Source organism: Nicotiana sylvestris, chromosome 4 (genome assembly GCF_000393655.2).
Source record: "Nicotiana sylvestris chromosome 4, ASM39365v2, whole genome shotgun sequence".
Lineage (NCBI taxonomy): Eukaryota > Viridiplantae > Streptophyta > Magnoliopsida > Solanales > Solanaceae > Nicotiana > Nicotiana sylvestris.
This window is the reverse complement of record NC_091060.1, coordinates 41,158,026-41,230,114: the sequence shown is the minus strand read 5'-3', so window position 1 is coordinate 41,230,114 and position 72,089 is coordinate 41,158,026. Positions and strand designations below refer to the sequence as shown.

General features: G+C 37.5%; 2 protein-coding genes across 2 annotated transcripts; one reads left to right on the top strand and one right to left on the bottom strand.

Moving 5' to 3' along the window:
- Positions 1 to 38,256: 38,256 nt before the first annotated feature.
- Positions 38,257 to 39,448, bottom strand: LOC104222036 (uncharacterized). Its single transcript, XM_009773212.2, has one exon. The coding sequence runs from the start codon at positions 39,316 to 39,318 to the stop codon at positions 38,524 to 38,526; it is 795 nt and encodes a 264-aa protein (XP_009771514.1). The 5' UTR covers positions 39,319 to 39,448; the 3' UTR covers positions 38,257 to 38,523.
- Positions 39,449 to 56,125: 16,677 nt separating this feature from the next.
- LOC138889466 (uncharacterized) lies at positions 56,126 to 57,964 on the top strand. Its single transcript, XM_070172776.1, has 2 exons — positions 56,126 to 56,224; positions 57,230 to 57,964. Exons 1-2 carry the CDS (start codon positions 56,126 to 56,128, stop codon positions 57,962 to 57,964), a joined length of 834 nt encoding a protein of 277 aa, XP_070028877.1.
- The last annotated feature ends 14,125 nt before the right edge of the window (positions 57,965 to 72,089 follow it).

Here is a 72,089-nt window from a genome sequence, read left to right as displayed (position 1 = left end):
ATGGCCTCGAAATGGAATTCTAATGGTTTTGTTAGCTCCGTTGGGTGATTTCGCATTTAGAAGCATATTCGGATTGTGTTTTGGAGGTCCGTAGATAATTTAGGCTTGAAATGCCGAAAGTCAATTTTTTTCAAGTTTCTGGTTTGATAGTGAGATTTTGATCCGAGGGTCGGAATGGGATTCTGGAAGTTGGAGTAGCTCCATAGTGTTTCATGTGATGTGTGTGCAAAATTTCAGGTCATTCGGACGAGGTTTGATAGACGTTTTGATCGAAAGTGTATTTCTAGAGTTTTGGAGTTCTTAGGCTTGAATCTGTGGTTGATTCGTCATTTCGAAGTTGTTTTAGGTATTTAAAGGATTGGTATCAGTTTGGACAATGGTATTAGACTTGTTTGTGCTTTTGGTTGAGGTCCCGGGGGCCTCGAGATGATTTCTATTGGTTGACAGAAGAATTGAAAGTGGTTTGAAGCAGCTGAAGCTGCTGATATCTGTCATAACCCTTTAACCGCACCTGCGGTTGGGTCCCGCAGGTGCGAAGCCGTAGAAGTGACATTTCCATTGCAGAAGCAGAAATGGGGAGGATCAGTAGGAGCCGCAAGTGCGAGAAGGGTGACGCACCTGCGAGACCACAGCTGCGGAAGGTCTATCGCAGGAGAGGAAAAATGGAACTAATGAGAAATCGCAGATGCGACCTTGGCACCGCAGAAGCGGGATCGCAGGTGCGGTCCCAGGGCCGCAGATGCGATTTAACGGGCAGAACATATGAAAACTTGACTTCGCGAATTTGAGTTATTTTCACCTTTTTCAAACGGGAAGAAGATTGGGGAGCACTTTTGAAGAGGGATTTTTAGAGGAGTTCATTGGGGTAAGGTCTTTAGTCCCTAAACTCGTTATTGGAATGATTTTTATCCATTTAAGCATGAAAAATTAAGGAAAATCAGTGGTAAATTGGGGGTTAGGGCTTGACTAATTAGAGACCTTTGAGTGATGATTTGAAGGACCCTTTGAGGTCTGATTTTGGTACTTTTGGTATGACTGAACTCGTGAGAGTGTGAGGATTCTGGAAATGTAAATTTTACCCGATTTCGAGACGTGGGCCCGAGGGGCATTTTGGTCATTTCACTTAATTTCGCGTATTAGCTTAGAACGTAATTGTAAAATTAGTTACTTGAAGTGTTTTTTACATTATGCAATAAAATTGAATAGATTTTGGCCATTTGGAGTCGAGTACTCGTGGCAAGGATGTGGTTTCGAGTTGATTTTGAGCTGGTTCGAGGTAAGTGACTTGCCTAACCTTGTGTGGGGGACCTTCCCCTTAGGATTTGGTATTATTGATAATTGAAATGCCTTGGACGTGAGGTGACGAGTGCTTACTTGTGCTAATTGTTGAAAATCTGGTTTTCTTTAAGTAATTTCAATTGTGTTCCTTTTTCCTGTGTCATTATACTTGCAATTTAAACATGTTGTTAGCTTAGAAAAAGCATGTCTAATTGACTTAGCTGTTTATTTGCTTAAACTACCTTAATTTAATTATGTAAAGCATGTTAAATTAGAATTACTTGTTTTACTTGGCACGAAATTGAGTTAAATTGAGTATTCTTGTGTTGTTGCTATGTGTTTTACTTTGGGACTACGGGACGTCATCCTTGGAGATCCCTTGTACGTATTTATGTCTTAAACTGAGGTGCGGGATACCAAGAGATCCCTGGCATATATATTGAGGATACCAAGAGATCATCGAGATACCAAGAGATCCCTTGCATAGATTGAGGATACCAAGAGATCCCTTGTATACATTGAGGATACCAAGAGATCCTCAGGATACCAAGAGATCCCCGACTTATATATATTGAGTATACTGAGAGATCCTCGGTTATCATCCTTGTTATAAGTGGCATTTCCTAGCGATTGTCTTTATATCCGTTTCAGTTATTGTATTCCTTATTATCCTGTATTAAATTCTTACTGTAGATTCTCAATTGTACTGCTTATCTTATTCTCTCATCTCTATATGTATTTAATCTCGGTAGGGCCCTGACCTTCCTCGTCACTACCCGACTGAGGTTAGGCTTGGCACTTACTGAGTACTTCTGTGGTATACTCATGCCCTTTCTACACATGTTTTTCATGTGCAGATCCAGGTACTTCGACTCAGACTTACCATCCTTGAGGCGAGGCGACCCTTCGGAGACTTCGAGGTATATCTGCCTCGTCCGCAGATCGAGGAGTGTTTCTCCATTCTCTCTTGTAGTTACAGCCCTTCTATATTTACTTTGTTTTAGACTATTCTGGATTTAGAGCACTTATGTAGTATCCTTAGCTTATGATCCATGGGTTTCCGGGTTTTGGTAATATGTATTAGTTTTTTTAGAGTTAATGTTGCGTATGTCGAGCGGCATTTTTAAACGTTGTTTTATTACTCTATTTCTATTTAAAATTGTTTTCTTCCGCAAATTAGTTTGTTCTTCCACATTATTAGGCTTACCTAGTTGTAGGGACTAGGTGTCGTCATGATGGTTCACAGAGGCCGAACAAGGGTTGTGACAAATTCAAAACCAACTGTCGAGTCAACAAATCATTGAGTATACACTTCTGACAAGAACCATTACCTCATTTGAACCAAATAATGATCTTTTCTCTTTAATATACTTCATATGATCCGATTGCACTGATCTCTGACCCAAAAATCGCGTCTCACCCAGTACGAACTACTCGGGCAATAGCCACCCCAGACATGACCAAAAGTCTCATATGATGCCACAATGTGCCAATAGGCTAAGAACTCGAACGAGATAAAAAGGGAAACGAACTCTGGAAGGGACTACTCAATTCATGCACTAATATGGACTTTCCTTAGAAAATAAGTAACAAGGCACACGAAAATAGAATATAGAAACTGTACTCAACATCACACTGTTGCGGCGTGCAACCCGATCCAAATAACATACCCATGGCAACGTGCCACCCGATCCACGCATAGGATTCACATAAGGAGATATACATCGAGCTAAATTACTCATTACTACAAAATACCAAATATTGATCACAAGCACGCTAAGTGCATAATGCCATCCTTGGGGAGGCATATAGCGCCATATGCTACAAAACTCAAGCACAACTGAGGTGTGATATACTATCTAAATCTCAAGAGCCATCCTGCTCATATAATATCATCTCTACGTGGAACCTCAATGCATAAGACATTTACCAAGCCGTCTTATAGATCATACAGAACAATAATATTACATGAAATAGCCATCGATGAAATAGCATCCAAAGTCCAGATACCCCTCCATGAGGAGTGCTATGCTGAAATGAACACATCTGGCCTGATATAAAGCCCATGTTCATATTTAAATCCATCCACAGACCTCAAGCCGATCCTTATCGCACTGAACTAGGCTAACAACCTCTCATGGGTCCATAATAACCCCTTCTTCTCATAACTTACAAGAACATCCATCATAACCGGAACAAACCTCCAAAGTCCATAACCCAATAAATCGAGTGCCCTCCATGCATAAATTCTCAAATTTATGTTATCACCAAAATCTTCATACTTGGTTTAATTCTTCAATCAATCAAGTGACTACCTGCCACACTTATACAACCTTCCCATGGAACACGCTCCCACGACCTTCTGTAATGGATAATAGGTCTGCACATCCCTACCACCGTCCATACCATGCTATAAAGAAAATCAAGAATCCGCAAATCAATACACGAAGCCTCTTGTACAAGACACTGATCTCAGGTGACGCTGAAGACAATACCAACTTACTTTAAACTTCCAAACTCCTTTCCTTCTCATCCGAGCTCGCGACATCCTTGCCAACACTGAACTGAAACCTTGATTCTCAATTTCAAATTCCATAACACTCATTGCACCCAACATGCTAATATGCGATAGCACAAGATCTTCATCATAACATCCTGAACCACTGATATGGTAAACACCTCCTCACTTGGAAACTTTTTACTTAACTCATTCTAAGAGGACCATAGCATCACGTGAGAAACTTCTCATAACCGAAGAACATTCAAATCCTCAAGTAGTGGTCTAAACCACTATAACCCTTCCAGGATCTGCCTACACATATAGGCCATAATACTTGAATACTTCCAAATTTAATCAATTATGGCGGCCGTCGAGCCTCGCACGCACCGCTATCACTATGCCAATTCAACCATGGCTAACCAATCTATCTTCTTCTAGTTCATCCTTAACTTGCCCTAGCGATAATAATAGCTCCATTCCTTACATCACCAACTTGGATCCGCACTCACCTTGAGTGACTCCATTCCACAAGACCACCCTGTCTCCAAACCTATGAATCGTTTCATACACCCCTTGCACGCACATTTGCATCTTCAACTGATACACCCATTCTGATAACTCCTTTACAAACCCAAAGTCTTTTTCTCTTTTTCCTCCCAATGCTACACTGCAAGTCGAAAATATCGTAGAACATTCTGAGCCTCTCATCATCATCTTCTACAGAAGCTCGATTCTTAGCCATACTTATAGGCTCAAAATCATTCGGCACCACACCTTAACTTTTAAATCCACTAGGACCGTTGCTGAGAGCCACCGACTCTGACTTGGTCCCGAATATAATCAACTCTATGAATCTTCTAGCACATGAATACCCTCTCAACGAAGCACCCAGCTGAATCACTTTCCTTGAAACCCGCATCTATACAAGACATAATCCTGAATCCTTCCCCAAGTCTGAACATGAGTCAATAAGGCCAACCATAGCACACCTTAACAATTCATTTGCTCAAATTACCTCTTATGTTCTCTTCCCTTAGCTGAAATAACCCATCAATATGCTAATGACCAGAAATCTCACGAATAGACGACCATGCAATCCAACCGCAGGCGGTGGGACTCTCCCACTTAGCTTGAAGCCACTATTACACATCTCTGAAACCTATCAAGATTCTTTATTTCTTATTGACATGACCTTGCAAAATTATACTACCAGATTCCTCGAAATCCTTCAATTAGCATTTCATGAACACTCTGAGTCTCTATCAACATCCACATATTCCACCTCTTACCGGATAGCCAGTAAAATCCTTCGCGTAAGCTTCGCCAACCACGCGACCGCTAACCTGCTCATTGGGGATAACTCACCTGTGGAAATTACCTACCGAAATCTTCCAACATCACTACACGGGGTACATTCACCACAACATCCATAACCCATCATGAGCTCGTGCTCATTCACTAGCTGCACAAGTCCATTCCCTCCTCGTGGACCTCAATTGAATGTGCGATAATATCTTCCAATTCAAAGTTATGTTGTATTCTTCTTCATATCAAGCAGCTCATTTCTGTTATATCAAATCTCCCGCCGCATAATAGCCAATACTTCAAATTAAATCAGTAGACCCAATCACCATCCACTAGAACTCCTAAATCACTCCAAACTTTCCTCAAGGATGTAATTATCCTGCAATTGAATCCATATACTACTCTGCCACTCTCCCACATTGGCCAAACCCTCTTCTTTAAGCAATTATTCGACTTTTTCTCCTTACACCTGGCTTCCTTGGAAATTTAACCATCGCATGACACTTCCCACATGTCCTTCTTCTTCCCTTGATGCGCAGTTGTTGCCTTGATTTGAACCCTATTTCTGCAGCATTTGAATCAACAGATCGCCATTGACTTTAAATCTCCCCGAAGAACATCTTTCTTGGGCCATCACCACTAGAATCACCAGTTTGATCCTGAACCACCGCACACCACGATCTCTAACAGTCGCTTCTCTAATACTATTTCAAAATATTCATCCCCAAAGGCGAATCGCAGAAGATCATAACACCGGTGACCTTAACATATTCCATCGAGGATGACGATACCGCGTCGCAGATAAAAATTTCCACCACACTTGAAAATACCAAATCTCGTTACTCCATCGATCCAAATCTAGACATTCATAGGCCAATTACTTTTCTCCGCCGGAAATGAATTACCGAATCTCGGAATCATGCACTAAGTAGACCTCCTTTCAAGTCATACACTGAATCCATGCATGGACAAACATTCCACCATCACATCAAATACCGTGTGATAACCATTCATGAGCATCATAGAAACCTGTGCATAGCATCAACACTCTCAAAAGTACAACTACAGAGCTGAAATGACAGAATACCCTTCCGCAAGGCGATGACAATAGCCCAAAAAACCACGCGGGGAGAAACATCTCGCACCACATCTGTAGTACCATTAAAATTCCTCAATTCCTAATTTATAATAAGCGCTTCGCGTTTCATAAGATCGAGTAGGAAGGAAACAAAGACATAAGCCTCAAAAGAATCAAATCGCACGATGGGGAATCAAGAAGGGAAGTGCTCCTAACAGCCCTGTAGCCTCTCGAAGATAAGTACAGACGTCTCTGTACCGATCTACAAGACTCTACTAAATTTGGTCATGACTCGTGTGACCTAAGGGAACCTAGTGCTCTGATACCATGTTGTCACGACCTAAAATCCAATAAGGGTCGTGACGGTGCCGCACACCGCTGTCAGGCAAGCCAATCATAAATACTTATTTATCTCTTGTTTTAATAATGTTGAAAACTATAATTTTTCCTTCAACTGTACAAGTAAAATATAACCATTTTGAATTAAATAAAAATGTTTGGAATTAATACAAATACCCCATATCCCAGAACCCGGTGTCACAAGTGCATGAGCATTTACAAGGGAATGACATAAAATACAGTAACTGTCCAGAATACAAAGTGGACAGAAATGAAATAATACAATACAATATTCTGGAGGAGACTCTGCTAGCTGAGGGGCATCTCGATAAATGTAGCTCACTTAAGTCTCCGTATCAACCATGTCGCTATGCCACTTAGCCACACATGGACCTATGCAACAACAATGCACAGCAAGTGTAGTATGAGTACGAAAACAACGTCTACCCAGTGAGTATCCCGTCTAATCTCGAAGAAGTAGAGACGAGAGGTCGACTTCGACACTTACTAATGGTCTAGTAATAATATATTAATAATGCAAATAGTCATCGATTTATTAGAAACGGCAGTAAGCTCAAGTAAGTCAAGAAACAAGTAAATATTCCTCTTTGCATTTAAAAGTCTCCAAATTCATAATCCATCATTTTTCAATCTATCTCAAACTGGGGAGGCAATATCAATTTGTAAATCTCAAGCAAGCATTACAAGCATGCGTAAATCATGTCGAGGTCGTACGGCCCGATCCAACAAATATTTAAACTGTGCACTGCCAGAAGGTCAAATGGTGCGAACCATAGATGCATCTATTACCCCACTCGTGAATCATACATGTGATGCGGTCAAATATAAATAAACAAGCACCCCGCTTGCGAATCATACATGTGATGCAGGTACACATAGAAGCACACATTCAAACAGTCAATCAAGACTTGATCAGGGAAAAATAATTACCCAAAGAAATAGTAATTCTCTTTAAAGGTCAAGAAAATGATGTTTAATTCCTTTAGAAATTCATTTACCAATTCGATATGATTTAAGCATGTTTAAATCGACAACAAGATTCCAAATATTACAAGTAGAGCATGCTTTTGGGTCCTAGACTACCCGGACTTATTAATAATAGTAGCTACGCATGGACTCTCTTCACCTGGTGCGTACGTAGCCCCCACAAATAGGAGCGCATGTCCAATTAATTCATCTATGGGGACAATTCCCTCTTACAAGGTTAGAAAGGAGACTCATCTCGCTCCGAAGTCTATATTCCAATTCAAGAACGCGCTCAAACCTCCAATTCGGAGCCGAATGATCCAAAACTATTCAAATGGGGTAAGAACTAGTCAATACATGCTCAAAAGTTCATAATTTAATTATTAAACCAATTTCCCAACCCTAAATGCAAAGATTCCTAAATTCACCTCCAGGCCCACGTGCCCGGATAATAGAAATTCTTGAAGAAAGTTGTTACCCATAACCTAAGGATCAAGAATATATGATTTCTACTAAATTCTATAACAAATTTCGTAGTTAAATCTTGTTTTTATCAAAACCCTAGGTTTTTCATCTAAACCCTTGATTTTTCCTAATTTTCACATATTAATCTACCCATAATCTATGTATTTAACTCCTGTTTGTGTAGAAATTACTTACCTCAAAGTGTTAGGTGAGAGCCCTCTTCCAAAAGCTCCAAAATCGCCCAAGATATGAAAGAAAATAAGCTAAAAGGACTAAGTCTCGAAATTAATACTGTGCACAGGCCTTAGATGACGCATTTGCGACACCTGATTCACAAATGTGACGGTCGCAATTGCGACAAAACGATCACAAATGCAAACATGGGCCTCCCCTGCCAAGGTCGCAAATACGACCAATGAGTTGCAAATGTGGACTCTGCTGAGGTCGCAAATGCGACCAAAATATTGCAATTGTGAACTCTACCTCAGACCAGGCTCCATCGCAAATGCGAGCCTCACTCGCAAATGCGAGTTCACAAATGCAAACTATTTCTCGCATTTGCGAGACCTGCATTTGCTGCCAAGAACACCAGAAATTCTGGTGTGTTTCCAACTCCTCCTGCACGTTCGAAACTCACCCGAGGCCCTTGGGACCTTAAACAATTATACCAACATGTCTCAAAACATGATACAAACTCGCACGAGGCCTCAAATCACTTCAAACAATGTCAAATCATGAATCGCACTCCAATTCAAGCTTAATGAACTTTAAAATTTCAAACTTCTACTTTCGTTGTTTAAACTTATCAAATCACGTCCGACTGACTCCAAATTTCTCTCACAAGTCATATTTACCATTACGGAACTACTCTAACTTCCGGAATCAAAATCAGACCCCAGTATCAAAAATTCTACTTCCGGTCAAACTTCTCAAAAACCTTCAAATTTCTATCTTTAGCCATATGACTCCAAAATGACCCACGGACCTCAAAATTCACTTCCGATCGCGCTCCCAACACCAGAATCACCATACAGAGCTATTCCCAGACTCGAAATCCCAAACGGACATCGATAATACTAAAATGCACTTCAACCCAAACTTATAAAATTCTTCCAAAAATGCTAACTTCCACAATATGTGCTAAAATGTTCCTGGGTCTTCACACACCCGATCCGGACATATGCCCAAGTCCGAAATTATGATACGAACCTATTGGAACCTTTTAATCCCGATTTCGAGGTAGTTTACTCAAAAATCCAATCTTAGTTAATTCTTTCAACTTAAAGCTTCCGAAATGAGAATTTTCTTTCCAAATAAACTCTGAACTTCCCGAAATTCAATTCCAACCGCGCATACAAGTCGTAATACTTGAATTGAAGCTACTCATGGCCTCATACCACTAAACAACATGCTAGAGCTCAAAAAGACCGGTCGAGTCGTTACATGCCCGGTGCTGGAAGGTCGGAAGGAGAAGTGTTATTACCTTTGAATGGAAACCTTCGAGCTCAGTGGTGTTGCGCCCCTTCCTTATTCTAATAAGAGAGAGCGAAAGATGCTAGGCACACTCTTATTTAAACCTTTCCAATATTTCTTAGCTCCCAACCTAATGGAAATTCTAGTTCTTATTCACTGGAAATGCTTCTTTTACATCCGCGAATAATGGAAATGCTGAAGTTTGACCTTGCCTACTCCACCTTATTTGTTGGACTTCTGGATTGAGTAGAAAAAGGATATATAAAATTCTTTCTCTTCCTCTGTGCATCTTTGTGATGGGTAAATCTCCATAAAAAAGGGACAACTTTCGTCGCCTGGAGATCGCTTTTAATTTTTAAGTGTAATGTTCATTATCATAATAAGTAGTCGATTAGGAGAACAACCATTTCACTATAGAGTATATTCTTCCTCATCTTTCAACATTCATATTTTATGTCCTGGGACATAGAATATTTCTCCCAAAAACTGCCCTAAACCAGTTTTTGAAAACTTGAAAAAAAATCAATTTTTTCAAAATCTGTTCATATTCTATGAACAACCATTATTTTAAAAATATTTATGAAAAAATAGCTAAAATCTATGGCCAAACAGTGCTAAAAGTGTGGCCAAATAAGCTATATGTCTATACCACATCTGCAAAATTTTGTCTTCGCTACTTATGTTTGGACATGCCCAAAGAGTCCCGTCTCAACCAAATCCTTAACTATCAAAACCGCAAGATTTTGCCAAGTCCCAAACAACCACAAAAATATAAAATGTTTATTCCTACACGTGACAAAAAATATAAAATTGAAAATCACATGTCCAAATCTAAACCTAATTTTCTCTATATAATTCATTTCTCCATCACCATCCGTCGGCAAACTTCTCCAGCGCCGGCATCTATGTTGATTAGCAGACTAGGTAAGCTCACCCCCCCCCCTCTTTCTCTATCTCTCTCTCTCTCTCCACCTTTCTCTTTTTCTTCCCCCTTTTTCAATTCTCCCCCTTCTTAACCCTAGTAGTAGCTAGTCTGGTGACCTTCGGACCCAGACCATAACCAATCCCCTCCTCTGTGCTATTTTTGTTTTCTTCTTTATATTTTTCCCCTGCTTATTCTTTCTTCTTCTTTATACAATCCATTGTTTCTTGGCCATCATTGTTCTCCAGCAACACCTAGTCTGATGACTTTCAATCGGCCCACTACCAGATTTGTGTGTCACCAGTGGTGACGATGACAGCCCTGCCCTCTTATATTTTTCTTGGTCTCGTGGTGCGCTATGTCTTTTTCAATTAGCATTTATTTTGTGGCTATTTGGTGACGGGAGGGAGGTGCACGCTTAAAAGATGTAGAGCATGCCAGTTGGTAGTAACAAGGGGTAAACATCTAGTTCCACAGCATTGGGAGTACAAGTCGAAAGTCCAGGTTCTATTCGTAGGAATTGGTACCTACCGCATCCTATTTCTTTTTCTCCTCTTCTAGTTAATTTGTTTCTGTAGTAGTTCATACTAGTCTAGTCATTTTAATAGCGGGTCTGTCGTTACATTTGTTCCTGTCGAGTTTGGACCTTTGCTTGTCTGTCTTTGCATTTTTTGTCTAGACTACTGTAGGTATAGCGGATGTGGTTTGTAAGGGTAGAGTAGGTTCATTTCCTTGGGGAGGGCAGGTTAAGAGGCCGGGGTAGGGCAAGGGTCAAGGGGGTGGGACAGGGCCCAGAAGGGGGTAGGGGATCAGGGGAGCCTGTAGGTTGAGAATTGGATCATGGAGTATAAGGACGTTGACAGGTAAGTTTATAGAGCTGGCGAAGATTCTCTAGAAGAGAAAGGCCAATATAGCTTTTATTTAGGAGACCATGTGGGTAGGATCAAAGGCGAGGAATAAGGACGGGTATAAATTGTAGCACTCCCGAAGTGGCAGGAATGGAGTGGGTATTTTAGTGGATAGGGAGCTCATAGAGTCAATGGCATAAGTTAGGCAGGTGAATGACAGATTGATAGAAATTAAGTTAGTAGTTATAGAGAGCACTCTGAATATCATTAGCGCTGCTCGCAGCAAGCGAGCTTGGACGAGGAGGTTAGGCGCTTCTGGTAAGGGTTGGATTATGTGGTGTCAGGTACTCTACCTATGGAGAAGTTATTTATAGGAGGGGATTTCAATGGTCATATTGGGTCATCTGTTGGGGACTATGGCAAGGTGCACGGTAGCTTCAGCTCTAGGATAGAAATGGATGAGATACTTCACTGTTGGATTTCGCTACTGCTTTTGAGTTGGTGATCGTGAACTCTAATTTTTCAAAGAAAGAAGAGCATTTAATTACTTTCTGGAGTATGGTGGGTAGGACTCAGATTGATTATCTCCTCCTCAGAAGGTATGATAGGGGGTTGTGCGAGGATTGTAAGGTGATCCCAAGTGAGAATCTTGCAACTCAACATAGGCTCCTATTGATAGATGTCAGTATCATGATAAAGAGGAAGAAGAGGTTTGTACAGGGTCAACCGAGGATCAGGTGGGGAGATTTGACTAAGGATAATGTGCAGGAGTTGGAGGGGCAGTTGATGGCTATGGGAGCCTAGAAGGGTGGTGGGGATTCTAGCGCTATGTGGATAATAACGACTGACTATATAAGGTAGGCGGTGAGAGAGGTGTTAGGGGTCTCAAAGGTTTACTCTAGCGGCCACCGAGGAAACTAGTGGTAGAATGAAGTTGTCCAAGGTAAAGTGGAAGCAAAGAAATAAGCATACCTTAAGTTAGTTGAGAGCATCGGCGAGAAGAAGAGGAGAGCAAACAGAGTAAGATATAAGGAAGCTAGGAAAGAGGCAAAATTAGCACTCATGGAGGCTAAGACTACTGCGTCTGGTCGGTTGTTAAGGAACTGGGGGAAAGGTAGGGATAAGAAGTTATTTTGGCTGGCCAAAGTGAGAAATAGAGGAAGGCTCGTGACCTGGATCAAGTGTGTTTCATCAAAGATGAGTAAGGTAGAGTATTGATGGAAGAGACCTATATTAAGAAAAGATGACAAACGTACTTTCATAAACTTCTAAATGAATAGGGGGACGGTAACATCATGCTAATGGAGTTGGGGCACTCCTAGAGTCAACGAGACTTTAGGTACTATAGGCGTATTAAGATTGAGGAGGACGTGGGAGCTATGTGTAAGATGAGTCGGGACAAAGCGATCGAACTAGACTAGATTCTAGTTGCATTTTGGAGGTATGTGGGTAGAGCGGGCTTGGAGTGGCTGACTGGGATGTTTAATGTAATTTTCAGGACGAATAGGATGCAAGATGAGTGGAGATGGAGTATGATGATTCGCTTTACAAGAACAAAGATTATATCCAGAATTGTAACAACTATAGGGGCATCAAGTTACTAAGTCATAAAATGAAAGTATAGGAGAGGGTGGTGGAAGGAATGGTAAGGAGGGCAGTGTCTATATCAGAAAACCAGTTCGGGTTCATGCTAGACCGTTCTACTACATAAGGTATCCACCTTTTCAGGAGGTTAGTGGAACAATACAGGGATAGGAAGAGGGATTTGCATATGGTGTTTGTTGACCTAAAGAAGGCGTATGACAAGGTCCCTAGGGATGTGCTTTTGAGATGCCTGGAGGTGAAAGGTGTGCCAGTAGCTTATATTAGATCGATAAAGGATATGTATGATGGAGATAAGACTCGATTTAGAACTGTGGGAGGTGGCTCTGAGCTTTTTCCAGTGGTTATGGAGTTACACCAAGGATTTGCGCTCAGCCCGTTCTTATTTGCCCTGGCGATGGACACCCTAACAGACCATATTCAGGGGAGGTGCCCTAGTATATGTTGTTCACTTATGATATAGTTCTGATTGATGAGATGCGATGCGGCGTTAATGAGAGACTGGAGGTATGGAGGTAGGCAGTCCAAAAGTTTTAAGTTGAGTAGGACTAAGATGGAATATTTGGAATGTAAGTTCAGCGGCGTGACGGGGAAAGCGGATATGGAAGTGAGGCTTGACTCATAAGTCATCCCCACGAGAGAAAGTTTCAAGTAGCTAGGTTCAATTATCTAGAGAGATTGGGATATCGAAGAGGATGTCATGCACCGTATTGAGGTGTGGTGGATAAAATTGAGGTTAGCATCTGGAGTCCTGTATGATAAGATTATGCCACCGAAACTTAAAGATAAGTTCTATAAAGCGGTGGTTAGACTAGCCATGTTGTATGGGGCTGAGTGTTTGCCAATCAAGAATTCACAAATCCAGAAGATGAAAGTATTTGAAATGAGGATGTTGAGATAGATGTGCGGGCAAACTAGACTGGATAAGATTAGGAATGAAGATATTCGCGAGAGGGTAGGCGTTGCTCCCATGGACGACAAGATAGGGAAGTGAGGCTTAGATGGTTCGGGCACGTGCGGAGGAGAAGACTAGATACTCCGGTTAGGAGGTGTGAGCAGTTGTCTTTGGCAGGTACGAGAAGAGGTAGAGGACGACCTAAAAAATATTGGGGCGAGGTGATCGGACAGGACATGGTGCGACTTCAAATTTCCGAGGACGTGGCTCTTAATAGGAAGGTATGGAGGTCGAGCTTTATGTTTGTAGGCTAGGGGTAGTCGAGTATTTTTCCTCTTTCTCCTGGCTAATTTGATAGAGCTTTGTCTAGGACTGTTAGCGATTTATGTTGTGTTCCAACTATTTTTTTCCGTTTTGCATAGTATTGTATTGTTGCCCTTCCACTTATTTGTTGTCTCTTACAATGCTGATATTATTTTTTGGGTTTTGTGTGTTGTTAAGGATCTATTATTTTGTTCTCTTCTGACATTATTGTCTCTTCTGTTGAGCTGAGAATCTCCCAGAAATATCTTCTCTACTCCTCCGGGGTAGAGATAAGGTCTGCGTACACTCTATCCTCTCTAGATCCCACTAGTGGGATTCTACTGGATTGTTGTTGTTGCATCCACTAGTACTTGCCAAGTAAATATCCATTATTTTTTCATTAGTGGCTTTTTCATTTTGATTAGTGAGTGGGAAGTGACTGAGCCCTTAAAATTTTGTCAAAAAACAAGGGTCAAAAATATCCTTCTACTATACATAAAGGATCATATATGCCCTCCGTTATACTTTTAGTCTATTATCACCCCTGACATTACAAATTTGGTTCAAAAATACCTTTCCTCCGTTAAGTCTTCCACTATAGCCAACACTATCCAGCATGGCCTAATATTGAACGCCACATCATATGTCATCTCATTGCCTAGTTCACTTTAACCCCAACCCTCCACTTTTCCCACCACCATTTCCCGTCCACCCAACTACAACCGCCCCTGTCAGTTTTTCCTGAGGTTACTCCTCTTTTCATGGTAATTTCCTTCTTTCTTTTAATCTTCTTATAAGCTAATAGTTTGTATCTTTTATTTGTAATTCTAGTATATGGTTATTGAAAAATTGGCAGTTTGCTACGACATTCTTTCACTCTCTAGTATTTTCTCAGAAAAATAATTGAAATTTTGCTCGATTTAACACTAGTTTTGCACAAATATTGATCCAAGTTTTAGCCTTTTTGGTCGTTGAATTAAAAAAGCTATAATTCAGCAGCCAAACAAAGAGAATGACTGCTGGGTGGTTTAATTTACTGGAACTTCTCTTCTTGTATTTGCAAAAATTAAAGTGAAAACACTTAGTGTATCTAAGATTTTGTACATGTGTGACCATGTTCTTCTCTAAAAGATCATATATAATGTCCAGGAGCTCTTTCGTTCTCCACTTGCGGCACCATGGATGATGTTCAAAGCTCTTTTTTCCCCTACATATTATGAGTATTAATTGGCTAGGGGCTAAATCTCTTATTTGTTTTGTATTTGAGATGTAATGGGAGTTTATTAGAACTTTTAATATTATAGACTGAGATGAATTCTAGAAAAGTGAAGAATTCTGGGGGGGTAAGGTCCTTGTTGTGAACCCACACGTTGAATTCCTATTATGGTTATGCTTTGTTGGGTGAAATGTAGTTGGGTTAGGATTGCTAGGTAACTGTTGTGGAAGAAGAGTTGCTAATGCAATCCTTGCCTTTAAATTTTGTGGCGGACATGTGGCATTTGGATGCCTATTGAAATTAATGGAGGATATGGTATTGGATGGGATTCAGACCCGATTGAGGTGAAGGGGATGGTGGTGGAAGAAGTGAGAGAAGGGGATTAAAATGGAATTGGGACGGTAAGATGGCATGTTATGTGGCGTCCACAACATTATAATATTAGGTCATATAGGATGGTGTTGGCCATAGTGAAGGTCCTTAACTGGGGAAGGATATTTTTTGCACCAATTTTGCAATATCAAGGATGAAGATGAACCGAAAGTACAATGAAGAATTTATATAAATCTTTTTGCATAGTAGAATGGTATTGACCCTTCTCCGTAAATAATATCATAGCATGATGATAATCATTGTACCACGTTAATTTCCATTGAATATATAAAAAGATCCCCATGTCTTTTTTTTTCTAAACGCAAAAATGAAAATTATATTAATAAACAAAAGATTACATAGACATAACATAGTCCCTCGGGACATTAGTGTTGCCTAGAGTGGCTAAACAATTACAAACTATAGTAGGAAGAAACTTAGTACTATTACAATTCCATGCTTGTTCTTGTTTACTTCTGGCTCAACAAAAAAGAGTGACGAGCATGGTAAAAATACTTAGTAGGAGAGAAGTTTTTAACAACTTTCTTGGCTAATAGGTGTGCTACTTTATTTCCTTCTCTGAAGTTATGTCTCAGAGTTGGGAGCTTCAGCTAGTGCATGAACAACCTACATTCAAGAATAATGTTAGAAAGATAATGATTGTCTTCATATATGAGCTTTGATGATTTTCATAGAGTCTATTTCAATTTCCATTTTGAGGAAATTCATCTCTGTTGCAATCTCCAAACCTTCCTGTAAAGCCACTAATGCAGCATGCGTGGATGATGTTGCATGGCCTGATTTATGAAAACCAACAATCTGGTCTCCATTTCTATTTCTGAATACTCCAACTAGACCAGCTACCATAGTGTTTTATGAATAAGCACCATCTATGTTTAATTTAACTATACCAGTTGGTGGTTTATCCCACTTAACCTCAATCTTGATCTTATGAATTTTGAAAAGGTTTCTTTCGTAAAGAAATTAAATTTCCAGGCTTGGTGAATAACTTTTTGGGCCTCAAGGTCAAGATCAAGGTTGTCGAAATTGTTGTTATTACTATTTTTCCTAATGTTCCAGATGGAGAAAGGAAATATGGTTTCCCATTGAATGGTTAGTATTCTAAAGAAAAATCTCTTTTAGGCTCATAAGCCAGTGAGTGTTATTATCAATAGTTTGAGTCAGAATGCCCATATTGTTCCAAAAGCGCTTAGTAGTTGGGCAGTGTAGAAAGATATGCTGGATATCTTCCACATTCTCCTTACAGATCGTGCAGGTTGCATCAATATTAATGCAAATATGTGCTAATAAGGCTCGACAAGAAATATGATTATGCATGCATTGCCAAAGGAAGTATTTGATTTTGTTAGGGCAGCGGAGGTCCCAAATACACCTAAATGAGATATTTGATGTGTTATACGAATTAAAAGCTTGTAGCAAGATTTTGTAGAAAATAAACCATTTGAATTTGGGTTCCAACTGATAATATCTTTATTAAGAGCTTTACTAGGTAAAGGTATTGAAGCAATCTTATTTATAACAATGGAGGGCATTTGAAAAGAAATATTAGAGATATTCTACTCGTCTTTCTTAATAAGGTTTTTAATGGAAAGATTTTGATTATCCTTACTAAGAGGGCCATATATGGAATTTCTAAGGGTATTTAAGTTGTAAATTCATTTTGAGGACCAAATATTAATTTTGGAGTTTGTACAAGGGTGCCATAATATACTTTCGTTGCACACTTTCTAGCCTTTAAGAATAGCCTTCCAAATGAAAGAGGTGTTAATAGTAGACTTTTTCCGGGTATACTTTATAGAAATGAGTTGTGCCCAAGGTGTAGTAGGGTTTTGCAAGAGTCTCCAGGTGAGCCTCATTAGCAAGACCATATTTTTGGATGTGGCTGAGCGTATACCAAGACCACCCTCATCTAAAAAAGATTTCCATGTCATTAAGAAACATTCTAATTTTTTCAATTTCCAAAATAAAGCTATGAACAAGAAAAATGTACTCCTATTGTCATTTACACTCAATAGATTATTCACACAGAGGCTCGGGACTTCATGTCCCTGGGGCAGAAACTCACGGGTTTACCGCGATCTTTGGATAGTGAAATGGTTCAAGCCGATGAATATAAGAAGAGCGAGCATACTACAGATTCTAAGGGAAAGGATTGTGAGGAAAATGCTGGAGATGAATCAGATGATATTAATGAGAATAATGGGAAATTGTCACATTAGAATAATTGGGCTCCATACTTTTTAATCTTATAGCCTATATTTCAATTTACAACCAACTAGCCTAAATATAATAGGCTAAGATTCAACATTCAACTCCAATAGGTTTTCAAAATTACTATTTAATTTTTAAAAAAGATTCCTCAAGCTTTTAAATTAATTTTCAAATCGGTAACTGTGACTCAAATATTAATTCAACAAACTAAATTCATTTGGGTGGTGAAAATTAGATTTTTAACAAGCTTAAATATGTGGGTTTAAATTCGAATTTGATTTTGTGAGAAATTTGGAGTGGGTGTTATTTAGACTTGTTAGAAATAGCATAAGGAGGTTGTATATAAACTTTGAAGTCATTTAATGGAGATTTGGACTGGTTTTGAACAAGAATTGCAACTGAAAATCGTAAAAGAAGTTCGTCTACAGACGCTTGTATAAAGATGTATAAAAGTGTATAAGATGTGTTTCTACACTCATATACACTATTATACAAGATTATACAAGATTATACAAAGAAAAACTGACTTCGTCTTCTTCCTTGCGTCTTTTCTGATATTTAACTCAAATCTTGCTCAAATTTACTCCAAATCACTTCAAATTTAAATTTTGAACTCCTTTTGATATTTTCAATCAATTGGGACAATACCCAATCCAAACAACTAACAAATTCAAAAAAAAACATTTTCAAAAGCAAAGCTTTGAATGGTCTTCAATGGTGGACTTCTACTCTTTAATTTTCTTACTTTGCAAGTAGGTGACACAAGAGGAGAAGCAGAAAATATACGGCCCCTTGAAGCATATGTAGAAGATGTGAGAAGAAGAGAGAGTGAAAGCAATGATTGTGAGAACAAAGAATTAACTCCATAGCTTTTACAAGGAATGGTTATAAGAACACAGATTTTGAATTTGCAAGTGATTCAAAATATGTACAATGTGGGCTAGGTAGGGTAAAACTTAAAAACATAGGTCATTTTTTGTTATGATGTGAAGTCCTGTGTATTTTCTTGTAATTCTTTCGAGAATAATCAGTTATCTTCCAAATTGAAAGGGATGAGAAATCATTGTCAATTTCTCTCATTAATGAACTCTCTAGTACTTAATTGGCTATTTTTCCTATGTTCACGCCAAATTCAACCAATTTGATTATTTAAACTTTAGCCACTAGGTGAATATTTTCCCTCACTTTTCCCATGGGCAACACTTATAGCATTTGACCTTGAAATTTTGGGGAAAAATAAAAAATGGCTAGATTTACAATAATTGAAAAATAGTCACGGTTTCAAAAGATATCAAAATTTAGTCACTTTTTCATGTAAAGATAAATTCTGAACAAAACACTCTTAAAAATCCGAAAAAATTCCAGCATAATAAGCTGAACGATTCCAGCATAATTTGCTGGAATTTCATAATATGCTAGAGTTCCAACATAATATGAAGTTTATACGCAAGATCTCCATAATCATGTCATCATATTTTGGTGGAACATTCCGTGTTTCAGCAAAATCATGGTTATTTTCATTGACTTTGCAAACGCTGGCTATTTTCAGTCCAAAAACTAGCTAGTCTGTGTTATTTTCACTGAAATTCTTCCATGACGTAAGCGAAGGTCAAAAGTGAAAGACCACACCACAAAGTGTCATATTCCTACAATATTTTGGGGAAGTGCACGGTTCGCCACTAATAACACATGTATTTACTTTTAAGCCTCTGTTTAAAATATCTTTAGTCTTTAGCTACTGCTTTAATAAACTTTAACTGCCCGAACGAAAATACCCTTCTGCTCATGTCCTTAACTTATGAACTTAACTTCAGGACTACATGTCCTTAACTTTTGAACTTGGAACTTTAAGTTCAGGACTTCAGGACTTAACTTCAGGACTACATGTCCTTAACTTTTGACCTTGTAACTGAAAGTTCAGGACCAAGTGTCCTTAACTTTTGAAGTTGTTAGTCTAACTTCAGGACCTATTGTCCTTAACTTTTGGGCTTCTTAGCCTAAGTTCAGGACCTATTGTCCTTAACTTTTGAGCTTGTTAGTCTAAGTTCAAGACTTCATGACCTATTGTCCTTTACTTTTGAACTTGTAACTGTAAGTTCAGGACCTATTGTCCTTAACTTTTGGGCTTGTTAGCCAAAGTTCAAGACCTATTGTCCTTAACTTTTGAGCTTGTTATTCGAAGTTTAGGACTTCAGGACCTACCGTCCTTAACTTTTGAAATTAACTTCAAGACTTCAGGACTACATGTCCTTAACTTTTGAACTTGGAACTCTAAGTTCAAGATGCCACTTCTCCCCCTTCGCCATCAAACTTGTATGCGTACTCTTCTCCAGTGAAATTGAAGTTGTAAGTTTCCTGTAAGATTCCTTCTCTCTCGTGGAAAGGAAATTGAACAAATTCCTAATACTTGTTTCAGTGTTTTGGTTTTTGGAAATAGAGAATAACTTTTGTTTTGAGAAACTAATTCTGTGTTTACAACGGAGAAGACAAAACTAGTATGCAGATTATATGTTTGAGTGAATGCTTAACTGAATCTGTAGTAAAATTGGTGTTTGAGAGAAGAGAAATTAGGAGCGAGGGTTACTGAGAGAAAAAAAATGCACAGAAGAGATTGAGAGAGAAGCACACATAGCCAGCCACTTCTGTACAGAGAGAAGCGGCGGTTTGGGAAGAAAAGAAATGGAAAAAAGGATAAAAATGTCTTTTCAAAATAATTTTAATAGAGTAGTGGCTATTTTCGCTCAGCATTAGAATTGGTGGATAAAAAATAAACACCACCTTATTTAGTGGCTACCACATGCAATTTTTACCAAATTTTTGCATTTTAATTCCTGGCCCAATTACCTTTTCAGCAGTAGCCCAACAGAATAGTCAGAAATGGGCCTGTCACAACATAAACCCTTCCTGAAGTTGATTTGGCAGGTTAGACATCCCAAGAAAGTCTTTACCGAAAGCTTAAACCATATCCCAAGGCTTTGTTTTAGAAGCCAATGATGCAAATTAAAGACTGGCTAGATGTAAAATGCAGGAATATTCCTATATAAAGCCCATATATGATTCGACTTGTAATCTTTGCATGTTTGATTTTTCAATAATAATAATACTAGGCGTTGCTTATCAAGAATCTATGGAACTGAGAGTTCAATTCAGTGGCAGTATCTAGCTAACATGTTTTAAAGGTGAAAACAAATTGTGGCAAACAAGTGCAATTGACGCTAAAATTCTTGAAACCTAAATCCGGAGTACTCGTGCGATCTAGTCTCTAGCATAAGATGTTTTTGTGTAAAAATAGGACGGGCTACCAAATTTTCGGACTGATCATTCAAAAATAGTCAGTGTTTGCAAAGTCATTGAAAAATAGTCACTATTTTGCTGCAACATGGATTGTTCCAGCATAATATACTGGAGATCGGTACACCTATGTATGAACTTCCAGCATATTATGCTAGAACTCCAACACGCAGAAAGTTCCAGCATAATATACTGAAGAATGGAGCACATGTGTATGAACTTCCAGCATATTATGTTGGACAGGTATATTATACTGGAACTCCAGTATATTATGCTGGAGTTCCAGTATACTTATGTTGGAACTCTAGTATATTATGCTGGAGTATTTTTCGGATTTTGAACAGTGTTTTCGTTCAGATTTATCTTTACATGAAAAATGGCGAAATTTCAATTACTTTTGAAAATGTGGCTATTTTTGGATGACCACTTGTAAATCTGGTTATTTTTTAATTTCTCCCTGTTTTTGTAGAAAGTTCCGTCTGTCATGGGCCGACTTCTCCAAAGGGTGGAGCTAGGATAATTAAATTGAAGAATTAACTCAAATAACCGCGCGTGCCTAATCTCTTAAACTAAAAGTATCTGGCGGATATATAATTTATGAATAATATATGTATAAATGTAAATAATCAATTATAATCTATGTATACCGGCAAGAAAAAGTAAACATTGAATATGGGCGGCTATTTGTGCTATGGGTTATGGATTATAGAGAAGGCAACTTATTGAGTCATGGATAGATTATTTTTACATATTAAGTAAACTTTTAATACAAATACAAAATTTGGACTAAGATTAATGAGTTCTACCAAAACCCCGGAATAAAATTGTACACTTCTCCATCGCAGCATAGCACACAAATAGCCTGCGTAACGGGGTAGATATAGTATTCTAGTGACGGATTCAATTGAACTCATAACTTTTGGTTTGTGTCAAAATTCATTAAAATTGTAATAATAATAGATATGAACTCATAACTTTAAAAATATAATAAGTTTAATGCTAAAATTTAAAAATTGAACCCATAAAATTTAAATTTTGAATATGTCTCGTAATTCTCCTGATCACATTAACTTAAGCGTTGGCCTACTAAAAAACAATACTTTCAATAATAACACGAAAAGACCCATTGAAGTTATGAATCCGAAACCTAAATGTGGTTCTTTTGGACTCAAAATACTTTTTTAAATGTAAAAAAAAGTTATATTTCTATGTAAAACGCAGTTATGAACCGCATTTTACTTTAACGGTCGTTTGGACCGTTATGGTAAAACGCGGTTCATAATCACGTTTTACATAAGACGCTCTAACATACCGCGTTTTATATAAAACTGATAAGATTGCTATATAAAACGCGGTCCATTACCGTGCTTTATATAAAATGCAATAATGAATCGCGTTTTACATATTTTGTGGGCCCACCAATAATTCTTTTGCGCTTAACTAACACAGCAATAATTCAAATATGTAAAACGCCCTTTTAAATCGCGTTTTACTTCCAAAAATTTGACCCCCCCTGGACTGGGCATTGCCTTATATAAAGGCGTTTAAGGATTTTGAGAATTATCATTCAGAAATACTCTAACTTCGTGATAAATTTTTCTTGTTGTTAAATTCTCAAGCTTTTTTCATAATGTCTAAAGATCGAAAAGTAAGCGTTTCATTATATTGGGGGGGTGAGGTTGTGGTGGCAAATAACTCAGTGAGATATAGTTTATCTCCATAGAGTCATGTTAAGTTGCCACTTATAATAGAGTACGATAGACCGGTATCGTTGTTATGCAATAAAATGAGATTGAGCAAACGTTCGATGAATCGTAAAATAACCGAAAGATATCCGTATTCTGTGACTCCTCAAGGGTTTGCTTATTATGCTGAGTTTAACATCGAAGATGATGAAACTCTGAGAGAATTTTGGGGACTTTGGATGAATACAGGGAATTTATTATCATAAAATTATTGGAAATGTACGTCAAGGCTAAAGACGTTCGCAATAATGAGGTTGCGCAAAGCAGGGATAACCCTCAATCATCGGGTGGTTATTTTGGAGCAGTTTTAGCCCAACAGCTTCCAGCTGAAAGAGTTTGGCCAGATCTAAAATTATCTCCGCGGGCGAATGAGGAGTGAGAAAATAATTTCTCTCCTACTTTACATAATCCACAAGACGACTAGTAAACTTCAATTTTCCTTTGTGTTATGACGTTTATTTTTTGTTGAATTAAATTTGTATTAACACTCATATATTCTACAGAGGTACCGTCCGGACATGAATTTTACAAGTTATGACCCCACGCCCAGTTGGAATATGAGTAGTTTTGGCATGTTGGATCACAGTGGTCCATCCGAGAGTCATCACCAATAGAAAAATATCCATCATGGAATGTCAACACAATACGTCTTGTAAGTGAAATGATATAGCTATATGTAAAGTATTTATCAATTTGAGTAGCTTATCATTTTGTTGTTTGTGCAGTGAAAACGAACAACTTGATGGTCCTGACCTCACTCAGTTGCCTGTAGACGATGTATTTACTCGGGATTTGGCAGATGCGTAGAGTCAGGAAGATAATAGTGATTTTGACAACAATGTCGATGAGTCTGGAGATGACACACCCTTCCCTGATGAGGGTGATAATGAGGAGGAAGTGAATGTCGAACCTGAGCTGACGAGGAGCATGCTCCTCCACCTCCCGTTAGACCAAGAGTGTACGAGCCCCACATGTCATTTCATTCAAGGCATATTCCCTACCTTGATAATTTGCCAAGTATTTTGAATGTGGATGCCCTCACAAGGAATGGTGACGAAATTCGGTCAGCAATATGGGATGAGTCTAGACAAACGGTGCTAGCAAAGGGCATGTATTTTCCCGATAAAGCTCATCTATCCAGGGCTTGAAAAATGTACAGCGTAAGAGAGTGTCGTGAGATGACAGTATGAAAGTCAACTCTAGAGGTATACAAGGTCGTATGTCATAGATACTTTATGGGATGTAACTGGATGTTGTGTGCGAGCAAGAAGGAAACATGGTTGTGCAAAGTTGGTAAATATATTAGCACCCACGTTGTGAAATGGACACATTCAATGAGATCCACTTCAACTTGGATGTTGAATTGATTTCTCTTGTCTTGATTCCACACTTGGAAGTGTCCATTATGTATAATATCAAAGAGTGTATTACATCCGTCCACTAGAAATATGAGTGTACTATTACCTAAAGAAAGGCATATCTCGGGCGCAAACGTGCATTTGAAATTATCTATGGTGACTCGGATAAGTCATATTCATCTCTACCCAGGTACATGGCCGCACTGAAACAATTTAACCCTGAGACTGTTGTTGAATAGAAGCATGAGCAGAATCCAGGAATACGGAATATATATTCAGATACTTGTTCTAGGCATTTAAACCAGCAATTGATGGTTTTGATGGTTTTGTGCATTTTCATCCTGTAATTTACATAGACGGTACTCATGTCTATGGAAAGTATGATATTAAGTTGTTGATCGTTGTTGCAATAGATGCCAATGGACAAATATTTCCACTAGCTTTTTCCATTTGTGCCAATGAAAGCGAAGAGAGGTAGACGCTATTTTTGAACCACTTGAAGCAGCACGTTGTCAAACAACGTTCAGGTATTTGTCTAATATCTGATCGGCATGGTGGTATTTTAAGTTCTGTACAGCATTTGCCTGAATGGCAGGAACCCTATGCATACCAGCGTTACTATGTGAGGCACCTGAAGTCCAATTTCCAGAAGAAATATCCCAACATGGACTTGCATGATTTAATGTGGATGGCTGCAATTGATTACCAGCTGTGCAAATTCAAGAGGCACATGGAATCGATCCGGCAATTAGACAAAAGAGCCTATAATTGGTTGATGCGACATGAGCTTCACAAGTGGACATTACATGCTAATGGTGGTAGATGACAGGAAGCCCTGACTACAAATGTGTCGGAGTCATTCAACGGGTTATTGAAGTCTGCACGTGGATTGCCTGTCACTGCCATGGTCCGGATGACATTCAAACAGATGGCGGAGAGGTTTTTTGAAAGGCATAGAGGTGCATCGGAATTGATGGACAAGGTGTTGAATTTATGCCAATACCGATGAGAAGATTTGAGAAATACAGGAGGTGAGCACATTGGCATTCATATTTATAGTATGATCACGACGGGGGTGTTTTTGAAGTTCGCACCCCTATCCATCAACACCGGAGAAATAATTTACACACCATAAATTAAGCCAGCAGGTTGTGTTCATATGAAAAATGGACCATCTACCACATGCCATGCTCACATGCCATGAAGTGCTTTCAACAAGTTGGTTTAGGGGCAACCAACTATGTTGATAGGCAATACAATATTGTTGCATACGTAAACACATATAGTGGGTAGTTACAGCCATAAGGTTCTGAGCATTATTTCCCGCCGGAACCATTTAAAATGTTGTTTATCAAAGACTACTTACACAAGCTGCAAGTGCAAAAGAGAACGCGTATACGGAACCAAATGGATGTTGGTGATACCGTTTATGCACATAAATGTGCATATGCTCGTAAACAGGACACGACCGTCATAAATGTCCTTCAGATGGTTTGGGTGGCGGTGGTAATCCAGCTCCTGGTGCAAGTTTCTCTAATGTACCTAACTATCAAACAATATAATATGTTGTAATAAGTAGCTGTTTTGTTTATGTTGCAATATGTATCAAATAAAATTATGTTTGTTAAGTATGATTTGAACAGATTGGAACGTGACCTTTTGATTGGGATGATGATATGATAGCTCCAATATTCAGCTTATTGATGTTAGTAAACAAGAACAATATGAAGATTGAAATTTCATAACATAATACTTCAAGAGAAAAAAGCACAACAACCATAACTAAAGCAACATACATGAAAATAAAAGATAATAAAAGGATAAATCAATACAAACACATCCTAGTAGAAAGTTAAAAACGGATTAGTACAAACAAGATATCTGTCTCCCTTCACATCCACAATGAAGATAGCACCCAGTGGTGAAACATCAATCAACGTAAATTTGACGACGAAACCTCGCCTGATAAAATTCTCCAACGCAAAAGGTCTCCATCCTACCTTGAACCTTCTTTGATCACCAACGCTCATATTTACATACCACTGTTTGCCACGATGGTGAAGAAACGCGTGTTCTAATGTTGGAGGAAGATGCTTGTAGATTTTTTCTTGGAATATACTTTAATAAAAAAAGTATTACTATTAAGTTTCAGAAAATATGAAATTAATTAAAGATATACAATACTGATGTACATATATTTTCTAGAGTTAAGGTATAAGAAATAAAAGTATTTTATGTTAAAGAAATAAAGTTTAATGGATATAATAATTGATCAGATCTTTGTCGTCGATTCATGAATCAGTCATAACCACTTCAAATATTGGAGGATTCTATTCTTCATTATCACTGCTAGTAGAAGAGTAAGATAGGGCATCACTGCTAGTAGAAGAGTAAGATAGGGCTCTCTTGGTAGAGGAAGAGACATCCATAGTTTAGGGTTTGAGTATGTAAGTGTGTTTTATGTCTTTAGGGTTTGAGTATGTGAGTGTGTTTTATGTTTTGCGTATGTGACTATACATATAGGGACACTCATAGCATAACACGGTTAAATACTACGTTATATGTGTATATATAGCGCGATTAAATACTACATTTTGTGTGTTGTCTTGTCAATCTGAAAAGTTGCCCGATTGCGAAAAATTTATTTCGTTTCAGAAAAAATATTTAACACGCCATATATAGCGCGGTTAAATACTATGTTTTGTTTGTTGTCTTGCCAATCTGAAAAGCTGCCTGACTACGAAAAAGCTATTTCATTTCAGAAAAACTATTTAACACGCCATATATAGCGTGGTTAGATACTACGTTTTGTGTGAATATAAACGCTTTGTGTGTTGTCTTGTCATTCTGAAAAGCTGCACGACTGCGAAAAAGTTATTTTGTAACTGAAAGAATCCTTAACATGCCAAGCATAGCGCGGTTAAATACTACATTTTGCGTGAATATATATAGCGTGGTTAAATACTACGTTTTGTGTGTTGCCTTGCCTATAAATAACGGGCACATTCTAGTTATTTTCTGCGGTTAACAATAACCAATAGCAAAACTTTCCGTAAAAGCAAGGTTTTTTTTATGCTTTAACACATGTCTGAACACTTTTATGTACCAAAGTGCGAGTGCGGCACAAAATGCATCATGAAAGACTATTGGGATGATGGTGAAGTTGGACGCCGCTACTGGATATGTGTGAACAATTTTTATAGGGTTCCCGACGAACCTTTTTGCAATTTTGAGGTATGGATTGATGAACCCTGTCACCAGAAATGCTACAAACAATCTTTGCAGTTTCTTCATAATTTGACCAAAAAATAGTGGGAAAATAAATGAGAATACAAACGAGAAGTTGCGGAGTTGAAGGAGAAACTCAAAGAGGTGGAAAAAGAAAAAAATAAGTTGGAAGAAAAATTTAAGTGGTTGTAGCAGAGAATACTAGGCGGTAGTGACTAATGTATGACATGCATGTGTTGAGTGTAGTACTTTATTTTTATGTTTTCCGTGTCATGTGTTTTCATTAGTTGTACTGCATTTAATATATGTTGCGTTTCTATAATGACCCGACCGGTCGTTTTGAGCTTTTGCACTTCGCTCGCCCATTCTCGGATATGACTAGCCCCGTGTGATATATTATGACTTATGTAAATCGTTGGTTTTGATTTTCAGGGTAATCGGAATGAATTTAGAAGAACAGTTCTCAGTTTGAAGCTTAAAATTTGAAAGGTTTGACCGAGTTTTGACTTATTAGTATATGATCTCAGATTGGAATTTTTATGATTTGTTTAGCTCAGTGAGGTGATTTGGGACTTAGGAGTGTGATCAGAATGTATTTTTGAGGTCCGTGGAAGGTTTAGGCTTGAATTGGCGAAATTGGGATTTTGGTATTTTCCGGTTGATAGGTGAAATTTTGATATAGGTGTCGGAATGAAATTCCGAAAGTTAGATTAGGTCTGTTGTGTCATTTTGGACGTGTGTGCAAAATTTCAGGTCATTCGGACGAGATTTGATAGACTTTTTTATCGAAAGCGGAATTTGGAAGTTTTTGGAATTCTTAGGCTTGAATCCGATGAAATTGTGGTGTTTTGATGTTGTTTTGAGCATTTCGAAGGTTGGAACAAGTTGTAATGAGGTTATGGGTTATGTTGGCATGTTTGGTTGAGGTCCTGGGGGCGTCGGGTGAGTTTCGGGTGGTTAACGGATCAATTTTTGGACTTGGCAGTTTTTTGTTGGTTTTTGTTGCAGAGATTATTTTTCATCGCGTTCACGGAGGGTGTATCGCATTCGTGAAAGGTGTTTGATGTGATGATGATTTTGTTCTACGCATCCGCGAAGGTGAAGGCAACTTGTGCATCGCGGACACGTGATTGGGGTCGCGTTCGCGAAGAGAAGTGAGGTTGTTGGGCACCCCAGGCCTTTGAGCTATGCGTTCGCGACAGGCTGGAATGGCGAAGCATCGCATTCGCGTGGCAGCGTCCGCGTTTGCGAAGGGAAAAGTGGAAAGTCAGTGAATTTGTTCTACGATAATGCGAGAGGGCAGTCGCGTTCGCGAAGAAGGAAATTTTACCTAGGGCAGAATGTTTAAAAGTGGGTTTCGCGACTTTTGGTCTATTTTCTCCATTGTTGAACGATTTTTAGAGCTTTTGAGAATGATTGAAAAGGGAATCGAAGGGAAACACTTGGAGGTAATATTTTTGAACTCTATACTCAATCCTAATGTGATTTCTACCTAATTAATCATGAAATTTGTGGAATTTAAGCCTAAAAATTTGAGGGGTCATTTGTGATTGGATTTTGATGTATTTGATATGTATGAACTCGTGAGGGTGTAAGGATTCTAGTTTTGTGATTTTTATTGGAATTCGATATGTGGGCTCGGGGGTCGGGTTTGGCCAATTTCGGAATTTTTGGTATAAATTGGATATTTTCGAGTGAGCTTAGTTCTCTTAGCATATTTTAATGGTATGAATCTGTTTTTGGCTAGATTTGGAGCATTCGGAGGCTAAGTCGTGAGGCAAAGGTATCGCGGGCTAGAGCTTGGACCGGATTGAGGTAAGTAATGTTATGAAACCCCGGACTTCACATCGTTATGCTACTTTGAGGTGACACACACGCTAGATGACGAGCATGGGGTCATGCACCGTTGGGGATTGTGACTTAGTCCATCCCATATGACTGTTTAACAACGTATTTGATTGAAAATTGTTTGCTATCATTGTGTTTTAAAAAGTATTATCCTGTTTTGGGCTGAATGTCATATTTGGACCTCGTGCCAACTGTTTTGGACTCTTAGGGGATTTTACTACTATTCCTTACTGTTTTGACTTCATATTTGTACTCAGTCATGCTGTATTCTACTGTTTTCATAGTTCAGCCATATTTACTCCGTTTTGATATTTTGGGCTGAGCATCATGTTTTATTGTTACCCGAGTGGCTTGAGAGATTTCTAACTAAGTTAGGCCGAGGGCGTGTGTTGTGAGGATATTATGGGATTGGGTTGCGCGTCACAGTAGTGTGGTACTGATTTATGATTATGAGGCCGAGGGCCTGATTTGTTACGCCACGAGGTGGCTTGATATGAGGCCGAGAGCCTATTTGATTATGCCACGAGATGGCTTATTATTGCACTTGGGTCGTAAGGGGCCCCTCCCGGAGGCTGTACACCCCCAGTGAGCGTGGGTACCTAGTGTGAGTGATATGTTGTAGCCCAAGGGGCTGTTGTTGTTGTTTCATATTGATGCCTGAGGGGATGTTCTTGATCCATGTTTGGTCGAGGGGCAGTCCTTGATTCATGTTATGCCCGAGGGGCTGATTATGAGTGATTGTGAGGTAGCCTGAGGGGCTAGTCCTGTTGATATTATGCCCGAGAGGCTGTTTACGTTTCTATTTTTTTTACTCACTATTTTTATCACTCGTTTGAAACCATTGAAAGTTGTTTAAAAAGGGTTTTACTGAAACAGAGCTTGATTTACGAAGGAAACAATTTCTATACTGTTTTGGATAGGTACTGCATTTGCTATAGTGTTACGCTGTGTTTTACGTGTTTTCCTACTGCTCAGCTTTCATTTACCTTTATTACTTACTGAGTTGGCATACTCACATTACTCCCTGCACCTTGTGTGCAGATTCAGGGAATTTCTGAACCCGGTAGCGGGTGTTGATAGCTCAGTGGCAGAGTCATCGGAGTTAGCACGGTAGCTGCCCGACGTTCGCAACACTACTTTTCTCCCTCTTGTTTTCCTTAGACTGTATTTAGTATATTTTCAGAACTTTCGTTGTATTCAGACCTTAGTAAATGCTTGTGACTTGTGACACCCCGATGTCGGGCTTGTGTATGTATTCCACACTGTTCATTTAGACGTTCATTATGAAATATTTGATTAATTAAAGACTTAAAAATGACTTTTATTGATTAATGGTTAATTCGTGAGTTGTGTCGGCTAGCCTAGTTTCACGATAGGCGCCATCACGATCGGGTCAATTTTAGGGTCGTGACAGTTTCTATGTTTGTGTTTGTGTTGTACTATTAAAATAAAGAAGAAATGGGGAAATTAAAACATAATGCGCATATTATGTAAGCATAAAAAATTATTGTTATTATTTACATAGTGTACATAAAAAGACAAAAAAAGAAATCAATGTGTCCCACAGCCTATGTGCTTTAATGCAGCCGTTGGCCTGAGGCGCATCCCTTCCCGCCCGTATATGCTATTAGGATCATCCTCATCACATTGCCTCTTTATATCGTTGTAGCATGTTTATCAGTAGTGCTGGCAGGATTGGTAGAAGGGGTCGTCGGTCCATCAGCAACCTACAAAATAATAAGTCAGCTCAGTATATGAAAATATATATTAGTAATGTACATGTTAAGTCAAAACAAATGTCTTATCATGGTCTCGTCGGGCTCCTGAATATAAGCATCTATGGGTTCCTCAGCATCGCACAAAGTGGCCTCCGTGACGTGCTACGATAAAGCCTTAATAAGAAATTTATAAAGTTATTTATGGAGAATAAATGAGATAAAAATAAATTTAAATTTAATAGTAATACAAACATAACTACGCCTGTGAAAAATCCACAACACCCGACGACGATGAGCCAAAACTCAGTCAGCGCCCACCATCTACATCTCGGGTCGGCTGATCCTCAGCAGCGGTCGATGGGCCTGAAAAAAGCTTCTCCCAATCTCCGGTAATACCCGTGCCCGTGATCAACAATGGATCTGATGGGGTCACCTGTGATGCTGGCAAAGCCAGCTAGAGGCTGTACGACGGCATGCAGCTGGGATGCTCGTCTGGCTAAGGGACATAACCCGGAAGATCATCTCCAACATCCTCATCAGGTGGCTTAACACGTGCCTCAACGCCCCCTTGTTGGGACCATCTCCTCACCGGCCCCCACGACCCCGTGGGGCACCCCTGCCTCATGGGACAGCCCTGCTTCGTGCCCGTCCCCTCGCGCGTGGGACAGGCCTACTCCGTTGGTAGTTCTCTGATGCTAAATAAGCAGGAACGTGCTCTAAGCACTGGTCCTCTCTGGCTCGCTGCAGTGTCCGGACAACCAGCTCTGTAAACTGACGGCCATACTCCTGCAAAGCAACCGCAGGATCGCTGGCATACTGCTGCATCTGCAGTCCCAACTGGTGGACTAAATGTAGACCAATAGCCTGCACAACATGTAAAATATAAATTATAGAATGCTATATCACAGTTATAAGTAAGAAGACCAAAATATATATCAGTGCCTCGTGCCTCCCGGCGTATGGAACGTACCGATCGCCAACTCGGTGAATGGGGTTCCCGACGAAAAGTCGGGTAATGCCGCGGTACCAAGGCATATAATCATGCTCAGTATCCTCCCAAGTCGGTGGAAAAGGGGCGGAATCAACTCTAATCTCCAGCCCCAAGTAAATATCTGATCCTGTAGCCATGCCAAATATGCGTCATCCACCCTGGTACAATCATCCTGCTGGTAATGTGTGGCCTCCCAGGTGGAAGCTGTTGGTACGAGTTGCGTCTTGCCAAACTGTGAAGTACCCGCTCAGTGGCATGATGCTCCACAATATCAAGGCATAACAACAGGACGGAAGAGCCCCACATATCACGGTGGGCAGAGCAACAATCGGGTAAGCCATCTATCAGCGCGTCGTTGTATGGCATCCAAATGAACTATTAAGGAAGAACACAAAACGTCAGTATACGCAACTTCTATTTGAAGCAATGACAAGTAAACTTAGATATACATATACCTGTGTGCCATCCAACAAATCCAATATATCACTGCACAAAGAGAGATTATGCCGAGCCTCATACTCACGCATATGTCTCCACCGGAGTACCCACCTACTAGCTAGAGGGAGAAATCCGGTGGTACATCCGGATCTAATGGTGGTAAAGGTGGCTGCAACTGCAGGAACCGCTCCCAGGCCCAAACTTAACATACAAAGTTGGCATAAAAGTTAAGATATATTTTTACTAGGTATGTTAAAATGAATACGGTATTCGAATATGTTGTCACCAATAGTAGTGGCAAGAATCCAGAAACCTCACGGTGGGTGCCCATGTTCACCCGACACATGCATCTGTACAAGTAGGCGAGAACTGCAGAGCCCCAGCTGTACTAGGGTAAATCATCTAGCCGCTCAAGATGATGAAGAAGTCTCAAGCTGACTAGGTTCCCCGAAGTGTTCGGGAACAAGACCCCTCCAAACAACAGGAGTAGCAGCAACCTCGTATACCGTTCAACATGATCATCCGGTGTAGCGCCATTGATCTGAGGATGCAATGCCTCCAACCACAGTTGAATAGTCTTCAATGGAAAACGACTGGCCCTATGCAGTACAGTATTATCCTCTGGCCGAAAACCGGTGAGCTGCTGCAACATGTCCATGTACTGCACACGTGTCATCTCTCTCATGCCATCCGGCAGAGCGACAGGCAGTCCATCAATGGCAGCCCATATAAAATCTCCACGTCCTGCAGTGTGACGATGGCCTCGCCAATAGGCAGGTGGAATGTTTGCATCTCCGGTCGCCACCGCTCTATCAAGGCCGTGACCAAAGAACAATCGAGCTGCAGCCGCCCGATCTCAAATATCTTGTAGAAACCCGTGTCCCGCAGGCACGCGACTACACGGTCATGGAGATCTCTGGTATGCAGAAAGTCCCACATGTCATCCACTCTCCTGGCGCGGAGAGTCTAGGTCAGTAACTTACCCTCACATATGTGGGCGGACCTATGATCGCCTTGTAACGAGAGTAGCTTATCGCTGGAAGGTCCGGGATGAATAGGCGTACCTCCATGTCGTCTACTGTAAATTAAACAACATTAATAACATGTTAGTTTTATAATTTAATATGTTAGTTAGTAAATTAACTAACTATTTTTGATAATTATACAATATTTTATTATGATGTATTCACATAAGGGTTCCAGGCTAGATATTTGAGGTCCAGTAGCACCAAGATATCCTAAATTCTTCCATGTGGTAGCTTTTTTTATAATTTTATATGTTAGTTTGTAAATTAAATAATTAATTTTTATAATTATATATTCACATATGGGTTCCAGGCTCGATATTTGGAGCCTAGTAGCACCAATTTATTCTATGTGTTAGTTTTATTATTTTACATATTAGTTTTATAATTTTATATGTTTGTTTATAAATTAAATAATTGATTTTTATAATTATATAATATTTAATTATTAAAAATTCATATATGAGTTCCAGGGTCAATATTTACGGCTCAGTAGCACCAAGATATCCTAAATTTTTCTATGTGTTAGTTTTATTATAATTTTATATGTTAGTTTATAAATTAAATAATTAATTTTTATAATTAAATATTCACATATGGATTCCAGGCTCGATATTTGCAGCTCAATAGTACCAAGATATCATAAATTCTTTCATGTGTTAGTTTTATTATAATTTTATATGTTAGTTTATAAATTAAATAATTAATTTTTATAATTAAATATTCACATATGGGTTCCAGGCTCAATATTTGGAGCCCAGTAGCACCAATTTATTCTATGTGTTAGTTTTATTATTTTACATATTAGTTTTATAATTTTATATATTTGTTTGTATATTTAAATAATTAATTTTTATAACTATACAATATTTAATTATTAAAGATTCATATATGGGTTTCTGGCTCGATATTTGCGGCCCAATAGCACCAAATATATGTTGACTATAATTGGTTAGTTTGTGTTTGATCTATCAGTTATTTTGACTTATTTTTGAGGATAAGAGATAATTAAACTACAGGAAAACGACGTTAAAAGGCACTACATTATACTACGCTTAAAGGCACTACATTTTACTATGTTAAAAGGCATTACATTTTACTACCCTAAAAGGCATTCCGATTTACTAGTCTTTAAGCAAAAAAATAATTTAAACCAGATAAAATACAACAAATATATTTTAATCACAAAAATACATATAAAACAGTAATAGTAATTTATTAATATTTTTATTAACAAATAATAATAATTTCACAATTTTTACATATTTTTTTATAACATTAATATCTTAGTCCGGATAAAAATAACATACTAATTTAATCGCAAAAAAAAAAACACAAAACAACATACAACACATTCAAAACAACCAATATGCATTATTTATACGAGTTTGAACATAAACTAAATCGGAATACCTCAAATTATGTTTTTCGAAAAGTTGAAGATTTAAAAATTTGACTCCGAAACAAGCAACCCGCAATAATAGAAGCCTTGGCTAGGATGTGGGACCAACAATATTTACTTTTTACGGGACGGGTGGGGTTCACACGAGCTTTTTTGGACGTTTATTGAGGGGGGACCGTTGTTTTTAAAAAAAAAAAAAGGAAGGGGAAGGGGATGGGAATCTGGGCAGAAACGTGGGGAAAAGGGAAGGGTTCTGTAATTTATGTATATAAAATGTGGTTCATTACCGCGTTTATATAAAGCGCGGTCATGGACCGTGTTTTATATAGCAATCTTATCAGCTTTATATAAAACACGGTATGTTAGATCGTTTTATATAAAACGTGGTTCATAATCGCGTTTTACATAAAAATATAATTTTTTTTAACACTTAAAAAAATATTTTGAATCCAAAGGAACCACATTTAGAGTCCGGACTCTTGAAGTTACTGGGTTTTATACCTTTAAATCTCTTTTTCTGTTGAAATGTCTTCCCTCTTGGAACTGACTTGCTTCATGGAATTGAACTATCAAAAGTCAAATTGCGGCTTTAAATTGCGCGCACTTAACGTGACTTTTTTGTATACTCGGAATTTTCAGCGTCAACCCTTTACCCGTTTGATTGGAAGTTGGAACAAGCTACATAGCATATTTAATTTCTTCATTCGAAGCAAAAAAAAAAAATGAAATGTTCAAATTATGAGTGTCAAACCTCCTAATTTCTGTCTCAATATGTATATTTATATTTTTAAAAAAAAATTTCAAATGAAATTAACGTAATTAGAAACTTTTATTTAAAGAACTACATGAAAACATTGTGATCAAGGAAAAAAAGGTTAAGTTTAAGATACTAATAATGTCTGGTAAAGTAAACGAAATGAATAATATATATTACACGACATGATCAACTTTAACTACTTTAAAATTCTTTTAATTTTTTAGGCGCATCAATCTCCTCTCTCTTTTTTTTTTTTTTTTTTTTTTTTGAAAAAATTGCACATACGCTCTATTTAGTTGCCCCCATTTAACTTATACCTATTTTTTAAAATTTTTTTTAACTTGTATCTATTTTTTAAACAACTTCAGTCATCTTTCTCCCCCTCCTCCTTCTCCTCCTTCGTCTTCCTCTTCTTCTTCTTCTTCTTCTTGTTCTTCTGTTGCTGCTGCTGTTGCTGCTGCTGCTGCTGCTATTGATGCTGCTATGAAATTTCAGTTCATGGGATGATTGTCATAAGTATGTTTATCAGATTACTTAAAAATAAATTATAAATAATTACGTAACTTAGTAGACAATAATTTATGAATATTTTCACGTACGGGAAGTTTAAGGTCACACTTAGTGATTCTTTTCATGATAATTCTGTTCTTTTCACGTTTATTTATTTCCAAAATTTATGATTTAGATACTGTGGGCAATTTGATTATTTATTTAGTATGTTAGAAAGCTTTTTAAAAAATATCAGCTTATATAGTGCTGAAGTTTTTACAAATGAACTAAATAAACTTCAGTATCTTCTGCTGAAGTTTTTGGAAAAGCTTTATGACAAAACTAATGAATCCAAGACAAAAAAACTTCAACTTATTTAATGCTGAAGTTTTTACAAATGAAACTAAATAACTTCAGCATCTTCTGCTGAAGATTTTGAAAAAGATTATTCAGGACAAAAAAAAAAATTCAGCTTATTTAGTGCTGAAGTTTTTATAAATGAACTAAATAACTTCAGCATCTTCTGCTGAAGTTTCTGAAAAAGCTTAATGATAAAAATAATGAATCCAGGACAAAAAAACTTCAGCTTATTTAGTACAATTACAAACAAAAACTTCAGCTACTATGCTTAAGTTCAGCAATTACAAACAAAAACTTCAGCAAATAGAGAACAAAACGTCAGCTACTATGCTTAAGTTCAGCAATTACAAACAAAAACTTCAACAAATAGAGAACAAAACTTCAGCTACTATGCTTAAGTTCAGCAATTACAAACAAAAACTTCAACACACTTGGTTCAGCACACTTGTTACTTCAGGCCCGTCTACTAGATGCTGAAGTTTTGTGTGATTGTCTTTGCTACTTCAGCCCCGTACGCTGAAGTTACGCGAAAAAGTGGGTACGCTTGCAAAATTTTTTTGTAAAGCAGACATAAGTTAAAACGTGACCCAAAAAGCGGGTATATATAAAAATGCCCATTTTTTTCTTTAAAATAATTTCTATGTTGTTGTATTTACTTTCTTTGTTTTTTTTTTTTTTTTACTTTTATCCTAACGCCATTATTTCTCCATGTTTTGTAGAGTGCTAGTTTAAGTTTTGCGGTGATTTGTTTTAGTTTCTAAGAAACATCATTATATTTCCAACAAGTAACAGCTTGTTTGGATAGTTGTTACCTACAATGTTGTTACTTTAAATATGATAGTTGTGTTAATTGTTATCTAAATTTTATTGTATCATATTGTTAAATCCATCGTTACGTAACAACGAAATGTATCACTTTCTGCAACGGCCCATTTGATGTGGTCGCACCATTACCTTATCTTTTTCTCTCATCTCACCCTTTATTATTATAAAATAATTTTATTTTATCATTTATCCTACCTTTTTATATAATAATTTTACCCTGTATCATAATATTTTTTAAAATATTACATGTTTATTCTTCATATTGTTGGTGCGTGATATCATGAAACAACGACAAACGACATAATTTATCCAAATATTATATTCATCAAACTATACAATACAATACAATACGATACATTATGAAATGACATGCAATAACCATCCAAACAAGCTGTAAAGCTAGCTGTTGTTCTTCTTTTGCACCCAATCCGTGTCTTTAAATTGTGATTACATCAAATTTTATTTGTACGTACCATAATTTAGCGGTCAATTTTGATCCCTAAAACAAAACTTATTTAATCCGTCTAAATTTTAACAGGTTAGGTAGGGGATAGTTTCGATCAAATCGCACAAATACAAATTGTTGGGTCAACTTGAGATACGTTAATTGCCAAAATCAAGCCGTAAATGAGCTCTGTCAAGGGAATATAGAGAAAGAAAAACACAATTAAATAGTTGATAGTAGTATTTTTATTTTTATTTTAGAATACAAGCCAATTGTATAGCAATTAATTTCTGAGTAAGTTAAACGGCGACTCATTCATTGATGTAATCTACAACTATTATACAAATCTGATCTAAAGTTAGTGTTAAACGGCGACTCATTCATTGATGTAATCTACAACTATTATACAAATCTGATCTAAAATTAGTTAATTCGAAATAAAATCTTGAAAGGATTCTTAGAATCTAATCAATAAAATGGTAGGTATATACTCACCAGCTAAGCAAAATCAAATACAATCATTAAGAAAATCTTGCATCATAATTTATGCAAAAATCAAATTAAAATACTTACATTTAAACAACCACTCTCCAGTGTCAACTTAAATAATGGAAAGTCATCTTGATCAACCATCAATTTTCCTTTATATAATCTTCAAAATAATTATGTACAAAAGGAGGATATTCTTCAATCAATTATCATACAATTTTGTAATCGATATTTGATACTAAATTATATTTACGGATTTACCCCCTTCAAATTGAACGGTCAACGTCTATGCGTCAACGTTAACGGCGCCCTCGAGTTCCGTCAACGTTAACGGCGCCCTCGAGTTCCGTCACCGTTTGCACCGCCGTGTTCACGTTCCTCATGTCACCAACCGTTAAAACTCCGGCAACTTCATCTCTTATGTAAACTTTCTCGACGCCGTTACCACTGATTCCCACCGCCTTTCCATTACCCCACTCGGCACATATCGCCGGCGACTGACGCCTCATTCTCGTGTCATAAGCATCTAAAACGACGCCGTTTTTTCCATCTCTCACTTCTGACGATAAAATCATAAAATCGCTTCTATCAAAAGAATCATTAAAGTCTAAACCTAACGTTAAACTATCCCACAACTTTACGACACTTTTCCCGGCTGCAAACTCCGTTAAGGGGAACCGTTCGTAGCTGCTCCGTCGCCGTCTGAGTCTTAAATTACTTTTTTGGCCTTGCTCTTTGAAGTAGAAACTCGAACCTGCAACTGAAAAATCTTCATCCACTGGTGTTAACTCTTCATCGTTTGATGAAACCGATGAGCATTCATCGTCGTCTTCATCATCGGAAAAGTCGAAGTCTTCGCTGAGATACTGAAGAAGAGGTTCAGCAGAAGGTTTTATTTTACGAACGTAAATGAATAGAAGCTTGCCTTTTCTTATTAAGCTGCTGAAAGAAGCAACAATGGCAAGAACTAGAGCACCCCATTTGCAGAAACTGTACACTTGGGGAACCTTTTCGATAGCCGAAAGAGAAAAAAATTGGGAAATTAAAGATGGGTTTTGAAGAAATTTTACATCAGCTTCAAAATTGCTGATCATACTGACGGAGAAAGGTATAAAGAAACTGTATGATAAAATGCTTGAAAGAAAACTGGGATAGAAAAAAGGAGATTGATTATACAGAAACTTTTGATAAAATGCTCGACAGAAAACTAGAACAGAAAAAGGAGATTGGTTTGCAAAAGTGAAAGGGGTGGGCCATATATATAGTGGAGAATTGGGACCCTGGTAGTAATTAGAAGAAATAAAATAGGACGTTAGGTTTTGTTAAAAATGACGTGGAGGATGATAACTGGATGAAGAAGTGACATTTGGCGGGCCACGTGAGAAAGAGCATGAACTTTAGGAAGACAAGAAATATTGGAGTCCGAAACCAAAATGTGGTTCTTTTGGATAAATAGCACCTTAATAGATGTAAAAAAGAAAAATAATATTTTTATATATAACGCCCAAATACTGGGCGCTATACATTAACGACACAAAAGCTGACACTAAAAGGTATAGCGCTCAAATACCTGGCGCTATATATGTATAGCGTCCAGTATTTGGGCGCTATATATCTTTTTCTTGGCCCCACCAATAATTCTTCACTTCAATAATTCAAAAGCGTATAGTGCCCACTTTTTGGGTGCTATATATATATAAAAAAAATCCGGCTAGTCATTTCCTATATAAAAAGATTAAGATTGTATAGAAATTCATTCAAAAGGTGTATAACATAGAAATTTTCCGGTTAGCCATTTCCATACTTTTGTTGAAACGTTTATTGTTGTTAAATTCTCCAGCATTTTTTCATTATGTCTGAAAGGCGTAGAATAAGAGTTCCATTATATTGGGGGGAGGGGGTGAGGTTGTGATGGAGAATAACTCAGTGGGCTACAGTTTGCCTGCTCAGTGTCATGTTAAATTGCCACTTATAATGGAGTACGATAAATTGATATCGTTGTTATGCGAAAAAATGAGTGTGAGGAAACGTTCAGTGATACTTAAAGTAACCGAAAGATATCTGTATTCCGTCACTCCGCAAGTGGTTGCTTTTTACTCGGAGTTTAACATCGACGATGATGAAACTTTGAGTGATTTTCTGAGGACTCCGGATGAATGTCGGGAATTTCTTGTAATCACAATGTTGGAGATGTACGTGAAGGTTGAAGACGTTCCAAAAAACGAGGTTGTGCGTAGTAGATATAACCCCCAGTCATCGGGTGGTTATTCTGGAGAAGTTTTTGCCGGACAGGTTCCGGATGAAAGATTTTTCCTTGATTTAAACTTATCACCGCCGGCGAATGAGCAGCGAGAAAATAATTTATACTCTGCTTTCCATAATTCACAAGACAAGTGGTAAACTTCAATTTTTATTAGTGTTAATAATGTATATTTTTGGTTTATTGAATTTGTATTAACGCTCATATATTTAATAGGGGGTACCAGCCGGATATGAATTTTACAAGTGGCCCATCTGGTAGTCATCACCTAAGTGAAAACGTCCATCATGGAATTTCATCACATTACTACTTGTAAGTGAAGTGATATAGCCATATGGAAAGCATTTATTAATTCAGTAGCTTATATTTTTGTTGGTTGTGCAGTGAAAACGAGCAAGTTGAACCAGCTGTACTCGCTTAATTGCCCGAAAACGACATATTACATCGGGATTTGGCAGATGCACAGAGTGAGGAACAGAACAGTGATTACGATAATAATGCCGATGAATCCGGAGACGAGACACCCTTTCCTCGTGAGGATGGTGATGCGCAGGATGAGGAGGAAGGACCTGGTTTGAAGAGAGACCCCCTAGACGAAGAGTGTACGAGTCCGAAGTGCCGTTTCATTCAAGGGAGATTCCTTACATTGATAACTTGCCAACCGTGCCGGATGTGGAAGCTCTGACAAGGGATTTTGATGAAATCCGGGCAGCAATGTGGGATGAGTATGGACCAACGGTGCTGCAAGGGGGATGTTTTTTTCTGATAAAGCGCGCGTAAGCAAGGCTTGTAAAATGCACAACGTAAAAGAGTGTCGTGAGATGCAGGTATGAGAGTCAAGTCCGATGGTATACAAGGTTGTTTGCCGCAGGTGGTTTTGGCCATGTAATTGGATGCTGCGTGCGACCAAGAAGAAGACAGTGTCACACCTCCTTTTTCCGCGCCCGCGGGGGCATAGGAGTTTTTCCAATTAAAGGACAGTCGAAACGGGATTTATTTATTTATTTTAGAGTCGCCACTTGGGAGGTTTAGGGTGTCCCAAGTCACCAATTTTAATCCCGAATCGAGAAAAAGAATGACTCTGTATTACAGTCCGCGAACCAGAAATCCGGATAAGGAATTCTGTTAACCCGGGAGAAGGTGTTAGGCATTCCCGAATTCCGTGGTTCTAGCACGGTCGCTCAACTGTTATATTTGGCTTGATTATCTGATTTTATACGTATTATAAACTTATGTGAAAGTTTTATCCTTTGGTCGCTTTTATTATTATATTTTTTAAAGAATGTGAACATCGTTTACATTTATGTCTTTGGATTGGGTCACATAAAATGCATCCACGATCCGGAACGTATTTTTATTCAATGTTTTGGGATTTGGATTTGGGTCGCATAAATGCGTACCCGTGTTTAAGGATGTATTATTATTATTTCGCGCCTAAAGCAATTAGCGCTTTATTACTTTGGGGAAGGCCGTGAAATTTGCTAAACGGCCCATCCCGAAGTCTAAGTAATCAATTAAATTTTTATCGAGGGCCCCGCAATTTGTGTGTTTTATTTGGCAAGGCCCATCTCATTTATTATAAAAGGATAATCCTAAAGTGCCTACATTTTTTCCTATTAAATTTGTCTCTACAAAATAAAAAAGAAAATATCTTAATTTATTTATATGTTATTACCTAGTTACATTATACTAGGCATGTTCTCAGTTTGTCAAATTAAAAAAAAACATGGCAATCTAATTTTAAATCCTAGACCATTTACATGCTGAAATTAACCAATATTATTTAACCAAACAATATTTCTATCAAGTTCTTACTAGATGGCCTATTCGTTTGATTTTTACTTGACGAAGTTACTACACCATTTATTTATTTTTGGCAATATATAGGTAGTTCAATCGTTAAGCTATCGTCGGATATTCCACTATATGTATTAAATAGCTATACGATTCGGATTTTTTGCAAACTAAATAAATTATACATACAAATAAAATTCAGAATATAATTAAAGCTAATTCAGAATTTCAACTCTTCATTTTTTGTATTCATGCTTCATATTCGGATTACAATAACCAGCGTGTCAGTTGTGTACCTGATATCGGAAGCAAAAGAAAATGAAGATGAGAATCAGCAGCAGTAATAACAATACAGCACAACAACAATAGTCCAGCAGCAGTAACAACCCAGGAACAGAGTTTGCAAACCAGTGGAGCAGTAATCCAAAAAACAAAAGCTTCAAGCTTTGATTAAACAACAATTAATTCTGATTTCAAACAATGAAAGAAAGCAGAAGATTTTTTAGTTTTATTTTTTATTTTGAAAGTTTAAATATTTTTCGGAATTTTCTCTCTCTTAAATGTTCAGCCCTTTTTCTCTCTCTTATTTTCATATTCGTTTCTCTCTCTCGTTCTTCTGTATTGTGTCTTTGTGTTCAAGACTTCCTATATATATCCCATCCCATAAATCTTTTAATCAATTAAAATCAACCCATTTTCTCTACCAAACCCATTATCTTCTCACTCATCCCAATTACATTAAATAAATATATCATCACCACCCCATTATCTTTTGTCCCCCATGCTTCACTAAACAAATACAAGATTCCTCTCCACTAAATTTTGTCTTGTCCCCCCTTTATATTAAACAACTATATCAAAAACCCACCCCATTACATTTTGTCCCCTATGCTTAACATAAAGAATTATAAAATGTACAATTCCTAAACTACCCCTCCGACCCTATTGCAAATTACTATTTTACCCCCGAAAGTACTATAAATTACCAAACTACCCATCAGCTATAACACATCAATTAATCAAACTTAACCAAAATATAGACAATATGATTAATTTCTAACAATGTTCAAACAACAAATTTCATGAACATGATTTCTTCAACATTTCAACAACAAATCACATGAACATGATTTCAACAACATTTCAACAACAAATCACATGAACACAAATTGAACAACAAAGAACAACTAAAATTTGATTGAACAATATTTTTAGCAACAAACAAATCTATTTTCAGATTCAACAACAACAATCAAACAAGTATATTTAGATTTCTAAATTCAATAATATTGAACTTAAAATCAACTCTAACAACATTACAACAAACAATTCCTATATTAAACTTTAAATAAGATTATGAGACAAATTCAAGAAATAATCATAGGTGATAAACAAGAAATCAAACTATACAAATTTCGGATTCAAGATCAACCAAACAAAGTATGAACATGAATTAAATCTATTTTAACACAACAAGCATGACGGGTTAAATGACTCAAACAACATTAATAATTTTCTGGAAAATACATAACAACATGAAACAAATTGAAAAAATAATCAATTAATTTTCAATTTGAATCTAACAAACATTAAACTAACAAATTTTTACCTAAACAATAAAACAAACATGAGATAAACATGAAAAACCACTAATTAACTTTCCATTTGAAATCTGAAAATTAATTCAATCAAAATACATGAACAAAACCAAAAAATCAAATATCTACTAACCGGATTGAACGAAATATGTACGGACTGTTTCGTCAAACCTAGACCAAAGCTCGACCAAACGATGACGAACATGAACAAATGAAGCCGCGCCGAAGCAGCAACAGTAGTTGACGCGGCAAAAATGCTGCTCGAGCAGCAACACGACGACGGGGAAGTACAGACCCATATGACGGACAGTTCAGACCCATATGACGGGCTGTTCATTATCGACGACTGGATGTAGCAAAGAAGAAACAACTGGTCGATGCAACATCAATGGAGTAAAAGAAGCAGTGGTCGTCTACTTGCTGCTGCGTTCAGCAGCTATGAGAAACAATGGAGCAACAGCGCGAGCTTGACGCAGCAGCAGTTGGGTCCGTTCGAAGAAGGTTGATTTATGGGCAGCAGCTGTGACGAGGAAACAACAGCAGCATGGAGGAGCTGGACCAGTTGTTGGCTGCATCAATGGTGGACGTTCACGATGGTGAGGTCGAGGAAGAAGGAGAAGCAGCAGCCATGGACGGGCTGCTGCGTGTGTGCGTGTGTGTTTTGTTGTGTATGTGTGTGTGAGTGTGACGAGCTGTTTGTTAATGGCGTTTGGACGTGAGGGAGTGGGGTTGAGGGCAGCCATGGTTGTGTGCTTGAGGAAGCTTGAGGAAGAAGAAGAAGATAGGAGGGGTGGCGGATTGGTTAGTATAGTTTTAGGGTTTTCTTCTTCTTTTTTGTTTTTGTTTTGTTTTTGTTTTGTAAAAAATGAAAGACAAAGGGGGTTTGGGTCTTTTGGGTTATGGACTGGGTCGACCCAGTTCGAAATGGACTGGGTCGTTTTGGAAGATTGGGTATTTTTTGGGCTTGTGGCTTGAATTTGAAGAAGAGGCCCAATTCCGACTTTCTTTATATTTTTGTTTTCTTTTTTCTTCTTTTATTTTTCTAAAACTAAATTATAAAAATACTTAAACTATTATTAAGAACTAAATTAAGTTATAAAAGCGCAAATTAACTCCCAATAACAATTAACGCACAATTAAGTAATAATTAAGCATAAAATTGTATATTTGGACATTAAATGCTAAAAATGCAAACGATGCCTATTTTTGTAATTTTTATTTTTTGTAAAACAAATTTAATTACTAACAATTGTAGAATTAAATCCTACATGCAAAATGCGACATATTTTTGTATTTTTATTAATTTAACAAATAAACATGCACAACCAAATACAAATAATTATTCAAAAATATCACAAAATATCACAAAATTGCACACCAAAGGAAAATCATTTTATTTTTGAATTTTTTGGGAGTAATTCTCATATTGGGCAAAAATCACGTGCTTACAACTGCCCCTCTTTGCCCAAATACACGAAGGGTTTTCGTGCAAAGATAAAGCGAGCGATTTTTGCCCATCCGAGTACTCCGTGTGAAGCATTTTTTTTGAAAAAGATTTGACCGAACCTTTGCTTCAAAGGTTTCCTACATATCCTGGGCTAAACAGGAATCAGGTCAATGTAGTTCGGGAAGTTTTTGGTAGCTGGGACTACCGTAGGACTGCAATGTTACTGTCGTTGCATGCCATTACCACTGCTTACCGATCTCCTTGTTACACCGTGCTTAAAAGAAAACAAGAAGCTAGGCTAGACTGCAATTTTTCTTGTTGCCTTGCTTTCTTGTCTGCTTGCATTTTTTCCGGTGCTTTCTTCCGATGCTTTTCTTCCTTTCGACACATGCACTTGAGTTTTTGCTGGGACCTCTTATTGCAACCTTCTGCTTCCCAGTGTTGGGGATTTTTATTGTTTCCTGCTGGGGATTCCTGTTGTAACCCTCTGTTTTATTGTCCTCTGACTTGATCTTGAAATGTATGCCTCTGTTGTATGGGCGGGCTACCAACTTCAATACTTGAAAATTAAAGACTGAAATGTATGCCTCTGTTATCTGGGCGGGCTCCCAACTTCAACGCTTGAAATGTAAAGACTGAAATGTATGCCTCTGTTATCTGGGCGGGCTCCCAACTTCAACGCTTGAAATGTAAAGACTGAAATGTATGCCTCTGTTATCTGGGCGGGCTCCCAACTTCAATGCTTGAAATGTAAAGACTGAAATGTATGCCTCTGTTATCTGGGCGGGCTCCCAACTTCAACGACAACTTTAAAAATAAACGTCATTCCTCTCTTCAGGCGGGCTCCTGACTTCAACAACAACTTCTAAAATAAAATGCCTTTCCTCTCTTCAGGCGGGCTCCTGACTTCGACAACAACTTTGAAAATAATCGTCATTCCTCTCTTCAGGCGGGCTCCTGACATCATCAACAACTTTTAAAATAAAACGCCTTTCCTCTCTTCAGGCGGGCTCTTGACTTCAATAAACAACTTGGAAAATAAACGCCATTCTGTTCTTCAGGGGGCTCCTGACTTCAACCAATAAATCGCCATTCTGTTCTTCAGGGGGGCTCCTGACTTCAACCGATAAATCGCCATTCTGTTCTTCAGGGGGCTCCTGACTTCAACAACTTTTCAAAAAATGCCATTCCTTTCTTTGGATGGCGAGATTTCAACAACCCTTTTTTAAAACGCCTTTCCTTTCTTCAGGCGGGCTCCTGACTTCAACCAATAAATCGCCATTCTGTTCTTCATGGGGGCTCCTGACTTCAACCAATACATAGCCATTCTATTCTTCAGGGGGGTTCCTGACTTCAACCAATACATCGCCATTCTATTCTTCAGGAGGGCTCCTGACTTCAACTTCAACCAATAAATCGCCATTCTATTTTTCAGGGGGGCTCCTGACTTCAACCAATAAATCGTCATTCTATTCTTCAAGGGGGCTCCTGACTTCAACAACTTTTCAAAAAATGCCATTCCTTTCTTCTGATGGCAAGATTTCAACAACCCTTTTTTAAAACGCCATTCCTTTCTTCAGGCGGGCTCCTGACTTCAACCAATAAATCGCCATTCTGTTCTTCAGGGGGCTCCTGACTTCAACCAATACATCGCCATTCTGTTCTCCAGGGGGGCTCCTGACTTCAACCAATAAATCGCCATTCTGTTCTTCAGGTGGGCTCCTGACTTCAACCAATACATCGCCATTCTATTCTTCAGGGGGGCTCCTGACTTCAACCAATACATCGCCATTCTGTTCTTCAGGGGGGCTCCTGACTTCAACCAATACATCGCCAATCTGTTCTTCAGGGGGGCTCCTGACTTCAACTTCAACCAATAAATCGTCATTCTATTCTTCAGGGGGGCTCCTGACTTCAACCAATAAATCACCATTCTCTCTTCAGGCGGGCTCCTGACTTCAACCAATAAATCGCCATTCTATTCTTCAGGGGGCTCCTGACTTCAACAACTTCTTTTTTTTTCAAATTCAAACTTTTTTTTTTCAAATTCAAACTTCTTCTTTTTTTAAAAAAAATTATCCTAGGAGAAAATTCATCAGACTAGATTTTGATCCTAGGAGAAGATTCATCCGACTAAGATTTTATTATACTATCTTGGGAGAAAAATTTCATCGGACCAAGATTTTGACTCTAGGAGATAAATCGTCAAACTAGGTCCATTTTGTTGTGATCTTAGGAGAAAGATTCATCGGACTAAGATTTGGTATCTTAGGAGAAAATTTCATCGGACTAAGATTTCTGTCTTAGGAGAAAGATTCATCGGACTAAGATTTGGTATCTTAGGAGAAAATTTCATCGGACTAAGATTTGATATCTTATCTTGGGAGAAAAATTTCATCGGACCAAGATTGTGACTCTAGGAGATAAATCGTCAAACTAGGTCCATTTTGTTATGATCTTAGGAGAAAGATTCATCGGACTAAGATTTTTTATCTTAGGAGAAAATTTCATCGAACTAAGATTTCTATCTTAGGAGAAAGATTCATCGGACTAAGATTTGATATCTTAGGAGAAAAATTCATCGGACTAAGATTTGATATTTTATCTTGGGAGAAAAATTTCATCGGACCAAGATTGTATCGGGAAAGAAATTCATCAGATTAGGACTTTTATTCTAGGAGGAAAATATAAAGATCAATGATTTGAGAAACTTACCTTCGTAATTTCTTCTTTTCTTTTCTCCTTCCTTCGCGCTGCTTTGTTCCTGCTTGTTGGGGATAATACCACTGTGGGAGTCTCCTTTCTTCCCTTCCTTCAAATTCAAAAATTTTTTGGTTTTTTTTTTATTATTTATTTTTTCTCAACACTGCTGGGGATAAAAGTGTTATCTTCTTGGGATAACGTTGTTGAGGATAACGCTGCTGGGGAATTTTATCCCTTCAAATCGATGCTTCATTCTTCTGGAAGCTGTTGGGGATGATAATGGCTCTTTGCTTTTTTGAGCACAAATGTCATCCCTTTGTTCTGTCTGCTGGGGATAACTTCCTCCATTGAAACTTATTATGTTGGGGCAACACTGGTTCAAAGACCACTTCCCTTGAGGCTGGTGTTATCTTTATTCTTCCTCGAATGGGTACCTGATTTCCGGAAAATTTCCCAAATGAAAGAAAAATTTTCTGCCCCAGTTTGACAGTCTCCCTTATGGCACGTATTTCCGACATCGATGCCATTTCCTTTACCTGCTTTAAATCAAACAAAATTTGTTAGTTTTAAACCCGGTGGTTGGTTGTGATACTCCTACTGTGATGGTTTTTCCCTTTTTCCTTCCTTGCTCTGCGTCCCACAACTTGTTGGGGATGATATTATTTGATGGGGATAATCTATTTCTGCTGGGGATATCCCTCTTCTTTCGTGGCATGGCTCGGAAACTTGCATTTTCCCGACCTTTTAGTCTCGCATGAATTTCCCAAATCATGCTTATTGCTCTCCTTGTTTGTCCACGGGCCTTGGCCTTGAGGTTTTAATAACCTTTGACTTTGGCAAGGATATCCCTCTTGACACTCGTTGATCTTTTTGTCAATCTCCTTTTGTTGGAGATATCTTTCTTGATACTGGCCTCGCGCTTGTTCCTTGCTGACTATACCATTTGTATGTACTAGTCAGATCTTATCTTGGAAAGCTGATGGCCTATTTTGAAGTCATTTCCCACTGGTTCTGACCAAACAGACTCTACTGGGGAAATTTCTATGAAAGGAAAAGATAAAAGGGAACAGAATAAAAGACAACGGAAAAAGATGACTCTTTAACAAAAGAAACTATAAATAAAAACCTATCAAACGCAAATACCGACTCTAATGGTCATGACATGCACATGTGGCCTATCCTCTACCGTCAATCGTCTTTTAAGACCTTCAATTGGCAATTCCCCATCTGATTCCCAATCTTATTCGACTTGTAGTGCCCAAAAGGTTTTCACTATCAAGTCTCTCTCATTTTGGTTTTTCTTTCAGCTTTCATCGCCTTATGGTGTCCGCGAAGATTTTCACCGATAAGACTCTCTCATTTATATCACTTTCCAGTTGGGGATTTGGAGTGTTGCCGGTATGACTCTCTCTGCTGGAGATTAGAGTCCTTTCTGTTGTGGAACAGAATGTTATGTTCGTCGGTAAGACTCTCATTTGTCTGACTTAGCATCTTTTGCAGACTGGTCAGAAGGTCTTTCTTTGGACCGTAATGTGGGTTTTTGGACAGGCTTAGAAAGAAAGGGTATAAAAGGCTCAAAAACAAAATAAATTTGGGGTTTAAAATTACAACTTTCGGAACCAATTTTGCTTACCACAAGCGCAACCCTTGCCCTAGTTTCTTGCTTGGGGATTATTTATTTATAATTAAATTTTTTTTAAATTTTTATTACACCATGCACACTGTGACCATTGTGGCCATTATGCACCCTATGACCGAGCCGTGAAGCGCCTACATATCCTCTTTGAGGAATCAGGTCAAACGTAGTTCCCAATTCCTCTGTTTCCTTCTGACTTTCTTTTGTTTTTTGTTATCATTTTTCTCTTCTTCTTTTTTTTCGTTTTTTTTCGTTTTTTTTTTGATTTTTTTTCCAGGCTCGTATTTCCTAATCGTTGCTATTGATTCCGAACGAGGGGTATGAAAGAAAATAAATAAGGCTCAAAAGGGGTAACGAAGGATAAAGTGTTTAGGTAGCAGAACAAAATGCCTTCGTCATTCCAGTCTTTAAAACATGCCAAATGCAAACAACACAATTAAACAAAGATTTGTAGCCTCTTCTAATGGTGCTGGACTTGACAATTATATTCAACATCTGCTTGTTCATTTGTCACTTCTAAAGCACCATTGGGCGACACTCTCACTCTCATTATCATGAAAGGTGAATCTTGCTTTTAACGATTTTCTTTATGTTTTACTTGCCCCAATTCCATATGACTCGAGCTCTGAATAATCTCAAACCGTCCTTATTTTCTTTAAATGTTCTGATCACCTTTCCGGGATTTTATGATTTAACTTTTAAGATTAGGCCCAAACTGTGTGCGCATGTCATGTCACCAGAATCAGTGCTGGAAAAAAAATGATAAAAAGACCAAACAAAAGATGACGGGAAATAATAAAAGACCGGATTTTGCATTAGATTACCGGTGAAATGGTTTGAATAACAAAACAAACGAAACAAACCAGAATAAAATCTTAAAATAGCCTGGACAAAACTTAAATAGACCGCTATGACAAAATGGAAAGATAAGAAGGTTTGACACAAGACAATATCCGGATTACAACCCTAAGAATAATCCGGACAACAAAAATGACAACAAAATAAGCCACCAAAAGCTTCTCTCTTGCTAACCAAGGAACGGAGCGTCCTCCCATTTTATCAAAACTGGCATCTTAGCCACTGAGCTTCGCATCAATACTGCCAAGACCATTACCAACTTCAATATCATCAACCTCAGTCAACAAGTCCCCAATAGGATTCTAGTGCTTCTGTCATCAGGCCTGATCCTCGCAAAATGTGCTTCTGGATCTTGTATTTCCGGCTTACCACAAACCAACCACCTTAACTTTCTTTGCGATTCAAAACAAAACAGGTTAGAATGGACTCAGTCGGTCCTCATTATTAACAACATCTTTTTTTTTCTTTTTTCTTTCTTTTTTTTCGATTTTTTTTTCATTTTTTCATTTTTTTTTCATTTTTTTTGTTGTGATCGAATCTTATGGAGATTGCCTACGTATCATGACCCCGCATGAATCAGACCTTGCGTAGTTCGGACCAATAAAAGATAAACAATACTAAATATTTTTTTTTCAATTTAAAACAAACTGGGTTTCAAAAGTTTGAAGATGACCTACAAACTCGAAAATCAAACAACCCACATATTCTAATTAAAGATTTATAACCTCAAAATAAAAAGGCCAGCTTCCTTTCCCCGTTTGACAAATGCAATCAAACGACTATTTTTGCAAATGTGGCCCCTTCCAAATCTCCCATGAATTTTGAGGCCGGGGAGGATTATTTTGACACTTTACAAACTTTTTCGTTCTTTTACGAAAATAGCCTTTCGACAACAGAAAGATACTCTAAGGCTATTTCGGCAAGAACAGTTTAAGACGCGGCCGAAGCTGGCTTGACTTATTTCTGACTAAAAATCCAGACGGTGTTCACCAGACCGCTGACACTTTATTTTTTTCTTCTTTTCAAATTACAATAAAAACCAGGTGTTGCAAACACGACCCTTCAGCGCCTCGGGGACGAAGATTTTTAAGGCTGTGTGGGTCAACTGGACCAAATCTTAAAAATGATCCAAATGTGGTTGTTTATGCAAAGTCAGCCTTCCGTCGTCCCTTTCGGGAACATTCGGCTATGTCTTGATAAAACAACGTTACCCGACTTCTTTATGACAAAATTAAAATTTGACATATTTTTTTTGGCTATTTTTAGCAAAAGGGGAGGTTGGACACCACCCGACTTATTTATGACAAAATTAAAATTTTGACACGTTTTTTTTATTTATTTATATTTATTTATTTTTGGTTATTTTAGCAAAAAGGGGGATTGGACTCGATGAGGGTTGCCTACGTATCTCACATCCGGTGAGAATCAAACCCGCGTAGTTCGGGCCAACTAACTGAACTATTTTAAAACAGGATTTTTTTTCTTTTTCAGCAACAAATAACAAAACCACTTTCAAAGCACGACTCTTTTCATTTTCATTTTGAATTTTTCCGAAATGAATAAAAAAAAACTATTTTAAAAGTAAGACTCTTTTTCATTGTCATTTTCAGGGGAAGACAAACTATTTTCCTTTTTATATATATATATATTTTTTTGAAAAATAAGACAGAACAACGATTTTTTTTTCTTTCTATTTTTTCTTTGCTTTTAATAAAACAAACTAATAAAACATTTTTTTTTCATTTTCTCAAAATTTCGGCAGAGTTTTGACAGTATTTGGTCATTGGTTTTTTTCAAAAATAAACAATCAATTCCCTAACCGCTATTTCTTTTTTTTTTAAATTTCTAATTATTATTCATGATATTCAAAAGTCAGTCAACACACAAGTCCGAATCAAATAAATGCGCAAGTAGCAGCAAGTAAGATGCATCAGGATGGTCATTTTCATTTTTTGGTACACCTGTCCTAGACAGACCCAACCCCTGTGTTGAGCCTCCAAAGTCAAATGCACGTGATGCAAACAAACGTTCCTACTAGGGATCCGGCATGAAGCTGAGTTATTCTAAGTGAAAAAAAACCTGAGGCATATTGTTCTAGCCCTGGCTTACCCAAGTGGACAGCTTGAGCCGAAATGGGGGCAACGTACCGGGAGCACGAAAGTCTGCCCGGCCTAGTTACTTGTCCCAACTTCGTCTTATTTGGTATGACTTCTAACAGAAAGGTGGGCCACGCGCACGTGTACACCATAAATTCAGAAGACTCAGAAAGAAGAAGGGTTTCGTAGCAATTTTATATACACAATTCAGATAATATTAAAGCGGTAAAAGCATCATTTAGCACATTAGGCATATATCATGTAAAAATCAGGTAATAAATAAAGTCAACTATAACAGTTATTTTAAGCTCGAATTCTTGAACCCTGAACCAGTGGTTCTGGTTCTATTTCCCCAGCGGAGTCGCCAGAGCTGTCACACCTCCTTTTTCCGACCCCGCGAAGGGCGTAGGAGTTTTTTCCAATTAAAGGACAATCGAAACGGGATTTATTTATTTATTTCAGAGTCGCCACTTGGGAGATTTAGGGTGTCCCAAGTCACCAATTTTAATCCCGAATCGAGGAAAAGAATGACTCTGTATTACAGTCCGCGAACCAGAAATCCGGATAAGGAATTCTGTTAACCCGGGAGAAGGTGTTAGGCATTCCCGAATTCCGTGGTTCTAGCACGGTCGCTCAACTGTTATATTTGGCTTGATTATCTGATTTTATACGTATTATAAACTTATGTGCAAGTTTTATCCTTTGGCCGCTTTTATTATTATATTTTTTAAAGAATGTGAACATCATTTACATTCATGTCATTGGATTGGGTCACATAAAATGCATCCACGATCCGGAACGTATTTTTATTCAATATTTTGGGATTTGGATTTGGGTCGCATAAATGCGTACCCATGTTTAAGGATGTATTATTATTATTTCGCGCCTAAAGCAATTAGCGCTTTATTACTTTGGGGAAGGCCGTGAAATTTGCTAAACGGCCCATCCCAAAGTCTAAGTAATCAATTAAACTTTTATCGAGGGCCCCACAATTTGGGTGTTTTATTTGGCAAGGCCCATCTCATTTATTATAAAAGGATAATCCTAAAGTGCCTACATTTTTTCCTATTAAATTTGTCTCTACAAAATAAAAAAGAAAATATCTTAATTTATTTATATGTTATTACCTAGTTACATTATACTAGGCATGTTCTCAGTTTGTCAAATTAAAAAAAACATGGCAATCTAATTTTAAATCCTAGACCATTTACATGCTGAAATTAACCAATATTATTTAACCAAACAATATTTCTATCAAGTTCTTACTAGATGGCCTATTCGTTTGATTTTTACTTGACGAAGTTACTACACCATTTATTTATTTTTGGCAATATATAGGTAGTTCAATCGTTAAGCTATCGTCGGATATTCCACTATATGTATTAAATAGCTACACGATTCGGATTTTTTGCAAACTAAATAAATTATACATACAAATAAAATTCAGAATATAATTAAAGCTAATTCAGAATTTCAACTCTTCATTTTTTGTATTCATGCTTCATATTCGGATTACAATAACCAGCGTGTCAGTTGTGTACCTGATATCGGAAGCAAAAGAAAATGAAGATGAGAATCAGCAGCAGTAATAACAATACAGCACAACAACAATAGTCCAGCAGCAGTAACAACCCAGGAACAGAGTTTGCAAACCAGTGGAGCAGTAATCCAAAAAACAAAAGCTTCAAGCTTTGATTAAACAACAACTAATTCTGATTTCAAACAATGAAAGAAAGCAGAAGATTTTTTAGTTTTATTTTTTATTTTGAAAGTTTAAATATTTTTCGGAATTTTCTCTCTATTAAATGTTCAGCCCTTTTTCTCTCTCTTATTTTCATATTCGTTTCTCTCTCTCGTTCTTCTGTATTGTGTCTTTGTGTTCAAGACTTCCTATATATATATCCCATCCCATAAATCTTTTAATCAATTAAAATTAACCCATTTTCTCTACCAAACCCTTATCTTCCTACTCATCCCCATTACATTAAATAAATATATCATCACCACCCCATTATCTTTTGTCCCCCATGCTTCACTAAACAAATACAAGATTCCTCTCCACTAAATTTTGTCTTGTCCCCCCTTTATATTAAACAACTATATCAAAAACTCACCCCATTACATTTTGTCCCCCATGCTTAACATAAAGAATTACAAAATGTTCAATTACCAAACTACCCCTCCGACCTTATTGCAATTACCATTTTACCCCTGAACGTACTACAAATTACCAAACTACCCCATCAGCTATAACAAATCAATTAATCACACTCAACCAAAATATAGCCAATATGACCAATTTCTACATAAATTCAAACAACAAATCTCATGAACATGATTTCTTCAACATTTCAACAACAAATCACATGAACACAAATTGAACAACAAAGAACAACTAAAATTTGATTGAACAATATTTTTAGCAAACAAACAAATCTATTTTCAGATTCAACAACAACAATCAAACAAGTATATTTAGATTTCTAAATTCAATAATATTGAACTTAAAATCAACTCTAACAACATTACAACAAACAATTCCTATATTAAACTTTAAATAAGATTATGAGACAAATTCAAGAAATAATCATAGGTGATAAACAAGAAATCAAACTATACAAATTTCGGATTCAAGATCAACCAAACAAAGTATGACCATGAATTAAATCTATTTTAACACAACAAACATGACGGGTTAAATGACTCAAACAACATTAATAATTTTCTGGAAAATACATAACAACATGAAACAAATTGAAAAAATAATCAATTAATTTTTAATTTGAATCTAACAAACATTAAACTAACAAATTTTTACCTAAACAATAAAACAAACATGAAATAAACATGAAAAACCACTAATTAACTTTCCATTTGAAATCTGAAAATTAATTCAATCAAAATACATGAACAAAACCAAAAAATCAAATATCTACTAACCGGATTGAAAGAAATATGTACGGACTGTTTCGACAAACCTGGACCAAAGCTCGACCAAACGATGACGAACATGAACAAATGAAGCCGCGCCGAAGCAGCAACAATAGTTGACGTGGCAGAAACGCTGCTCGAGCAGCAACACGACGACGGGGAAGTACAGACCCATATGACGGACAGTTCAGACCCATATGACGGGCTGTTCGTCATCGACGACTGGATGTAGCGAAGAAGAAACAGCTGGTCAACGCAACATCAATGGAGTAAAAGAAGCAGTGGTCGTCTACTTGCTGCTGCGTTCAGCAGCTATGAGAAACAATGGAGCAACAGCGCGAGCTTGACGCAACAGCAGTTGGGTCCGTTCGAAGAAGGTCGATTTATGGGCAGCAGCTGTGACGAGGAAACAGCAGCAGCATAGAGGAGCTGGAGCAGTTGTTGGCTGCATCAATGGTGGACGTTCACGATGGTGAGGTCGAGGAAGAAGGAGAAGCAACAGCCATGGATGGGCTGCTGCGTGTGTGCGTGTGTGTTTTGTTGTGTATGTGTGTGTGAGTGTGATGGGTTGTTTGTTAATGGCGTTTGGATGTGAGGGAGTAGGGTCGAGGGCAGCCATGGTTGTGTGCTTGAGGAAGCTTGAGGAAGAAGAAGAAGATAGGAGCGGTGGCGGATTGGTTAGTATAGTTTTAGGGTTTTCTTCTTCTTTTTTGTTTTTGTTTTGTAAAAAATGAAAGACAAAGGGGGTTTGGGTCTTTTGGGTTATGGACTGGGTCGATCCAGTTCGAAATGGACTGGGTCATTTTGGAAGATTGGGTATTTTTTGGGCTTGTGGCTTGAATTTGAAGAAGAGGCCCAATTCCGATTTTTTGTATTTTTGTTTTCTTTTTTCTTCTTTTATTTTTCTAAAACTAAATTATAAAAATACTTAAACTATTATTAAGAACTAAATTAAGTTATAAAAGCGCAAATTAACTCCCAATAACAATTAACGCACAATTAAGTAATAATTAAGCATAAAATTGTATATTTGGACATTAAATGCTAAAAATGCAAACGATGCCTATTTTTGTAATTTTATTTTTTTGTAAAACAAATTTAATTACTAACAATTGTAGAATTAAATCCTACATGCAAAATGCGACATATTTTTGTTTTTATTAATTTAACAAATAAACATGCACAGACAAATACAAATATTTATTCAAAAATATCACAAAATATCACAAAATTGCACACCAAAGAAAAATCATTTTATTTTTGAATTTTTTGGGAGTAATTCTCATATTGGGCAAAAATCACGTGCTTACAGACAGGTATGTGGAAAGTGGGTAAATACATTCCCACCCACACATGCGAAATGGACACATTCAATGGGAATCACTTCAACTTGGATATTGACTTGATTTCTCTTGTACTTATTCCGCACCTCGAAGCGTCCATAAGGTATAAAATCAAAGAGTCCATTAATCAGTCCACCAGGAATATGGCCAAAGACATTTCTCGGGCGCAAACGAGCGTTTGAAATTGTCTTCGGTAATTGAGATAAGTCATTTGCATCTCTGCCAAAGTACATGGCCGCACTGCAGCACTTTAACCCCGGGACAGTTGTTGAATGGAAGCTTGAGCGGAGTCCGGGAACACCAGAATACATATTCAATTATGTGTTCTGGGCGTTTAAGTCAGCAATTGATGGTTTTTCGCATTGCCGACCCGTAATATCCATAGACAGAACTCATGCCTATGGAAAGTACGATATCAAGTTATTGATAGCCGTGGCAGTGGATGCTAATGGACAGATATTTCCTCTAGCTTTTGCTGTTTGTGCCAATGAAAGCACAGAGACGTGGACGCTGTTTTTGAACCACCTGAAAGAGCATGTTGTCAAACAGCCTTCAGGTATTTGTCTAATATCTGATCGGCACAGTGGTATATTAAGTTCTGTGGAGAACTTGCTTGCATGGAAAGAACCTTATGCATACCACCGTTACTCTGTGAGGCACTTTAAGGCCAATTTCCAGAAGGCACATCCCAACAAGTATCTACACGATTTGATGTGGATGGCAGCAACAGACCACCAACAACATCAATTCCGGAGGCATATGTATTCTATCAGGCAAGAAGACGAGGCAGCCTATTGTTGGTTAATGCGACGTCACCCGGAAAAGTGGACTTTGCATGCGGATGGTGGCAGACGATGGGGAATTCTTACTATAAACTTGTCAGAGTCCTTCAATGGGTTATTGAAGTCGGCAAGAGGATTTCCCGTCACAGCCATGGTGCGAATGTCGTTTAAGCAAATGGCGGAGAGGTTTATTGAACGGTCTGCAGTTGCAACAGAATTGATGGAAAGGGGTGTTGAATTTATGCTAGTGCCGATGCAGAGATTTGAGAAATACAGACATCGAGCACATTAGCATTCATTTTTGTAGTATGATAACGAAAGAGGTGTTTTTGAAGTTCGTACCGCTATCCATAATAATCGGGGTAATAATGTACATACTATAAATGAATCAGCAAGGTTATGCTCCTGTGGAAAATGGTCCATCTACCACATGCCTTGCTCACATGCCTTCAAGTATTTTCAACGTGTTGGTTATGCGGAGACCAACTATGTTGATCAACAATATAGTGTTTCCAAGTACCTAAACACATATAGTGGTCAGTTACAGCCAGTGGGTGCTGCGCATTATTGGCCTTCGGAACCATTTAAAATGGTGTGTAACAAATTCTATTTGCGTAAAATACAGGTGCAGAAGAGAACACGTATACGGAACCAAATGGATGTTAGTGATACCGTTTATGCACGCAAATGTGGTATATGCTCGCAAACAGGACACGACCGTCATAAATGTCCTTCAGCTGATTTGAGTGGCAAAACTAATCAAGCTCGCGGTGGGTGTTCTTCTAGTGTACCTAACTACCCATGAGTTGATGTTGTAATAATTAGTTGTTATGTGTATGTTGCAAGATTTATGAAATAAAGTTATGCTTGTTAATTATGATTTGTACTTTCCCATTTTACCTATTTAAATAATAATTTAATAAAATTCTGTATATTTAGCGCGGTTAAATATATAGTTTTGTGTGTGTTGTCTTGTCGAACTGAAAAAGCTGACCAACTGACATAACGTTGTCTTGTCAACATCATGATATTTAACACGCAAAATATAGCGCCATTAGATAGGACATTATGTATTTAGCGCGGTTGAACACTACATTTTGTGTGTGTTGTCTTGTCGAACTGAAAAAGCTGACCAGCTAACATAAAGTTGTCTTATCAACATCATGATATTTAACATGCAAAATATAGCGCCATTAGATAGTACATTATGTATTTAGCGCGGTTGAACACTACGTTTTGTGTGTGTTGTCTTGTCGAACTGAAAAATCTGACCAACTGACATAAAGTTGTCTTGTCAACATCATGATATTTAACAAGCAAAATATAGCGCCATTAGATAGTACGTTATGTATTTAGCGCGATTGAACACTACGTTATGTGTGTGTTGTCTTGTCGAACTGAAAAAGCTGACCAGCTGACATAAAGTTGTCTTGTCAATATCATGATATTTAACACGCAAAATATAGCGCCATTAGATAGTACGTTATGTATTTAGCGCGGTTGAACGCTACGTTATGTGTGTGTTCTCTTGCCGAACTGAAAAAGCTGACCAGCTGACATAAAGTTATCTTGTCAACATCATGATATTTAACACGCAAAATATAGCGCCATTAGATAGTACGTTATGTATTTAGCGCGGTTGAACGCTACGTTATGTGTGTGTTCTCTTGCCGAACTGAAAAAACTGACCAGCTGACATAAAGTTATCTTGTCAACATCATGATATTTAACACGCAAAATATAGCGCCATTAGATAGTACGTTATGTATTTAGCACGGTTGAACACTACGTTATGTGTGTGTTGTCATGTCGAACTAAAAAAGCTGACCAGCTGACATAAAGTTGTCTTGTTAACATCATGATATTTAACACGCAAAATATAACGCCATTAGATAGTATGTTATGTATTTAGCGCAGTTGAACACTACGTTATGTGTGTGTTGTTTCACCTATAAATAACGGGATCATTATAGTTATTTTGTGTGCTCAAAATTTACTAAAAGCAAATATTTCATTAAAAGTAAGGTTTTTTTTACTAAAAGCAAATATTTCACAAATGGCTCAACCTCTTCGTCCACCAAAGTGCAAGCGTGGAAAAGCATGCTTGATGCAAAATTGTTGGGACGGTGATGAAGTTGGACGCCGCTACTGGCACTGTATGAACCTGTTTAACAAGGTTCCCAGCGAACCTATTTGTGATTTTGAGGAATGGGTTGATGAACCATGTTATCAGGAATGCTACAGAGAACAACTGCAGTATCTTCATAATATGTGTTTAAGACAACGGGAACATGAAAATAAAGCAATAGAATTATTGCAGACTTGAGGGCGAAATTGAAGGAGGTGAGAGAAGAAAAATGAAAAACATAATGGAATTGTGAAGCACAAAAGGAACGTAAAAAAAAAATATAAACAGGAACTTGCGAAGGTGAAGGCGAAACTGAAAGAGGTAGAAGAAGAAAAAGAACAACTGGAAGAATGATTTAAGTGGTTAGAGCGGAGAATAAATGGCAACCGGATCTAAACATTAGCGTGTATGTGTTTAGTGTATTTTTCATATTTCACGTATTTTTATTATATTGGCCTGCTATGTTTGTGTTTGTGTTTGTGCGTAAGCAGCTGTCCGTCCCATATATACTCGGATCTAAGTTGGGGCTGTAAGGCTAATAGATCCAACGTCCGAGGGCCGGGATGTATAGTCGCGTCCATGTCGTCAACTGTAAATTAAAACAATATTAATTGTATTTTATTCTGTATATTAAATATTAATTTTTTGAGATACACAATTTTTAGCGTTATACAAAAATTATACCTATGGGTTCCAGGCTCTATATTTGAATCCCAGTAGCACCAAATATCATTAATAATTATGTGTTTGTTTTATAATTTAAATTCATATTTTTAATAACTTAATTGTACAAATTATATATATATATATATATATATATATATATATATATATATATACACACCTATGGGTTCCGGGCTCGATATTTTGAGGCCTAGTGGCACCAAACTATCATTAATAATTATGTGTTTATTTTATAATTTAAATTCATATTTTTTAATAACTTAATTGTATAAATTATATATATAAAATCATACCTATGGGTTCGGGGCTCGTTATTTTGAGGCCCAGTGGTACCAAACTATCATTAATAATTATGTGTTTGTTTTATAATTTAATTTCATATTTTTTTAATAACTTAATTGTACAAATTATATATATATATATATATATACACCTATGGGTTCCGGGCTCGATATTTGAGGCCCAGTGGCACCAAACTATCATTAATAATTATGTGTTTGTTTTATAATTTAAATTCATATTTTTTTAATAACTTAATTGTACAAATTATATATATACACCTATCTATGGGTTCGGGGCTCGTTATTTTGAGTCCTAGTGGCACCAAACTATTATTAATAATTATGTGTTTGTTTTATAATTTAAATTCATATTTTTTTAATAACTTAATTGTACAAATTATATATATATATATATATATATATACACACACACACACCTATGGGTTCCGGGCTCGATATATGAGGCCCAGTGGCACCAAACTATCATTAATAATTATGTGTTTGTTTTATAATTTAAATTCATATTTTTTAATAACTTAATTGTACAATTTTTATATATATATATATATATATATATATATACACCTATGGGTTCGGGGCTTGATATTTTGAGGCCTAGTGGCACCAAACTATTATTAATAATTATGTGTTTGTTTTATAATTTAAATTCATATTTTTTAATAACTTAATTGTACAAATTATATATATATATATATATACCTATTGGTTCCGGGCTCGATATTTTGAGGCCTAGTGGCACCAAATTAACATCAGTAATTATGTGTGTTGATACAATTATTAACTTAATTGTACAAAGTTTGCATTTTCAACTACCAGTATAAGATACTTAAACAAAAGGAATTCTAAGCTAAAATACTACACATTACTACACTACAAGGCTCTACACTAAAAGGGTCTACATTTTACTACGCTAAAAAGGTCTAGATTTTACTACGCTAATAAATAATCTAAACTAAACATAAACAACAAATAAATTTAATTGCAAATAAAACACAAAAAGGCATGAAAACACATATATATAAATCAGGATATTAACAGACAAATTTATTTGACAAATTTATATTTTTTTATAAAACACTAATATTAAATCCGGATAAATTTAACATACTAGTTTCGAAAAAAATAACACAAACCGAAATAGAACACATACAAATCAAATAATATACATTATTATAAAAGTTTCAACTTAAAATAAACCGAAATACCTCGATTTAGAATTTTCGGAAAGCAAATAGATTGAAATTTTGACTCCGGAAGTGTGAATCAACAATAATACGAAGCTCTACTCGAATGTGGGACCTACGTTCTTCACCTTTTATGTGAGGGGGACCCAATTTTTTTTTAAAGTGGTGGGGCAGCGGGTATGGGAGTGGAGGACCAAGAAGAAGAATATGTAAAATATTGAGGAAAAAGAAGCAGAATCGTCGTTTTGAAGAAGACGGCTCGATTTTTAAAAAATATGTATAGCGCCGGGTATTTGAGCGCTATACCTGTTAGTGTCAGCTTTTTATATATAGCGCCCAAATACTGGGCGCTATACATTAACGACACAGTTAACATTAATGTATAGCGCCCAGTATTTGGGCGCTATATATAAAAATGTCATCTCTTTTTTTACACCTATTAAGGTGCTACTTGTCCAAAAGAACCACATTTTGGTTCCGGACTCAGAAAGATTGGGATAAAAGTTGAAAAGTAAGGGCATAATTAAGAGATTCAAGATTATAATGAGAGATCATAGAGTTGTCATTAGTGACTCAGCTGCTGAGGATAATGCCCATGTTTTTTAAATAAGGTTTGATTCAGCTGGGTAAAGACTTGTCGCCTGGACATTTCACATTTGAATTTTCCTTAAGAAGGTTCAATCTCCAGCTTTTTGTGGTAATTCTTGAAATGTGATAGGATTTAGGGTTTGGTCGTGAAAACAACCACCAATATTTATATTAAAGGAGTACAACCCTTCTCGAGACCATGTATAAATACGGAATGATGTGTGGACGCCATTAGCTACACATAGCTTTTAAAAAACTTCCATGTTCAATAATTCGGCATACAATAGGTGTATAAAAGTTATTCTACCTTTGTATGACTCCATAAGCAAAGAAAAATTGAAATACTTTTAGGGGTCATTTGGTTCGAAGACTAGTTATACATAAATTAGTAATGTAGATATTAATAATACATAAATTACTTTTTGTTGGATGTTTGGTTCATTGCACTAAAATTGGGTACAAAATATCATATAAACTATTTGTCTAGTTCTTAACTAATAAATAATAAATTTACAATCACACCCTAGGATATTTGGTCTTTGTACGCTTCTTGGAAAAAGACAAAAACATAGTTTTCTTATTGTGATGCTTTATCCATGCATAGCATATACATGAATTAGTTATTTCATGTTGGTGGTGGGATAAAATAATAGACCGATTGGTGTATAAAATAATACATGAATTTGTTATCCTGCATTTAAAATCACAATAAAATAATGTATTAACTCAATATAAATTCTTAAATCATAATTAATTGCATTATACAGTATACAAAACGACCCCCACCTTATAGTGTGATGACCCAAAAGGTCATCTCGTATTTTAGGAACCAGTTCGGGGTTTCGAGGTCTTCCAAACCTCATTTTCTTCCTCCTCAATTTACGTGCGCAGTCCGAGCACATTTTCGGAAAGCCTTTATGTGAAATTTGAGAAACATATTGAGTTTACCTTTAAAAATGGATTTAAGTTGACTTTGATCAATATTTTTAGTAAACGAATTCGGACTCGTAATTTGATGGTCCCGGAGGGTCTGTAATAAAATATGGGACCTGGAATATGCCCGGAATCGAATTCCGAGGCCCCTAGCCCGAGAAATAAATTTTTGAAGAAAATTGTTACCTGAAAAATATAATGGTTTTTAGAAATTGAATAATGCTTGAACTTGTTGGTATCGGGCCTGTATTTTGGTTCCGGAACCCGGTACAGGTCCGTTATAATATTTTAATCTTATTTGTGAAATTTGGTGAAAACGGAAGTAATTTGACGTGATTCGGACCTTTGGTTGAGAAAATAGAAAGTTTGAACTATCTTGAAAATTTCATGTATTTTGGTGTTGAATTCATAGTTCTAGATGTTATTTTGGCGATTTGATCGCGTGAGCAAGTTCATATGATATTTTAAGACTTGTGTGCATGTTTGGTTCGGAGCCCTGAGGGGCTCGGGTGCGTTTTGTATAGGCTACGGAGTAACTTTTGAACTTAGAGAATTGCTGGTATGCTTCAGCTGAGTTGCAAGACTCAGACCTCGCAAATGCGAGGTCAGGATTCGTATTTGCGACCTCTGTCAATGTCACATTTGTGAGGCTTCCATCTCAAATGCGAAGGAAGCCGGGCCAGCTCATGTTCGCAATTGCGAAGAAAGTCTGGGAAGGGGTGTGATCGCAAATGTTGTCGCATTTGCTGAGGTCCCTGATCGCAATTACGATCATTACCTTTTCAATTGAGATGGCAGCGGAAGTGTGAGGAACTTCGCATTTGCGATGGTTCTTCACATTTGCAAGCTTCACAATTGCGAAGCTCAAGTCGCAAATGCCACATCTGCAGCTGAGTAAAAGAGTCTTGGACGGGATTTTTCATTCATTTCTCAAAGTTTCAAACCCTAAGCTTCAAGATGCAATTTTCTAAAGAGTATTTCTTCCCCAAATCATAGGTAAACGATTTCTAACTCATTCCCTTCAATCTATTCCATCTTTTTACAAGATTTCATCACAAAATCTATGGATTTTCATGGAAAATTTGGGTGTTTTTGGTTAGAATTTAGGAATTTTGGAATTTGGGGATTTAGACCTCAAATTAAGGTCGGATTCCAAAATCAATTGCATATCCGAGCTCGAGGGTGAATGGGTAATTGGGTTTTGGTCCAAACTTCGAGTTTTGACCAAGCAAGCCCCGTGTCAGTTTTTGACTTTTTGGGAAAAATGTTTGGAAATCTATAATCATGCATTAGAATTGGTTTCTTTGGCGTTAATTGATGTTAATAAGTTAATTATGCATAGATACGAGCGGACTAGAAGTGGAAACTTAGGGAAAAACAGTATTTGAGGGTTGAGTTTGGCCGTGGAATCGAGGTAAGTGTCGTGGCTAACCTTAGCTTGAGAGATAGGTGTTGTTGCATTATTTTCTACTTGTTTAGTTGTTAAGTACCATGTATAGGTGTGGTGATAAGTATCTATACGTTGTTATCGGGTCATAGCATGCGAGTGACTCTTACACTTGTGACCGTTGTGTTTCTTTGTATGTATTGTTCCTTCTTAAACTAGTTATTACTCATGTTAAACAAGTCTTATTATGTTTTTCCTGGTTTTGGATATTGGTTGAGTATTGTCTCCAGTTGAGATTTCTGTTGTGAAATTAAGTGATGAAACGAAGTTGTTTGATTGTGATGCCCTTGCCGGATTATTATTGTTTCTGTTGTTTCTTATGGTGAGGAAGAGTGATAAAGCACGAAGGGTGATGTTGTGCACATTTATATTATCATATGGTAAGGAAGACTGATGAAGCACGAAGGGTGATGTCGTGCACATTTATATTATTCATATGGTGAGGAAGAGTGATAAAGCACGAAGGGTGATGCCGTACACATTTGTATTATTCATATGGTGAGTGTTGGTACCCAATATTTTCCTAAATATTTTAAACATGCATAACTACATTCAAAATAGCATATATATATGCATATATAAGCATGTCCAAGGTTTTTATTATTTTTTCCATAATTTTAAGGGATTAAATTGACTTAATTTCTCCCTTTTTATTCATAAAACCCCAATAATTATTTTCAAAATTATTGTTTTGATAATTCATCTATTTAATTTCTATATTTATGCCAAAATATGGCTAAGTTAATTTTTATATATTTTTACAATTACATTTAGTATTTTTAAAGCTAAATTGCACATAATTACAATATTAGCCCTTTTAAGATTTAATTGTGTTTTATATGCATAAAATTGGATCTCGTATTTTTAAATTGTTAATTATGTATTTCAAATCATTTTGGCACCTTAAATTTATTTTCCATAAATTGCATGTTATTGTTTTATAAATTAAATAGGTGAAATTGGCCATTTAAATAATAGCCAAATTTGGCTTTCAATTATAGCCAGAATTGGACCCCTCTCCAACCTAATTTCACACCCAAACCACCCGACCCAGATCCTATACACGTCTACCCGACCCAAGCCATCCTAAATTCTGACCGTTGATCTCTTAGATCAACGACCCTCGTTCAACCTTTTCTTTTTAATTCTAAGAGACCTCCTAACCCTAATCACTTTTCTAAGGGCACTGCCCTCAGATACTCTCGTCTCTCTTCTCTCTCGACCTAATCCTAATCACTTTTCACCGCCTCCTTCTCCGGTCATCTCCAGCAACCACCCTTTCAAACCCAAGCCTCCAATGGGTCTCTCATCACCCTGCTCATCATCTCTAAGGCCTTCAAGGGTCCTAGGCCATGTGGATTTGGACCTAGGGTTTCTGTTCCTATTACTTATGGGTCTCCGGTGTGATTTTGTGCAAAATCACACCTTATATGTCATGATGGGTGAAGTTTCAACATGTTCCTTTAATTTTTAATTGGTTTTATTTTTTGAAACCCTAACCCTCTTCTGAATCTCTCAAATCTATGTTATTTTTATGCTTTAAGCCTATCTCCTTCTGTGACTTGCTTATTCTCGAGCTTTCTTCTGAAAGATCTTCTACTTTAAACCATTTTTTACTCTCTTTGAGAAACTAGGGTTTTCGGAGTTCTTTCTATACCTGTTTCGACTAATTTCTTTATGATTAAACCTTTTTCTTTGTTTATCTTGACCAATTCTAAGTTCTTACTGCTTTTTAACTCAACTCTGTTAAAAAGCCCTAATTTCTTAAAGATTTTCTTTACTTATTTTTGTGTGTTGGCCTGATCTTCTTTACCTGTTTTTGTGTGTTAGATTGGTTTTCTTCACTCTGGTTCTATGTGTTAGCCATGACTACTTGACTTTGTTAAGTTTCTGTTGGTTACCATGCTTCGAATGGGTTTTTCTACTGAGTCCTTAGCCTACTCATGTCACTTCTGTATGATTGTGTCCATCTAATTTGCTCATCTCTTGCTTCTTTCTGTCGATATGGCTGACCTTGCATGTCTGCTACGCCTGTTCATTCTTCTCTATTTATATGTTGAAGTACAAAATTATGACTCCCTCTTGATTGATCCTGATTTCCTTAATTTATGGTTTGATTGCAAGATTTTCTTATAAAACCCTAAAATTTTACTCGCCTTTTTAGGTTAATTGATTCCATTTCCTTATTTGCTATGGTGCTTCATTCTTGCTGAATCCTTTCCTTAATTAGTGTATTCTGTACTTAGACTCAATCATATGCTCTATATTTTTACTACCCCTTATATGGTAAAAACAGTCTTTCTCAACTGATTTTATTTCATTGGTTATCCCTGCTGATATCCATTTAAGCTGTAATTCCTTGAATAAAGGGGAGTACTTGTATTAATTGGATTCTAATTGTGATTATTTCCATAATTGTGCTAAACCTTTACTCGTTACCTTATTTTTTTTACCTATTTTTAAAGCTATAAATACCCTAAGTCTTTCATTAACAAGACACGAGACTTGGCTTTCAAAAACCACTCTCTTACTTAAAAAACTGTGTTATTCTACTACTATTAGCCGGCTGCAAGCCAAGACTAATCATCTGTAAACCTTGGTTCTTTCATTTTGCTTACCTCTATCTTCACTGGTATGTCCTAGTTTAATTTAAAGTCTCAACAACAACATGTTTCTATTCTTGTTTCAGTTTCTTTTATTTCTGGCATGCTTTTACTTGTGGTTTTGTTGTTAAGTCTGTATCTAAGCATGCTGATATGATTCCCCTCCCTTTAAATTCATGTATTCCCTTTGTGTGATTCAAGCATGCCTGGACAATTGTATTCTTTTACCTATTGTGCACTTACCACTTTGTGAATCACAAATCCCCTGTCCCTCCTGTATGTGTTCATGACTGGTTTGTGATTATGCCGGTGTCCAACTATCTCTGAGCATGTCCATACCAGTCCTAATACTCCTGCTAGGGTCAGGTGTCTGCAGTCAATGTATATGTATCCCCAAACCCCCTTAACCCCATGTGTGATTACTGAATTTATTCACTTACTGTGTGTGGTCTTACCTTGAAGTGTTTGAACTCTGTTTTACTAATCCCACTTCTTTCAACCATCTCTGTTACTAATTGCTTTCAAAATGGACCTTTCAGTCCAGTTTTTTAAAAAACTCCTTTCAAACATATGTCCTGCACTTTCACTCTACTCCTAGTTAATAAGTTTTGCCCCCTCTAGTATGTGTACTGCCTTGGGATCCCTTTGAGAACTCTTGGAACTCTGGCATACTAAGACTGGCTTTCCACACTACACTGATTCAATGCTTGGCTATTAAGTCTTGGTGTAAGCATTGTCTGGGGTCTTTGAGACCCTTAGGGAACTTTGATGCACCTAGACTCTGATTTGTCTATGGAAACAAGGATTGAAAGACCATTGGAGGCTTTGGGTAACTATGGCCTGATTGCAGGCTCTCTATAGAATAGCTTCTTATTTTTATTTCACTTATGTAATTCATTTGTTGGCCTGTAATAATTTGTAAACATATATTTGGGGCATTTAGTGAAAGGGTGGGTAGATGTATATTTTATGGGTTAACGTGGGTAGGAATCCTGCATTAGGATTTAATTCGAATCTGCTTGCCTCACTCACTAGAGAACATGCCTATAGAGTTTCTGTTCTTGTTGAATCTGATTGCATTTGCATAGTAGAAGCATGCATGTATGGTTTCGCTTTCAATCTCATTTGCATCATAATAGAAACCATGCCTATAAGGACTTCACTTTTAATGTCACTTGCATAAGATACAAATCATGTTCTTAAATCGTGCATTTGTCATGTAGAAACCATGTTTCTAGGTTCCAAGTCATCATGTTTTAAATCAACTCAAGTATAGATACCATGCCTATAAGGTGTGATTCCGATTCAGCAAGCCTTTCATATGTTACTGCAAGTTAACTAAAACCAGTAATACGCCTAGATACCATGATCTAACTCGCAATTCTGTCTGGTAATTCGAATTAGCCCAATAGATTAAATGTACCTCGCCTAGTTTACTTCTTAAAACCGGGCAATAACTCTTTTTTCTAAAATTAGTCCTTTCAAAAATGTTGTAATCTCATTAGATATCCTGCTTGTAGGTTTAAAAGGGACTATTTCAAAACTTGCTTGTTTCTACATTAACATAAGTATCAGTCCTGCATGTAGGCAAGCCTTAGGGCATTTTCAAAACTTGCAATGTCTGAAGCTATTTCTGTCACTCAACGTTTCTGAATCCTAATGAGCTTTTAAAAGAGATCCTAGACAACTAATAGGTTGTGACTTCTGCATATGAAAGTGGTTTATTCCTGCATAATCATTTAGAAATCCTGCTTTAGGACTTTGATTGCTAAAGACCTTATTTGTGGTTGAGTAGTACTGCATGTATGCTTGTTCGCGGAGGAAACTATGAGCCTTTAATTGCTCCATTTCTGTGAAAGTCCTAAATTGCTTTTCTTTGACTGTTGCCTTAGAATTTTGCCTTTAAGCCTTAGGGGTATGTCTAGAACTGCCTATAGGAAGAGGTCCTAATTCCCTCCGGGACTATTAAGAAGGGACGGTTAGCAGTACGCAATAGGAATCGATGACCAACACTCGCTTTGCATGACCAATAAGGGGATGAGAAGGGTAGACGTGGGATATGATGACTACACGCTAATGTCACGTGTAGCCCCTCATTGAGGAGTGTTTACCGGACTTTGCGTGGGGTGATCCTGTAGGATAAACAACCTAGGACCCCTCTTTACCCCCTAACCTTCTCCTTGTTTAAAACTTTTCTTCATAATTTGTTCAACCTTTATTTCACTACTTGACTTGTTCAAACGTACTGCACCTATTTGATTCAATTATTTGTATGGACTAATTTGTAAAAATATAAGCTTGGTTGGGACCCACAGTTGTGGACCAAGAGGGGTTCCTGACACCTTCCCCTCGAGGTTATCTCGAGCCCTTACCCTAATCTCTGGTAATGCAAACCAACCCAAGAGTTAATCACTCTAGGTGTCCTAACGCACCATAATCCGTTAGGTGGCGACTCTTCAAATACCCAATTTCCAAAAAGTAAATGAGTCATTGCACCCCATGGAATGTCGAAACCCGGACCTCTCTCCGCGAGGAGGGAAAAAGGGGGCGCGACAATATGGCGACTCTGCTGGGGATATTTTTTTAGGCTTTTACCATAACAAACTTGTCTTTACAAATTAGTCCAAGCATGATTTATCCCGTACCCTCCTTCCTTATTTGAATTTAATTGTCTGTTTCTTTTTAAACATTTATGATTTCTTTATTACCCTGAAAACTAACTTGTCTCTTTGTTTTCCTTTTCTTGTAACTGTCTTTTCAATTATTTAAATGTTGTATTTATTTTTCCAACGTGAAAATACTTGCCTATATGTTATTAACTGCGGCAAAAATTATGCTCCACATCATACTCCACTCGTGCCAAACAAATACTATAGCAACGCTTGATGAGTGGTTGCGTCCTTCCTATATCATTACCCCCCATAAATTCGAAAAGGCTTATTTGCGGTAAAACTAGTCGATCAGCGGTGCAGTCGATAGTTCCATGCCTTTCCCTTTGAATTGTCCGCTCAAGGGTACCAGTCTAAAACCCCATAGAAACCTTACTCTGTTTAAATTGTGCATGCATCATGGTTAAACCTAGCCGGGTCAGTTATGCTGTCCACATAATAATCCTTTAAGATAGCCTTGTCCAAAAGTCCACTGGGTTTCCCTAAACCCAAATGGACATCATCATGTTCTGTGCATTTATTTGGAGAACTAAATACTTCATGCTAATTGTTGATGTTAAATAGTCGAGTCTGGTGGGCGTAAGGGCCTAACCTTGTTTGACTTGCTGAAATATGAGGCACGAAGTCCCCAGAATTGGCATGGTCACCAATATCCACCCAAGATTGCTAAGTTGGTGGGAAGATTTACATTCCAGTGACAAAACCCTCGTCAGAAAATATCTGGGTAATCTACCATCCCCCCTGGAGATCCAGCCTAACAATATGATAATAGAAGCTGCTACCTTATTTTGGGATTGTGAAAGGGCCGTGTTCCGCTTTGGGGACATCGAAATAACACCTTTGCTAGAGGAGATAGGAGGACTAGCTAGTATAGTATGGGAAACCTCGGGTTCGCTGATACCTGAGAACCGCACAAGCAAGGGTTTCCTAAAAATGATGGGTTTGAAGAAGAATGCAGAATTGGTATGCCTAAAGGAATCATACATCCCTTTTGACTACCTGTATGAAAGGTACAGTCACAGCGAATTATACCATACCTACCATAACGATTTTGCCATCACGTCCTTGGGACATATTCATCGTAGGGTATTCGTCTTCATGTTTTGCTTCCTGGGTCTGATCGTGTTTCCGATGAAGAAAGGGAGAATCCATACTAGGCTGGCTATGGTAACCAAGACCCTGATGGAGAGAATTGGTGGGCAGACATTCAGCATTGTAACCATGATCACCGCAGACATATACCGAGCCATAAAGAAGTGTCAACGAGGAGCGAGACACTTCGAAGGCTACAATCTACTACTTCAGCTTTGGCTCATGGAACATCTCCAAAAGGGCGAATACCGATAAGAAATTCAGCGAAGGGCCTGGGATGATCACATCGCTTTCCACTATCCAAAGCGAATGAATTACATCCCCGACATGTTCGCTCATCCTGAGAATGCCAAAGAATGGGTTGAGCTCTTTGATAATCTGACTGAAGGGCAGGTTCAATGGATGTTTGAGTAGTTTTCGATAGAGGAGTTCATCGCCCGATCTAGAGATGCACCTTTTCTGATACTGATTGGTCTAAGAGGAACACACCCTTACGTCCCCCTTCAAGTTATGAGGCAAGCAGGTAGGAAGCAAGTCATACCCAGGGTCGACAAGATGAGACATCTTCGAGCTGACTTCCAAAATGATGATAGTTCCCACAAGTGCCAAGCCCAACACATGTGGCACTGCAAGATCGCAGTGGAGAAAGACACCATCGAGCTAGACAGATATCATGCCGGTTGTACCCCTTTCTATTCTGGTTGGTTGGAAGACAATTGGGATGGTCTGGGCCAGCCAGGGTTTGTTCGAGGTCATAGAATTATAGATGAGAAGGTCGAGGCGCAAT

Excerpts from the sequence above, each read along its gene's own strand:
- LOC104222036 (XM_009773212.2), bottom strand. The coding sequence starts at position 39,318 with ATGATCAGCAATTTTGAAGCTGATGTAAAATTTCTTCAAAACCCATCT.
- LOC138889466 (XM_070172776.1), top strand. The coding sequence starts at position 56,126 with ATGGCGTTTGGATGTGAGGGAGTAGGGTCGAGGGCAGCCATGGTTGTG. Across the intron at positions 56,225-57,229 it reads ATAGGAGCGGTGGCGGATTG|TCAGCAATTGATGGTTTTTC; the intron begins GTTAGTATAGTT and ends TGGGCGTTTAAG.